This window comes from Sciurus vulgaris (assembly GCF_902686455.1).
Source record: "Sciurus vulgaris genome assembly, chromosome: 6".
NCBI lineage: Eukaryota > Metazoa > Chordata > Mammalia > Rodentia > Sciuridae > Sciurus > Sciurus vulgaris.
Window position 1 is genome coordinate 548,989 of NC_136466.1, and position 69,859 is coordinate 618,847.

General features: G+C 56.6%; 1 protein-coding gene across 1 annotated transcript; it reads right to left on the reverse strand.

The window, feature by feature from the left end:
- Positions 1–1,401: 1,401 nt before the first annotated feature.
- On the reverse strand, positions 1,402–43,391 carry WNT3A (Wnt family member 3A). Its single transcript, XM_079145781.1, has 5 exons — positions 43,247–43,391; positions 43,129–43,200; positions 27,411–27,652; positions 7,275–7,540; positions 1,402–3,279 (listed from the first exon to the last, which is right to left on the reverse strand). Exons 2-5 carry the CDS (start codon positions 43,197–43,199, stop codon positions 2,800–2,802), a joined length of 1,059 nt encoding a protein of 352 aa, XP_079001907.1. The 5' UTR covers position 43,200; positions 43,247–43,391; the 3' UTR covers positions 1,402–2,799.
- Between the last annotated feature and the right edge of the window lie 26,468 nt (positions 43,392–69,859).

Sequence of the window (69,859 nt, forward strand, 5' to 3'; positions counted from 1 at the left end):
GCAGCCCCTCCTCCCAGCGTTGGCCTGGGTCCCTCCTCTGCACCCAGTGTGCTGTGCCGCGTTCTCTGGGCTGCCCGACCCTCCTCCCTCCTTACGCACACACAGCTGCATTCTCCTTTGGGTTTCCCAGTTCCAGGGCTCATGGGTGAATGACAGCAAGTGGACATCAGGCCGAGAAGACTGCCAAGGCCTTCTCTAGACCACTGGCCTGTCTTACCACCAGCCTGTAGGAATAGCTGTGTCAGACATGAGCTTTTGAGAGCATGGGGCCTGGCCTGCTGCCTTCAGCTGCCTCCACCTCTTCAGCTTCCCCTGGAAGACATCAGCGGGTCATCAGGGCAGGACCAAGGTGGGGATAGTATGGGGGACAGGCATGAAAGGGCAGAGAGGAGAGCAGAGACCTGGGCAGGGCTTGGACAGGCAGAAGTGTGGTCTTGAGAGAGGCCTCCAGCTCATTTCTCAGAGGCACCCCACCCTGAGAGAGGTGGGTGCCAGCCAGCTCTGCAACCAACGAGAGGCACTGCCTGTCCTGGGACCCTCCGGGCTTTGCCTGGGAGAGGCCCTGGGCTGCCTGGCAGGCAGGTGGGGCAGAGGTTCTGACAGCAGCACCATTCTGGACCTTGGATCCCCAAGGGGTCTGAGACATTCCTGGTAGCCAGTCCCATTCCGGGATCCTGTGCATCCTGCAGGATCCAACTGACTCTACTCAGAAGCCACCACTAGACAGGCCACCGCCCCCCAGCCTAGAAGACTTGACACATATAGGATGGTGCTGGGATGCTGGAGGCCTGAACCCGGTCCGTGTCCCCTCCGCACACTGAGGTGCATGAGGTTTTGGCCGGGTGCCTTCTCAGTGTCTTCTCACCAGGTCCCGCTGTACAATGGCTGCCTGGCACCCTGCTCCCACACACAGCCCCTACCATCACCCCTCTTCACCCGGCTACCCAGGGCCTCTAGTTGCCCTGATCCAACTTTGGCACAATTGCTCGGTCCTCCTCTGCTTGGCTTAACTGTCTCTGTTTCTTCTTCCTGGAATGCCGGGCCTGAAGCCTGCAGAGAGGCGGGCTGACAGCCTCCTTGTCATTGACCATGAGTACCCTGTCCTGGGTCCCCCTCCTGAGCAGCATCTTCACTTTTCCAGCATGGGGCCATCCCACCACCAAACGACAGGGACAGGAGATCTGCAGGGGTCAAAATAGCACACTGAGGACTGGGAAGATAGCTCAGTTGCTGGAGTGCTTGCCTTGCAAGCACAAGGCCCTCGGTCCAATCCCCAGCACCGCAAAAAAAAAAAAAAAAAAAAAAAAAAAAAAATCACACTGAATCTTGTATATGTACAATTAGTAGATACTAATAAAAAATAAAACAAAATTAAGGGAAAAACCCAGAACAAGCCACAAAAAAGCCTTATTTATTTTATTTTCCCCATTATTTGAAACTTACACACTATCACTAAAATAATTTCTTTCATAGAAAGAAAAGAAAAAAAAAAGGTAACATCTGTTTGTCGAACTCCAGTGATAGCAGCATCAGAAATGAAATCAAGACCCAGAATGCACAATTCCAGGCAGAGGACGGTCCTGGCAGGTGCCCTCTTCTGGCCTTCAACACCCCTCCCTGGCTGTGTCCCTCTCCTGCCTGGAGGGTGGGAACGATTCACAGTGGACAGTCCTGGGCATCAGCTGGATGGGCCCAGTGTCCTCTCACTCCCAGCCCAAGCAGAGACTTCAAAAGCTCTTGGATGTTGGCTGATGGCAGGCAGGTTTGGTCACCTTGGCCTCAGCAGCGGGCCTGGGGATCAGTGCTGGCCATGTGGGGCTGGGAGGGAGACACCTGCCTAGGCATGGTGGAGCACGGATGCACAGAACTCATCTCTGAGCAGCCTTGGGGGCTGCACAGCCTCAGACCAGAACTGGGACTCCAGGGGCCTGGAACAGTGGCACATTCCCTGGAAGAGGTGTTGGAGACAGAGGCAGGCCTCAGTGGGAAGCAGTCCCGGGATTCAGAGCCCTCCCCAGCCACCCTCCACCAAGTCAGTTCTCCAGGTCTGAGCGAGTTTTCAGGATCGGAGGGCTGGGGGCCGCTGCAGACTTTCCTCAGGAGGGGTCCAAGTGGGGAGAGTGGGAGTTCCTAGGTGGAGAGAGGGGTGCATGGGCCTCGGGGAAAGGCTCCCAGACCCCAGAAGCATGGAAGCAGGGATCCTACACTGCCCGTGGGGTCTCTGCAGCTTGCTTTGTCAGGAGATGCTGCTTTGCTCAGGGGGCAGAAGAGGAGGGGGTAGTGGGCTGAATGCCTGGCTGAGGAACCAGTGTTCGCTTAGAAGTCTGACCCTCAGAGAGGAGCCGCGCCCCATGCAAAGTCCCACCCGCGGGAGTCCCGTTCCGTCAGGAGCTCCACCCACCCAGCGGGAAGCCCCTTCTCCACCCGCCCAGTTCAAGAAGGTCCCTCCCTTCAAGACGCGGCTCCACAGTAGCTCCACCCCCAGGGAGGAGCCCGCCCCGAAGTCCCGCCCCATCCAGAGCCTGGCCTACTGGAAGGGGCCCACCCAGTCAAGCAAGCTCCCCTCATTCACGAGCCCGCCTTGTCCAGGGCGAAGCCCCACCTGCCCATGTCCAAGTCCTGCCCTGTCAGAGAGGAGCCCCAGCCCCAGGTGGGAGCCCACCACCAGGTCGGAACCCGGCCCAGTCCAGGCAGGAGCCCGGCCCCATCCTAGGAGCCCTCCCCGTCGAGGGAGGAGCCCGCCCCCGTAGGCGTCCGGCCCAGGTGCGAGCCCTGCCCCACCGCCCTGGCGACAGCCGCCTATTTGCAGGTGTGCACGTCGTAGACGCGCGCGCACTCCTGGCAGCTGACGTAACAGCACCAGTGGAACACGCAGTGGCACTTCTCCCTGCGCCTCTCGGTGCGCGCGTTGTGGCCCCGGCCGCAGCACAGCAGGTCGCAGCCGTCGATGCCGTGCGAGCTCACGTTGCAGGTGCGGTCGCGCGTGCCGAAGGAGCCGGTCTCCGGGTTGGGCTCACAGAAATTGGGTGAGGCTTCGTAGTAGACCAGGTCGCGCTCCGTGGGCACCTTGAAGTAGGTGTAGCGCGGCCGTAGGGTCTCCACCCAGCCGCGCGACTCGCGGTGCTTCTCTACCACCATCTCGGAGGCGCTGTCGTACTTGTCCTTGAGGAAGTCGCCAATGGTGCGGAAGTCGGGCTGCGACCACCAGCAGGTCTTCACCTCACAGCTGCCCGACAAACCGTGACACTTGCACTTGAGGTGCATATGACTGGCGATGGCCTGCGGAAGGGCGCCTGTGAGCCAGGGTCTGCTCATCCCCTGCTGCATCCCGCCCTGCTCTTCGCCTGCAGCCCACCTGCTCTATTAAGCCCCTGGGCTCTTGGTGCAACCCCAGCACCACCACTATAGCAACAGCGCTCCAGCCATTGGTCTGTCCTGCCGGATCCAAGGCATGCACGTCGGAGGGCCTGGGAGATCCCTCCGTGTATGTCCCTGGCCTGGGAGGGTCTACAGTGACGTGGTGGAAGGGAAGGAGAGCCCTGTGAGTGAGGAGGTACTCTAAAGGCATGTGCTGTGGTCTGTGGATGCCGGAGAGAAGACCTTCACGGACAACTGGAGGGCTGCCCAGAGTAGGTGCTTAAGGGCTGGGTGGCAAGTCTGGGAGTTCTGAGCAGGAGCACTTGGAGTGATCCCTTTGTGGACTCTGGGAGGCTGTGGGGGCCTGAGGAGTATGGGTAGGGCCTGGATGAAGGGTGTGTTCTCCAGATTGGCAATGGGCAGTGCTTCCCTTCTCTGGCGGAAGGTGTACGGGTGGGATTTCAGGAGGACAGTGGGAACCCATCCTCCCCTTCCTTCTTTGGGGAAAGGGGCACAGGTGGAGGCAAAGGGGCATCTGACATTCAGAACTGCCTATGGTGGCACTGTTCATCGTGGTAGGCCCTGGTCACTCATATCCCTCAAGATATGGCTGGTCCTAATGGAGAAGTGCTGCATGTGCAAACCAAATGCAGGATTCCCAAGACTTAGTACAAGAAAAGGGCGTAGAGTATCACTTTCATAATTTTAATACTGAATGCATTCCTCAATTAACATGTTGGCTACATGGTACTGCTATGGTTTGGATGTGGTATGTCCCCCAAGGTTCATGTACTGGAAGCTTGGTCTCCAGTGTGGTGATGTGAAGAGGCAGTGAGGCCTTTAAGGGGTGAGGTCTAAGTTGGATGAGAGAAGTAACTTCTAATGTGATACAGTAAAGTGGGGTAACTGTGGTCAACAACGAAATGGCTAGTGGGTGGGCTGGGGTGCTGGCTCAGTGGTAGAGCACTCGCCTAGCACACATGAGGCCCTGGGTTTGATCCTCAGCACCACATAAAAATAAAATAAAGGTATTGTGTCCACCTACAATAATGGCCAGTGGAGAGGCTTTTGAATGTTCCCAGGACAAAGGAATGGTCAATGCGTCAGCGATGGAAATGCCAATGACCTGGATCTGATTTACATGCTGTATTGAAATGTCACATTGAACCCCAAAATATGTGTGATCATGATGTGTAAATCAAACATGAACATATGTTTAAAAAGAAGAGGTGAGAAGTCACTAGCTTATTGGGGACAGAGCCCCTGTCGTGTCTCTGCTGAGGAGCCTACTCTTTCCCTGCAGCTCACCTACAGAATCCCAGGCAGAACAGGGGCCCTCTCCACGTGCTTCAGAACCACCACCTTCCCATGGAAGGACGGTACTCTGCCAGACTCAAGGCCCCCAGGCACGGCGCCTGTGATGTCTATCCTTATGGATCTCCTCGCCGATTCTACGTCTACATTGTCTGTGATGGAGGGAAAGACTGAGAAAGTCCTGTGGGACCCTGGTGAGTTCTTGTCAGAGGGTTTATGGAAGAGCAAGGCTGGCCCTCCCTGCTCCCTGTCTCTCTAGGAGATCTCTCCCTCTCACCGTGCTCTCACCATGTTGCCACCCACCATAAGAAACCCAGCCAAGGGGGCTTCTCACCATGAGACAGAAATATGGTTCTCTGTCTTATCACACAACTACACTTCTCAACTGTCACCCTTCCCACCCTAATAACCATAGCACAATTCCAGTAAAATCAACATCACTGCTGATGGTGTTGACCCCATGTTAAATGTCATACTCTACAGAGCCATGTGATGTGTTATGATGACTTTTTTCCTGCATGACTTTTTGTCATTGTTGTTGTTAATGTGTCTGTCACTGATTCAGCCTCCAATTCTCCCTTAATTGTCTAAACGCCCTCTTTAGGATGCTCAAGCACCTATCAATTCTTTAAGTTTCATCTTCTTGGAGACCTCCTTTTGCCAGGAGAGGTCTTCTGGTAAATTTTGTGAAATGTGTAGGTCTGAAAACAAATGTTTCCTACTGCCGTAGGCTGTTTAATGGATAGTTTAGCTGGGTATGAAACTCTCGGTTTAAACCATTTTGTCCCTCAGAATTCTAAAGGAATTACCCTATTTTCTGCTGATCTTCACTGTTGTTCTGAGAAGTCTGATCCAATTTTGATTCCTGATCTTTTTCATAAAACCCAAACATTCTCCCTTAGAGTTAGAGGGCTTCAATATGTTGGAGGCTCTGAATTCCACAACAATTAATGTGCCTGATGGGTCTTTCCTGTTTGCTATTCAGTCACTGACTGGTCTAAAATATTAGTTCCAGGGAAACTTCCTGATTTTGTGTGTGTTTATTTATTTAATTTGCCAAATTGCTCCTCCTTATATTCATCATTGTCTCTGTTGGACAGACCCTCCATATTTTCTGTTCTTGCTTATTTTTCATCTCTTTGGCTTTTTCTCTGTCTTATGGGAAAGTGTTAGTGTCAACAATCTTCCAAACTTTCTGCAGAGATTATTTTGAATTTTTTAAATTCATATTTTATATTTCTAATTGCTCTTTTTTTCTTTGACTTTTGTTAAATTAACATCCTTTTCCAATGTCATGGATATGGTGTTTCATTTCTCTGGGGATACTGACAGTTCCTTGAAGTTCTCTTTTCTCCTTACAATACTCTTTTCCTTAAGTTCTGTTCTTGTTTGTGTATTTTACTCTTTACTGTTGTGGTAGCAGAGGATTTCTTCAGGTGTCTGGTGATCCCTGGCTGTCTGTACACACTGAAAGGGGTACACTGAGCAGCTTGCTGGAGATCCCATGTGTGAGGGCATGCATCAACTTCAGTGCTCACTGAGGTATGATCTGCCTGCCTTATTTTGTTAGGGACTTCTCCCATCAGTATCTTAAGCCTTTTCTTCTGGGTGGGTTGGATTCCCCAGAGAGACTCCGCCATCCTCCTGCCTGGAGGCTAGTGAGGTTCTCTGCCACTGGAACTGGGGTTCAGGAGAGAGCTGAAGATCTGAACTTCACACACGGACACTATTTCCATGCTGGCAGCTCTCAGTTGTGCTTGGTGTCCCTCCGGCTAGAAACTGCTGCTCATCCTTTTTGAAAAACACCCCACACTTCTGCCACATAACGAGGTTGCTCCTGGCTACAGGAAGCTAGACAGAGGAGCCAATGGGCATCCAATGCTTTAAAAATAGACTTTCAACCTGTCTTCCTGTATCCAGTCCCTTCAAGATACCTGGCACTAGAAATGCCAGACGGCACCTTAGATGTCTCCCACCACCTGAAGGAGACCCAGACTCAGTTCTTGGGTCTGTTAGACATGGAGTGTTCCATTTGGAGGTTTATTCTCCGAAGAGAGTGAGCAGGGAAAATAGCCCGCTGCACATGGAAGTTCGGGTCTCTGTCTCTCTCTCTGAAATTCTCATACAAACGGCAGAACCTTATTGCCTCCAGGCAGAAGTCTTGTTCCCCTCCTTTCCTCTTTTGTTTTCCACATTCCCACGAATATCTGCTCACCCTTCCAGCCAGCCAGCCGGCCACCACCTCTCCTCCCTCCTGTCTGTCTCCCTGCTCTGGCGTCTGGTGGCCTCCCTCCCACGTCCTGCTGCAGAACTCCCTGGCCTGGCTCTCTTTCTCCCTGGATGGTACAGGGAATCAGTAGGCGGGCCTCCAGTCCTCCCTCCTTCCCGGTGACCCCACGCACTGGTGGGCTTCTCGTCTGCAGGCATGCGCGGGATGCTAGGAGTCAGGTGGCCAGTGCTGTCCTTCGGCATGCTGGGCAGGTGACAGACCTCCAGGCTGGCCACCACGGGCAGCCCTCCCCTCGCCCGCCGTGCTACCCGCCAGACGCTGGTCCTGCTGAGGAAGCCCCCACGGCCCCAGGACCCTCGTCCGGTGGACATACCTGGCGACCCGCCTCATTGTTGTGGCGGTTCATGGCGGAGCGGGCATCCGGCCGGTTCTCCCGGGCATCCGCGAACTCCCGCGACACCATCCCGCCAAACTCGATGTCCTCGCTGCAGCCGCCCCACTTCCAGCCCTCGCCGGGCGCGCCCTGGTGGCGGCTGCTGCAGCCGCAGATGGCGGCCGCGCCCTCGGCGCACGAGCGCGTCACGGCGAAGGCCACGCCGGCCGAGGCGATCGCGTGGACGAAGGCCGACTCCCGGGTGGCTGCGGAGAGAGGAGGCCTGGTCGGCGGGGCTGCGGGAGGCTGGCGGGCAGGCGCGCCGCCACCGGCCAGGAGAGCCGGAGGGAGCGCGGTTCCGCTGCGCGGGCGTCCCGCCCAGGCCAGTCCCGCAGGCGGTCCCCTGCTCCTCAGGGGCTTGACGCTGGCCTCTTTGACCTGGTTTCGCTCCTCTGCGGGTGATCTCTGGTCCCCCAGCACCGTCTGCGAACGACGGCCCTTTCCCCAGTGTGCGTTCTCGGCGCCCGGTTGAGAATCGCTGGCTGCGATGCGGAGGTTTGCTGCTGGGACCTGGCTCCGCGGCATTCCTTGTGTTAGTTCTCAGGCCGATACCATGCTGTTTGGCCATGCTCTGTAGCACGCACAGTGAAAGACTTCAGTCCTTCAGGAGTGGCACCCTATCGCTGGCCACATGGATGGAACTGGAGATCATCATGCTAAGTGAAATAAGCCAGGCACAGAAAGACAGGTAACACATGTTGTCATTCACATATGGAAGCTGAAACAGCTGGTCTCATAGAAGTGGACAGTAGCACAGTGGCCACCAGAGGCTGGGAGGCGAGGGAGAAAGGCATTAGGGAGAGGCTGGTCAGTGGGCACAAAACTGAGTGACTCTGGGGTTCTTCTGCACAAGAGGGTGAATGCAGTGAGTGATAATTGACTGAATACTTAGAAACAGCTAAGAGAGGGGCTGGGGATGTGGCTCAGCAGTAGAGCATTTGTCTGATATGCACAAGGACGTGGGTGTCCATTTGAGGGGCAGGGCAGCTAAGAGAGGATTTTTAAAATGTTTTTAGTACAAAAAATAATGGATGTTCAAGGTGATGGATATGCCAAGAACCCTGATTTGATCATTATACAATGTACTTATGTATCGAAATATCACAGTACCTCACAAATATGTGCAGTCATTTTATGTCAATAAAAGTAAATAAAATTAGGAAAAAATCTTTAAATTGCACAAGGGTCTACAAGCACATGCTCAACTCCCTCAGCAAGGAGCCATGTAAACCAGAACCAACAGAGGCTTGACTTACACCCACAGGGACAGCTGGGGTCGCACAGTCAGAACAGCAGGGAGGAGGAGGTGACCGCACGCTGGCAGCAACTCCAGAAGCTGAGCACATCCCCCGAGTCATGGGTTCCTCCCCTGGAGAAGCCCACGACTACCGTAAGACAAGGCAAAGGCCATGGCAGTGCTCTGTGACAGCTCAAAAGGGAGGCACCCAAGTGTCCATCAACAGGTGGGAGATGAAAAGCCACAGCATGTCCCTCCCACAGAGTGCAATCAGCAATGCAGTGGCCCTCACCAGAGGTTTCAGTTACCCACTGAAACCACACTCCGAAAATATTAAGTGGGAATTTTCAGAAATAAACAAGTCATAGCTTGGCAAGCTTGGCATGGAGTCTCTGTAATCCCAGAGACTCAGGAAGCTGAGGCAGGAGGATTGCAAGTTCAAGGTCAGTGTGGGCAACTCAGCAAGATGCTGACTCAAATTGAAGGGGGCTGGGGTTTCAGCTCAGTGGTAGTGTGCTTGCCTAGCACACGTAAGGCACTGGGTTTCATCCTAAGCACCACATAAAATTAAATGTATACAATGAAGGCATTGTGTCCATCTACAACTAAAATTTTTTTTAAAGAAATATTTTTAAAAAGGGCTGGGGATATAGCTTAGCAGGAGAGCACCCCTAGGATCAATCCCTAGTAACACACACACACACATGAAGAAGAAGAAGAAGAGGAGGAGGAGGAGGAGGAGGAGGAGGAGGGACAAAAAGAAAAGAAGAAAGGAAGAACTCACAAGTTTAAACCGCACAGTGGTCTGAGTAGTGTGGAGAGATCTCATTGGAGATCTGCCAGATTTCCCTCCATCCCCAGGTACACATCACCCATCTATTAATTACTCAGCAGTCACCTCAGTTATCGGATTGGCAGTTGCACTATCACAATGCTGTGTCAAGTCACCCTGGTTTACCTACTAATGACCCCAATAAGGATATGCCAAAGAGGAGACATTTACCATTGCCCAACCTGAATGAGAGGAAAGAAGGAGCATGCCCAGGTTGCTCAGGTCAGTGAGAACAGACCTGCTCATGAAATTATGAAGGAGGAAAAAAATTCATACTAACTTTCCTGTCATACCTCAGACTGCAAAAGAGTAGGGACTCCACAGCTCATAAAGGAAAACTTACCAATATAAGGAGAGAGGCCCCACTGGTGCCGCTTCTGCATCGTGCATCGTTACGACTGCTTTACTTCAGCATTAGTCGTTGATAATATCTCACTGTACCTTACTGAAACGTGAAACTTCATCACAGGTTTATATGTTTATATAGAAAAGGCAACAAAGTCCCAGAGGGCCTGGCCTGGTACCACCCATGCTGTCCCTCTCCACTGGGTGTCTTGCAGTGTGTCCCTGTGAATAAGTAGTGGCTAATGCAACAGGACCTCAAAACATGCTGACTGCAAGAAGGCAGCAGAACAAATATTGAACAGACAGACAGACCAAAGAGAATCAGCTGGTCCTGGGCCTGTGGCAGACCAAAGAGCATCACCTGCCCCGAAAGCAACACTCACTCTGCCTGCAGCAACCTGCTCTCCCGTCCCCTCCTCCACCCTTCACTCCAGAAACCTGCAAGGCCAGGTGTAGGGCTGCCTTTTCTGGAATTTTCTCAAGGCCAGTGGCCCACAGTGCACACCCTGCCTGTGCCAGTTCCATGTGCCCCCAGCATGGGCCCATGGCTGCTGAGGGCTAGGGAGGATGGATGCCAGCTGCCACCAACCCAAAGGTGGTGTTGGAGCTGCCTGCTGTTCCATGATTCTTCCTCCAAACAGGGAAGCTGAGGCGGAGGTGGGAATTGACGGTATTTTTGCAGAAGGGCAGTTGGGGAGGGCTGGAGTTTGTGAGAAGCTTGTAGGGATGGGGGGCTGGGATCCAAGGAAGGCAGAGGGCCTTCAGGGCACCCTGGGCTTTGCAGATGCAGGTGGCCCAGCTGGGCTTCTGCAGACAGAATGATGAGTGGGAGTGAGGCGTCCAGTTGCTCCCTGCTCTGGGTGGGCCCTGTTGTCCCTAGGAGTCACCCTCTTCTCCACCTACCATCCGACATAGATGTGCTAAGCACCTGCTCTATGTTAAGCATTGCATTCTGAGCTGGGGAAAGTGCGGGGGGCAACATCAATGAGAATCCGACCTGCTGATTAGCAGGGATTTCACAAACCTAGCTAAAAAATGCTCTGGGCTTCCAGTTCCACAGGCCTGTCTCTGGGGGCTCGCACACCCTGCCACAGGTTCTTCAATGTCCCTGCTGTGGTCCTGGGGGGCCTTGAGCCCCATCTTTCCTTGTCTCTCTCTCTCCTTGATGCCCTGGGCTGTCAGGAGGAAGAAGAGAGCAGGAGGTGTCCTCTGGCATGGGAAAGGGGTGTGGATGGTCTCTTGGGCCAGGCCTCTTGTTCAGGAGAATGTCAGGGAGCTGCTCCTGGGCAGAGGTTCCCAGAGGCCCCTTGGGATTGGAAGGCTGTGACCTCCTTAATCCTACATGGACATCCAGGGACTTTGTCCCAGGGGCAGGCAGGCAGCTCAGTCCTGGGAGGTCAGCCTTGGGGCTCCATGTACCCCAAGGCCCAGGCAGGCAGGGGCAGGGGCACAGCAAGCAGGCACCCACACTCTGTAAGGCTCAGCATGAATCCACACAGCCATCACCCGCAACACGTTTCCTCCTAATTTGAGGACTCACAGAGCAGAATTGTTTGGGGTGGTGGCTTCACGCCACATTTCCCCTGGCTGACTAGTCACAGCTTTCCTGGGTCCCTCTGGGTGACTCTGGTAACCCTTTCCATGGATTTGCCCACCCTGCCTGGATGACCCTTTGCAGGCCCCAGCTGCTCTGTCCCCTCCCCAGGGCTCTACCCCTGCATTCAGCCAGGAGCCCAACAAGGAACTCGCCACTCTCCCAAGTGGGCCCTGGGACCTCCCAGCCCATTCTGCCCTTGCAGGCCCTTCCTTCTCTGTGAGTCTGTCTCTTACCTCGAGCCCAAAGAGTTTCCTAATTAGACTTGGAACGCCCAGCTCCACCTAACTCCTCTGACCCCTTGGCCCTCACACACACACACACACCAAGCTCTTCGTCTGAGGCCGATCTGACCATGTGGTACTTCCCACATGCAAGGCTGTCCCCTGCCTGACCCTGCTTTCCATCAGTTGCTGCTCCTGTCCTTCCCTGGGCACAGGCTGTGCCTGCCACAGTCCTACCTATTCTGGGGTAGCAGCCAGGGTCCTGGGTGCTGTCTGTAGCTGGTATGGCCCCTGACAGCCTCCAGATCTCCCCGCTGGCGAGGTCCCTCCTACACCAGCCTCCGTTCCTCCTCAACTGGACCTGCACTGCTCCTGTGATGTGTCCCCAGCCTGGACACTTTCTGGGGGCAGGGACTGTGTCTTGCTCACCTTTCATTTACAGTTTGGAGAACAAGGCTACTCCTTAAAGTTTCTGGGGTCAGAGGAAAGGGTAGGAGCCCTGGGGTGGGCAGTGAGCCTATCCTCGGCAGGCCAGCCCCTGCCCCTCTGAGGAACCAGGCTCATGGTAGTGGGTGAGCTGTGTCCTCTAGTGAACCCAGGACAGTCCCCCTGCCAGGTGGCCACTTCCTCACACCTTCCAAAGATGCCCGATAGGGCCCCTTGCCCCTCTCCTTTCCTTGTGCGAATGCTCTGCTCAAAAACAGGCCTGGAGTGGCCTTTTCCAGGGCCCGACACCCCGAGTAAGCAAATGCCATTGTGTCCCAGACACAAATCACTTCTCTCCTGCCCTCCATCCAACAGAGCCCCATCCTCATCCTACATCTATTTGTTTTTAAAAGTTTTATCTTATTTATTTACTTACTTATTTGCAGTACAGGGGGTTACTCTACTACTAAGCTACACCCCCAGCCCTTTTTATGTTTTGAGACAGCCTTGCTCAGTTGCCCAGGTGGCCTTGAACTTGTGATCCTCCTTTCTTGGCCTCCAGTCTCTGGGATTGCTGGCCTGGCCACCACACCTGGCCTTATCCTATCTTTCAAGGACCCAAAATGCTTCCTCCCTGCTCCTCTGGGGTAGGGGCTGGCATTCTTTTCTCCTAACTCTGGGGCCGACCTACCCTCCCCTGCTGTCCCTAAGCCTGGGTTAGGGACCCTGAGCAGGTGGCCTGTGGGCTTCTGGGACTTAGCTCTCCTGGGAGGGGCAGCATCTAACTGGCCTCCTGGACACACAGCACATTCTACCTCTCCACCTACCCTCTCGCGCTCCCAGTTTGGGGAACCTTCTCAAGACTGACACCCTAATCCCTGAATGCCCTGCCCCAGCCAAGCAAACTCACCTCTTTTGCAGAGGCTGGTTTCCTGCTAGCCCCTGCCCCCTGCCCTTCTGTCTTCTGGACTGACCCTAAGAGATAAGGGAACCAGGGACCAGAGCTCTCTGGGCCTTGCCCCTGCCCTGCCCAGGGCAAGGGCTTGGAGATCCCTGCTTATCAGAACTTAGGCAAATAGTGCAGGGCCAGCAGACATACTTGAGGGCAAGGGTGTGCAGGGGAGGGAAGGAGGGGCTCAGGACTTAAGACCCAGGGAAGGGACCTCATTCTTGCTTGGCTCTGTCACCAGGGAGCTGAGCAGTTCTCCCTGCTGTGCCTCAGTTTTCTCTGATGTCAGATGAGGAGGTGAGGCTCCTTCCAGACAGTCAGGGCTGGCTAAGCTGAGGAAGCACTGAAACCAGCCTTCAACTGGTTCAGGAACAAATGAGATGCCACATCTCTGCAAGCAGGTTCGGACCACTAGGACAGGAATCCCCCTCTACGAGGCCACCACAGAAGCTGCAGGCATCCCCCAAGCAGTTCCCCAAGGCATCGATGGATCACAAAGAGACCTGCAGCCATGTGCAGGAGACCAGCAGACACCAGCCTAAGCAAGGGATGGCATCGGCATTCCCAGCCATGGACAGGTACACGTGACTCCACGGCATCTGTCAGTCATGGCGTCACCTTCAAGGTATTCTCACCCAAGTGCACAGCCTGCATCTAACCATCAGAAGACCTCCCTTGAACCCAAATCCAGGGTCTTCCTACAAAATACCTGGCCATGTCCTCAGTGGTTCCAGGGGCAAGGCGGAGGAGGGAAGGGCAGAGGACCCTGAGCAATGTGGAGAAAAAACCAGCAAAGGACCCGAGATGGGATTTCCAGACAGAAAAGGGAGGTTGGTAGAAAAGCAGTGGCATCTGAGTCAAGCCAGGTTTTCTTCATAGATAAGACTCATCACTCCCAAGGATGTAGCATGGTTAGTGTGTCAGCACTGGGAATCCAGGATGGGGGCACAGGGACTTCCGGGGTGCCTTCTGCACAGCTTCTGCGAGTCTAGGACTACTTCAGAGGCTGCCCAGAAGAATGGCCCCAGGTGACATCCCACAGCACAGGGCCTGGGCTGACTCCACCCAGGAGTCTAGGGCCAGGCAGGCCTCAAGGGGCTGTCGGTCCTCTGAGGTCGTAGTGGAATCCATGGTGACTCTGGGAGGAGTGTGTGCTCCTGGGAAGAGCGTCCATCGCTATTGTCAGACTTCCTCTGGGGGTCCCAATAAGCAGGAAGTCAGCGAGCCAGTCCAGAGTGATCTCCTTCCGGAGCTGCTGGAGACAAGGCTCCCTGAGGTCCCTGAGGAGGGAAGGCAGCTGCCTTCATCACAGCCAGGTTCTTTGCCACAGATAACACCTTTGTTAGAGATCTCTGCGTCCGTCCACACAGCAGAGGCCCTGTGGATGGCTGTGTGTGGTGGGGGTGAGACCATCTAGCCATCACTCCAGAGAGCAGGGGATCCTTTTCAGTCTGCAGTAAAATGTCTTATTTCAAGTGGCCAAAGCGGGAGGGGAGGAGGCTGTGGGCTGTGGGACCAGGGCATGCAGACCAATGCTGACCATTTGGCTCTGCCCCGGGTGAACTTTTCAGGCTATGGAAAGCTTGTTCTATTCAGGCCCTAGACCCTTCCAACACTGTGGTCAGGTGTTGGGAAAGGAAGAAGTAAGGAACATATGTGGTGAAATTGTTCCCTAAGAGAATGAATGCCACCCGGGAAACCATCTTCCCCAGCACTTGCTGAAGCTTCATTTAGCAGTTATCAAGTCCAAGCAAAGTATCCATTACATATCCTTCCTTCCTTCTTTCCATTCTTCTATCCATACACCCATCCATCCATCCATTATCCATCGTCCACCGTCCGTCTACGTCCATCTATCATTCACTCTCCATTTGCTCACCATCCATGGATCTATCCATTCATTCACTCATCCATCATCCACCTACCATCCATCCAACTATCCATCTATCCATTCTTCATCAATTACCATCCTCTCCTCCAGCTTCCATTCACCCAACCATCCTCCCTCCAGCTGCCCGCCACCCACCATCCATCCACCACCTATTCTATACACTGTCTTCCAGATTCCATTCATCCAACCATCATCCACCCATCTACCTACCATCCATTCATCCATTCATTGATGTAGGATCGCAGAGTCCATTATGAGCAAGGTGCAGGGAAGCTCCAAATCCAGCCACAGCCTGGGCAGAGTCCTCTCTGAGTCCTCCCCTGCCTCAGAATGCTTGGAGCACAGGTCATATTGCGGAAACTCTGGATAACAGGGATGGGCCTTGGGGAGGTTCGCCGATGGTCCTAGAGAACACAGCAACCTGCACTTCACAACACCCCATCTCCCACCTGGCACACACAAAGGTTAGGGTGGGCAGCAGTGGCCCCGCATGTGCCCAGCCTCTTCCTCCAGCCGTCCCTCCCCATCCCCACCAGGCTACTCTGAACTCAGCATTTGGAGTCCACCCTTGGGCCATATTAACACTTAGATTGGTGGGGGCCTCCTGGCCACCTGGGCATGGTCCTGGCTGCTCCAACCTTAGGTCCCTTGGAAGAAAACCTCCCCCAAACAGATCAAACCATCCTTCCCACTTCGGTGCCAAGGGCTCTGCAGGTTTCCAGAAGTCCCAGCGGTGGGTACCCCTCCTGAACTAGTACTGCAGCGAGCCGGGCTGGGGGAGGACGAGGAGCCCGGAGCCAGAGCAGCCGGTGTGCCCCAGCGGGTGCGCGCTGGCGGCCGACGCCCCGGCGCCTCTCCTCCACGCTGCCCACCTTCCCTCCTTCCCGCGGCCCCTCTCCAGGCCGCGGAGGAGCCTGGCGGCCCGGAGGGGGTGTCGCGGTGGCATTTGGTAATCACACGGCGGCACAAAAGGCCCCGGAGCCACCTGAGAGCGGAATGCGCCCGCGCCCCAGCGTGGCCGCGGCCCCTGACACCGCCCGGCGGCCCGCGCGGCCGGGCGCCTTGCTGACCCGCTGGGGCTGATGAATCCGGCTTTGTGCCGCACTGTCACGCCGCGTTAGGCCCACAATGGCCGGCGATATTTTATATGAATTTCCCCCTGGCCGGTGATTAGGCGATCCCCGGCCAGTCATAGCAACCTGGAAGTATGCGCTGCCCGCCGGGCCGTCGGGCGCGAGGGGAAATCCCTATTCAGACGCTTTAATTCAACACCCCGAAGGGCGTGTGAATCGCCAACAGCATTTTCACTTTTCCCTTGTGCTTAATCTTGTCGTCGTCGCGGGGACATTGTGCTCAGAGCCGGGCGCGGCGGGGTGTCGGCCGGGGTCCCCCTCCCACTGCGGAGAGTTAATGATATACCGGAGAGGCCCCTGGAGCCAGGGAAGCCCCCACCCCCAATGCGCCGCGAATGGCAACACTTTCGGATGGGAGGGGTCAGGGGTCGCAACCTGGATTTGGGGATGCCGGTTCCCTGAAGAGCTGCCCTTTGGTCCCCGCCTGCGCACTCAGGCCCGGGATGTTCGGGCCGACGGCCCCGCCCCTTGCTGGCCCTCTGGGTAGGCCGTGGACACACAGGGCGGTGCAGGGACCACCCCCTGAGGGGCTCCAGATGTTGGAGGCAATCATCAGGAAGGGCTCTGCCCTGGAGGGAGGGCCGCTGGGCTGCCCCTCTGTGCTCAACCCAAGGGAGAACAGGGTGTAGGTTTGGGAGACGTGGGAGTGTGTCTCTGGGCAGACCAAGGGCACATACTGGTAACCTGACACCCACACTCCCCACCCCTGCGTCCCCAGGCTTGAGGAACCCACCAGGCATCTGACCCTCATGTACTTCTTTTTTTTTAGATGTTAATAGACCTTTATTTTATTCATGTATTTATAGGCGGTGCTGAGAATCGAACCTAGTGCCTAGGCAAGTTCTCTACCACTGAGCCACAACCCAGCCTCTCGGCATGTACTTTGAGTGGGGGCCCTGGGTAGTCTGGAGGTCACTGGAGAGGGGCAGAGCTACCACTCAACAGGAGGCAGAATGTGTGGGCTGGAGATGCTGTCCAAGCGGGTGAGGTTCCAGGGGGGACGCCACAGTGAGTAAGGGCTGCCTCTGCAGCAGGGAGCCCCCAGGGGCTGCTGGGGACCAGTGGAGGAGAAATGCCCCCAGAGCAAGTGTGGGGAAGCAAGCCTTGCCAGGCCCCTCCTGCAAGAGGGAGCTGCTCTGTCCAGGAACCAGGGCTTAGGAGAACTCCTGGGAGCAACTCATACCAGGGTGGGTGCAGGCTGAGGCCCCAGCATCCAGGGGTCCAGGGGCATCAGACGTCATCCCCTTCATAGTCCCTGAAATTCTTCTCTGAGGTGCAAATGCCCCACCCGACCAAAACAAAGTCTGGCTCCCCACAAAGCCACCTGCCACCCAGACCCTGTTTGCTGGACCCTGGGCTGCCTTGTCCACTGTACTTCCCACTGGTCTTCTCCCAGGCACGTCTGCTGCTCTCCTGATGGCCATCCTGTGGGTCCCAGGCCCTGGGGCTGACCAGCTTCCTTGGACAGGCCTGCCAGCCTCTATGCTTACAGCCTCCCCACTGGCTTCACCTGGCCAGAGGTCAAGAGAGGGTGTCAGCGGGCTCAGGCCCTCCAGGTGTCCAGGGCCTCCCTTAAGGGGGAGATAAGCTGCACCAGTCTCCATGCACTCAAAATTCTTCAAATGCTTTTCTGCCCAGAGGTAGGTTGGAGAGTCCCACTGCCTTTGGACTGAAGAGGAGAGAACTTCAGAGCCCACCCGGCTCAGCGTCTGTGGCTGAACCCCATGTCCCAGGCACTGGTGCTTCCCCAGGCTATCTGGTGGACCTGGCCCTAAGATGGGACTAGAAGCAGAAAGTGTGCATGGCCCTTCCTTCCTGTCCTCACAAACTACTGCAGTGCAAACACGGTTGTGAATGTGTGCATGTGCACAGTGGCACCCCCATAACACACACTTTCACACACGTGCATGTGCCACACCCACAAGCTCAACATAGCACATCCATACACGCCCATCACACAGACACACCCCACACATATGTGTGTACACACACGCACACACTCACACTCACACATGCACACACCTGCACACAGGACATGCTCAGGTGCACTGACACATGCACACTTGCACGAGCTGGCCACTCTCACTGGTTGGTCAAGTCAAACTCTGCTCAACAAGGCCGCCTCAGCAGGGTGGCCGGGCGTCCCCCTGGTCTCTGCCACAAAGCCGGGCGTGACCTTTGACATGATTAGGGTCACCCTGACCCTAATCCAATCAGATTGATTACTGTGAGCCAAGTTGAGCAGAGACTGGGGGAGGTGGGCGGGACCTCCACAATGGCTTCCCTAGCTGGCCTCCCTCCGGGCACCTGGAGGGGCCCTCTAGGAATCCTGCCCTCTAATCTCAGGCTCCTCTTTCCTATTTAAACCAAGCAGTCAGGGCTCCCTGTTCATCCAGTGGGAAAGGGAGGAGGGTGAGACAGTCAGAGAACAAGGACAGAGGAGGGAGCCTGAGAGAGAGGGGGCGAGGGGGTGGGAGGGCTCCGGGAGAGAAGAGGCTACAAACTGGTGGAGCTCAGACGTGTCTGCAGAGGGGACAGTGCAGCCTGTGCCCACCCAGAGGCAAGAAAGTATCCGCATTGGTGGGGAAGGGTGGTGGGATGCTGAAGCTAGACAGCCGGGTTCCAGCTCAAGGCAACTGTTAGTAAGCAAAGGAAGGGACACAAGGGTCACAAGGGACACAAGGGTTGCCCCAGCCCTCCAGCCAGCAGCCAGCACACCTGTCTGCTACCTAGGGCAGGACCAGGCATCAGCAGCGGTTTCTTGGCCCTGAGGAGCCTGCTGTGTTTATTCAGGTCCTTTGAGAAATCTTTAGTGGCCGCAGACCCTTCACTCTCTCCCCAGGCAACTCGGAGGTGAGGTGGCAGCCTGGAGTCCTAACCCCTCGGCCTCCACAGCACCTGCACTGCCTTGCAGGAAGAAGTACGGCCAACATAAATGGCAAGATTCTGTGTTTGTGGATCGGAAGACTTCACATTGTTGATATGGCAATGCTCCCCAGCTGACCTGCAGATCCCACATGAGACCTAAAAATCCAATCTTTTTTGCTAAAACTGGTAAGTTAATTCTAACATTCACGCAGAACTGCCAGAGACCTCGAATAACCAAAACAATCTTGAAAAAAAGATAGAAGTTGAAGACCTCACACTTTCTGCCTTCAAAACATGCTACAGAGCTAGATACCAAACCAGTACAGCACCAGTGTAGAGTCAGGCAGAAAGACCAGTGGAACAGAAGAGGCAACCATAAATCAAGCCAGTTCAGCTTTGAAAAGGGTGCTGAGACCACCCAGTGGGGGGAAGAGTAGTCCCTGCAGAAAATGGGGCAGAACCACTGGATTCTCACATGGAAAGAAAAATCCATGCCTCACCATACACATGAAATCAAATAACAGAGCAGAGACTCAAATGCAGGAGTTAAAGCTATAAGACTCTCACAAGAAAACTTAAGGAGAATAAATCTTTGTGATCTTGGATTAGGCAATGATGCCCAAAACCAAGCAAGGAAAGAAAAAAAAGATGAATTGGACTTCATCAAAGTCAAAAATTTCTGTGCTTCAAAGAAAACCCTTGAGAGACTGAAAAGAGAATCCACAGAATGAGAGAATATATGTACAGAGCATGCATTAGATGATGGATTTGTATGCAGATTATACAAAGGACTCTCGGAACTCAAGAGCAAAAGAGAATGCTATCAAAACGTGGGTAGACGGGGCTGGGGTTATGGCTCAGTGGTGGAGCGCTTGCCTCGCACGTGTGGGGCGCTGGGTTCGACCCGCAGCACCACATAAGAAATAAATAAATAAATAAAAAGGTACTGTGTCTTAAAAAAAAAAATTGTGGGTAAAAGAACTGAGCAGACATTTCTTCAAAGAGGACACACGGATGGCTAACGAACACAAGAGAACACACTCAGCATCCTTGGGCCTCTGGAAAAATCCAAAGGAAAAGCCCAGCAAGACACCTCTTCTCACCTAACAGGATGCTCAGAGCAGAGCAAAAGTCAGAAACAGCAGGTGCTGGTGAGAGATTGCGGCTGTCGGAGCCCTTGAGCCTGGCCAGCAGAACACAGAGCGGCACACACGCTCTGCAGACCTTTAGCTGTTCCTCAAAGGCCAGCAGTCCCCAGGGGCCAGCAATGCTGCCCTGGCTGTATACTCCAGGATACACCCATGCGAAAGGTGGCATTGTTTACAGTAGGCAAGAAGAGAGAACAACCCAAGTGTCCACCACCAGCTGAGGGGATAAGCAAAGCGTGGTCTATCACAGGTCTAACCCAGCCCTGAAGATCTGTTCCAGGGCATGCCAGGGGCTCCAGAGAGGGGCAGTTCGCAGGCTCCATCAGCTGACCGAGATGAGGCCAGTTCAGGACCTGGTGCTACATGCTGACTGTGGGGTTGGCATTCACCCAGCTGGTCCCAAAGTCCATCTGCAGTCCAGGACCCCAGTGTGCAAACCTGTGCCTTTCCAAGGCTGTGTCCAATCTGGACCTGAGTGGCAGCCCTGCAGCAGCTGGTCCATCTGCTCCCTGCAGCCTCCTCACTGTAATGGGCTCACAGGGCCATCCTCATTCCTGGCCCAGGGGCAGGAACAGGTAGGTGTCCTCCCTGCTCCCGAGATACCCTGACTGGGGTGGTGTACCCCCAGATGGCAGCAGGGCCTCTGTGGAAGGACGGCATCCCTTCCTGACCCCACTCAACACAGCTTCCTCCACTACCTGGGGTGGTGCCCAGTGAGACAGGCTTCCTGCCTTCTTTCCAAATACCCACTGCTTCCTCCTTTCCTGGGGACACGGGGGCCCGGGAACGCTGCCTGTCTCTGGAGTCTCACACCCTCCTGACACCAGCGCCCTGTCTGGGGCTGCTCGGCAGCAGCACATGCTGCACTCATGTCCCTGCCCAGGCCACTGCACCGCACAGTGCACATACATGTGTATAGGCACGCACTGAGCCACACATCAGTTTGCATGCACATGTAAGTACAGCACACACCATAGCAGGTGTGCATACCACATGCACGCACATACTATACCCACATGCATCAAACCGCATGCACGTGTGATAATTGTATGTACCCAATATACACACATGTGCACATACTATCACGTTTGCACACACACATGAACTACATGTGCACATATCACACTCAATTGCACACGCACATGCTTACACAAACATGCACCCCCACATGCACCTGGTGAGCCACATGGCCCTGGGGACCTAAATCCTCCATTTCCAGAGTGGCTGTACCCTTGCGACAACTATGTAATTAGCTGACCAGCAGCTCTCTGAAGGCAAGCTGCATTCACAGACAAGGATGCTGACACCCCAGGAAGTGCCTGACCTTCCAGGGCACAGGGAGGGCACCCCAGGAAGTGCCTGACCTTCCAGGGCACAGGGAGGGCACCCCAGGAAGTGCCTGACCTTCCAGGGCACAGGGAGGGCACCCCAGGCACCTAGCTCAAGTCTCTTTCTCTGCTTCCAGCCAGACTGCCATCCTGAATTGCTGCCCCACCTGGGGAGTGGGGCATGGCCACAGCCTGGGTGTCAGGCTCTGGGGGTTCAGCCCTGGACACATGCCAGCCAGGCTGCTCCAGCTGCACACTCAGGCCTCCCCAGCTGGCCTCCACCGATGCCAGGGCCCTTAGGGCTGGCTCCTCCCCCCAGACACCTCATCCTCTGTCCTCTGCATCCCAGCTGCTGGGCCACAGCACAGCCCTTCTGTGGGTCATCAGACAAGTGTGTGCGAGGTGGACCTCCTGTGCCTTTGGGCAGGGTGGGTCCGGTATCCTGACCATGTATACATGGAGAAGAAAATCGCCATCAGGGCAGTGGTGGGTGGGCTGCGAAGCTGGGCGAGGGGCACAGAACCCACTGGGAGGGGCGGGGCACATGTGGGACAGCTGTCAGCAGGAGAGCAGAGGCTGTGGGAAGCGGGTAGCCTGCCAGGCAGAGGGAGGAGTGCTCCTGGCCTCTGCCCTGCGGTGTGGAGGCAGGAGTGAGCAGCAGCCGAGGCCGATACCCGGGCCCTGGCGGTATCCAGCACAGATGTCCTGCTCCAGTCCCGGAGGCCGAAGCCCACGGTGACAGCGAGGCAGACCTGGCAAGGCTGTGCTGGCTTGTGGCCGCCTGGCTCGCTGCGCCCTTGCATGGGGAGGACGGGGCCTCCCTGGGCTCCCCCTGTAAGGACATGCTCCCCTCAGGAGGCTCCCATCTGGTGCCCTCATCGCCCCCCAAGGCTTTACCCACTGACACCGTGGCCTGGAATGAGGGGACCTAGGAATGGGGGCACATACATTCTGTCCATTGCAGGAAGCGGGCAAGGAGGCGGCCAGGGCAGAGGACTGGAGAGAGCAGGCAGTGGGCCGGCTGTCCAGGGAGGGACACCAGCTGTCTTGGTAAGTGGGGTGTGACCGAGGAGTGTCATGGGAGCCCCTGCAGTGACATGGGGCCTGGGTGGTGGGAAGCAACAGGCTCTGGATCGAGGCTGAAGGTGTTGCCAAAAGCATCTGAGCCTTCGAGGCTCATCGGAAGCCCCGGGGTTTTGGCCTGAGCAACAGAAGCCGGGCCTGTGGGTGCCAGCCCAGGAAGCCGGAGGAGGGAGGTCACGGAGGTGTGAGGTGAGCCCAGCCTTGGCCGTGCTCTGAAGGAAGGCCACCAGGGCCGGCAGGGCTCCTGGCGGGCCTGTCTCTGCCCAGGGGCTCCTGCTTCAGCTCCCCCTCCTCCAGGTGGCCAGGTGTCTCCAGGGACACTGTGCCCCAGGGGCGGTGTCCCCTTCAGGAGCTGGCTGCACTGCAAACTTCATGCTGCTCTCCCACGGTGACTATATGCCATCGAGAGGTGGGGTCTGTGTCGCCCCTGGGACCCAGAAGGAAGCTCCAAGAGCCATGGAAGAGGAAGAGCAAGCAAAACCGTCAGAACCCACAGTCAGATCTCTGGAAATAGCCAAAGGAGTGGAGCCCCGCAAAGGGCGTGGGCCTGGTGGGAGGGCCTGGCGGGAGGGAGGGCCTGGTGGGAGGGCCTGGCGGGAGGGAGGGCCTGGTGGGAGGGCCCGGCGGGAGGGAGGGCCTGGTGGAGGGCCTGGTGGGAGGCCTGGCGGGAGGGCCTGGTGGAGGGCCTGGTGGGAGGGCCTGGCGGGTTGGAGGGCCTGGTGGGAGGGCCTGGTGGGAGGGCCTGGCGGGAGGGAGGGCCTGGTGGGAGGGCCCGGCGGGAGGGAGGGCCTGGAGGGAGGGCCTGGAGGGAGGGCCTGGTGGGAGGGCCTGGTGGGAGGGCCTGGAGGGAGGGCCCGGCGGGTGGGAGGGCCTGGAGGGAGGGAGGGCCTGGAGGGAGGGCCCGGTGGGAGGGAGGGCCCGGTGGGAGGGCCGGGCGGGAGGGCCTGGCGGGTGGGAGGGCCTGGTGGGAGGGCCTGGTGGGAGGGCCTGGTGGGAGGGCCCGGCGGGAGGGAGGGCCTGGAGGGAGGGCCTGGAGGGAGGGCCTGGTGGGAGGGCCTGGTGGGAGGGCCTGGAGGGAGGGCCGGGCGGGAGGGCCTGGTGGAGGGCCTGGTGGGAGGGCCTGGCGGGTGGGAGGGCCTGGTGGGAGGGCCTGGCGGGAGGGAGGGCCTGGTGGGAGGGCCCGGCGGGAGGGAGGGCCCGGCGGGAGGGAGGGCCTGGAGGGAGGGCCTGGTGGGAGGGCCTGGAGGGAGGGCCTGGAGGGAGGGCCTGGAGGGAGGGCCCGGCGGGTGGGAGGGCCCGGCGGGAGGGAGGGCCCGGCGGGAGGGAGGGCCTGGAGGGAGGGCCTGGTGGGAGGGCCTGGAGGGAGGGCCTGGAGGGAGGGCCTGGTGGGAGGGCCTGGCGGGAGGGAGGGCCTGGTGGGAGGGCCCGGCGGGAGGGAGGGCCCGGCGGGAGGGAGGGCCTGGAGGGAGGGCCTGGAGGGAGGGCCTGGTGGGAGGGCCTGGTGGGAGGGCCTGGAGGGAGGGCCTGGAGGGAGGGCCCGGCGGGTGGGAGGGCCCGGTGGGAGGGAGGGCCCGGTGGGAGGGCCGGGCGGGAGCTAGGGCCTGGAGGGAGGGCCGGGCAGGCTGCCCTGCTACGACCCCCACTCTCTCTGGCACGGGGAGGTCTGGGGTGAGTGGCAGCCGGCACCCCAAAGCGGGATGGACAGTTCTTGTGGGGGCAGAGGAGGCCCTTCCCCCAAGGCGTCGCGGCTGTCTGCCTTCGTGTCTGAGTCAAGTCACTGCTTCGCTGGATTCTGAGCTGTCGGGAAGGGCAGTGGCCGCACCAGGGCTTCCTCAAACACTCGGGGAGTGAGGCGTAGGACCTCTGCCACCCAGCAATGTGCCAAGGGCGTGCGGGGAACCGCAGCCACGTCCCGGACAGCAGTGCAGGGCAAAAGTCTCCAGCCGCGGACCAGGAGGGGCCCACTCTGGCCGTCTACTCAGCGGGGCCCTGGATCCCGAGTCAGAGGAGTTAGGTCAGAAAAGGAGGTCAGGGGAGAGGGACCCTGTCGCTCTTCATGGCTGGTATCAACCTGCCCCCAGAAGATTCCAAGGGGTGAACAGGGTGCACACACACACACACACCCATGCACACACACACAACCATGAACACACACACACATACCATGCACACCTATGCACACACACCCACACATCCACACACACACCTATGCACACCCCCCCACCCCCCCACACCTACACACACATCTACCCACATACACACCCACCCACCTACACCCCCCACACTCACACCCCCACACACACCCACACACACCTGCACACCACACACACACACCCATGCACACACACACCACACACACGCACATCCTTCACAATGCCAATAAGCAAAATTGCAGGATACAGGATCAAAACACAAAGACTATCTTTCTATCATTTTTGTGGGGCTACTGGGATTGAACCCAGGGACACTCTACCACTGAACTACATCCCTAGCCCTTTCTACTCTTCATTTTGAGGCGGAGTCTTGCTAAGATTGGCCTTGAACTTTGATCTTCCTGCCTCAGCCTCCCAAGTTGCTAAGATTACAGTGTGCACCATGGCACCTGACAAAATGTGTCTTTAAAGATTAGTGATGAACAACCTGAGAAGGAAATCAAGGAAGCACCTCCGTTTACGATAGCATCAGAAGGACGAGCCCTTGGGAGTATATCAGCCACAGAGTGCAAGCCCACGTCCCGAAACCACAGCAACCGCAGCACGCCACTAGGCACAGAGAGCGAGCTCCATCCGGCCCTCGCGGGGAGGCGCCGCGGCTGGCAGGGCAAGGCCTTCCCAAAGAAGCCGCAGCTGCGCTGCGACCCCATCGGAAGCTCGACTGGCTTTCTGCAGCAATAGAAAAGGGACCTGAAATTTGCATAGAATTGCGAGGGAGGGTGGCGTTGGCCACATTCCACTGTCGTGTTGTGTGCGTGTATGACTGTGTAACAACGGATCCCATCAGCATGTGCTAACATGATGCACCAACGGGGCAAAAGTGGAATTGCCAGGGACCCCAAATAGCCAAAACGACCCTGGGAGAGAAATCCAAAGGAGGAACACACACTGCCCAAAACATCCTCCAAAGCCCCAACAATCAAAATAGTGCGGTATTCACAAAAATATAGACACACAGGCCAATGGAATGGAATTGGCCCACTGATTCTTGACCAGGATGCCAAGATCATTCAAGAAGGAGAGGACAACATTTTCAACAAAAGGTACGTGAATGATAAGATTCCACATGCGAGGAGTGTGCCTGGATCCCCACTTCACAGCAAATACACAAAGAAGCTCCAAATGGCTCTCTCACATTGCCTGAAGGTAAGAGAGAAGGCATAGCCGTACGTCTGTCTCTGCGAGTCAGGGTTAGGAAATGCTTACTTTGATAGGACATCTGAATTAATTGGACTTCACCAAAGATAAGCTCTTTTGTGCATCAAAGGCCACTGTCACAAAAATGATACACAATGGGAGGGAATATTTGCAAATCATATATCTGATAAGTGTCTAGTATTCAGAATATATGAGAAACACATATAACTCAATGATAAGAAGACAAATGATTCAATTAAAAAATGGGCCAAGGACTTGAAGAGATGTTTCTTCATAGATGATATACAGAAGACCATGAGCACAGGGAACATGCTCCACACCACCGCCATTAGCCATGCACAAATAAGACACAGCAGATGCCTCTTCATGTACACCAGGTGGCTAACAAGTAAAAACGAGTGTTGCCAAGGATGTAGGAAGTCGGCATTCTCCTGCACCGCTGGTGGGAATGCAAAGTGGTTCAGGCACTGTGGAAAACATTTGGCGGCTCCTCGAAAAGCTAAGTACAGAGTGAGCAGATGACCCAGCGATTCCACTCCTGATTTTATTCCCCAGAGATTCAAAAACAGGTATTCAAAGAAATGCTTGCTGAAGAGTATTCTTGGCAGTACTATTCACAAGAGTCAAAAGGTGGAGACGACCCTGATGTCCACCAACTGGGAGCAATGTAGTCCATCCTTACAGGGAGAACGACTGTCCACTAAAAGCAAGGAAGTGCTGACATGCCACTACAGGCATTCCTTGAAACCACGTCGGGAAGAAGCCCAGCCACAAAAGCCACACAGTGAATAATTAGTCTGTAGGAAACGTCCACAACAGGAAACTCCAGAGGCACAGGCAGCAGGCCAGTGGCCACTGGCTGGAGGGAGAGGAGGACCTGGAGGGACCACTCGTGGGGTTTCCTTTAGGGTGACGAAGACTTTCTGGAACTAGAGGTGGTGGTCGTACGATTCTATGCATGCGCTAAGTGCACCAGAATCACATGCTTAAAAGTGATTTTGATTATATGGTTTTCCTCAGTTTTTTTAAAAGCCATAGAACCTTCCATTTTGTATGTGTCCTCTCTCCCACAATCCCCCCTCCATCTCTCTCCCATCTTTGTCTCCCTATCTGTTTCCCTGTCTCTCTGCCAGTGTCTGTCTCTGTCTCTGTGTCCATGTCTCTCTTTGTCTCCCTACCTGTCTCTCCCTGTCTGTCTCCTTGTCTCTCTGTCTCAGTCTCTCTTTGTCTCTCTGCCTCTGTCTATCTGTCTCTTCCTGTGTCTCTCCGCCTGTCTCTGAGATCCAGACTCCAGGCTGTCAAGAAGTCTCCTGTGGAGTAAGCCCTCCATGGTGTCCAGCTGGGCTGGCCTCATGTGGACACAGGCAGCTGCAGCCCTGCCCAGCAGGCTGGGCGGCACACGGTGGTTGCTCTAGCCACTACATTGCAGGTTCATTGCTCTCTGGCAGCAGCTAACCCACGCCCAGCCCTCCCACCATCCTGTCCTTCCAGACTGACCGCAGCCCAGCTCCTCGCCTGGCTCCAGGACCGCTCACCGTCCCTGGGGAGGCGGTGGCGCCCCAGGGAAACTTCCTCTGCATCCCGGCCAGCCCGCCCTCCCCACAGGCTCCCCGGGCCCCGAGGGGACGGCATGGCGGCGGGCGGTACCTTTGTCCAGCACGGGCCCGAAGATGGCCAGGCTGCCACCCACGGTGGTGCAGTTCCAGCGGCGGCCGCGGAACTGGTGCTGGCACTCCTGGACGCCCAGCCTGACGCCCTCGGCCACGCTGGGCATGGTCTCCACGTGGTTTCTGCAGAAGCGCAGCTGCTTGGGCACCAGGCCTGGGATGCTGGCACAGAGGACGGGGTGCGTGCTCAGAGAGGAGTGCTGGGGCCCGATGGCCAGCGACCTAGCGAGGAGGACAGGCGGTTAGGGCCAGCCAGAGTCAGCGGGGAGGCTGCCCTGCCCCAGGGCTCAGATGGACCTTGGTTTTGGGCCACTCAGGTGCCGAGGAGCAGGACACTTCTGCTGGGAAGGAGACCCGGTATCAAGGAGAAGCCAGGGTCCTGCCCACCAGTACCCAGGACAGCCCAGACAAACCGGTCAGACGGGGGGTCAAGAGGGCCTGCGCTCCCACCCTTTGGAATGCAGGGATCCCCGTCACATCGGGACCCAGGCAGGGGCCCCCAAAACCTTTGGAGGATGCAGACTAGAATCACTGGCCACTAAGGCGCCTTGGGGTGGACCGCAGAGCAGGTGGCCCAGGTCTGCACAGGGTTCGGAGGAGGGGCACCTTAGGGTCCAGGAGGAGAAAGACCCGCTTCTGGAGTAAGGATGTGATCCAGGGCAAGAATCACACGAAACCCGTTCCTGCCCATGTGTGGCTTTTACCCCAAAGATACGAGACCCGTGCCTTCCATAGGTATGTTCAAGAGCACCGCGCCCATTGGTATCCACGGGGCGGGGACTGGTTCCTGCATCTCCCAAGATGCCAGGATCTGCAGATGCTCAAGTCCCTTGCACAAAATGGCACATCGTGTCCCCAAACTAGACCATCTCTAGATTCCCGACACACGACTCGACACATGCAGCACTGTGCGCCTAGCTGCTCCGCTGTTCGGTTCCGCGGGCAGGACAGGGGAAGGTCTGCACACGTTCAAGGCAGATGCAATTTTCTCCCAAATATTTCAGTCCTCAGTTAACTCTGCAGATGCAGAGGCCCCGGATGCTGGACCGACCCTACAAAATTGCACCTGGATTTAAAAGAAAGATTTGCCAAGACCTTTTGGAGAAGGGTGGGGATGGGAGGAACAGAAAGAGGTTCCAGTGAGTCCACCCGCCCGTCGACGCGGCCACCCTGTCGGTTGCCTCAGACTCCACTCGTGGTGTCAGGGTCCCCTTGTGCAGGACACTGCAGGCCAACTGCTCTTCACTCCCCTACTGTGGGTTCTGCCACGCTTCCCACACGTCCCTCCCCGGTAGACACTGGAGCTCCTGGGAGGGCTGGCCCTGGCACACCGGGCGGCACCTCAGTCTCAGTCGCTAGCTTTGACCTCCACTCTCTCTTAGGCTCAGCTCAGGGCCCACCTGCCCCCCCGGGGATGCGAATGGCTCACATTTTCCTCTCTGGGAACAGACCATGGAAGCCACCTAAGTGTCCATGCTAGTGCTGGACGAACACATGGGTGTTCTGGGTGTGACCTGAGAGGCAGGACAGAGGACGACTTTCCTCTTTCTTTCTCCTTGACACTAGGGCCTCCTGTATGCTAGGCAAGCTCTATCGCTGAGCTACCCCTGCACCACACCTTTTGAAAATTCTATTTTGAAATAGGGTCCTGCCACGTTGCCCAGGCTGACCTCTAACTTGTAATCCTCCTACCTCAGCCGGGTTATAGCTGGGGTCACAGGCACGGGCCACCCGCCCAGCGGAAGAAAAGCTTTCCACCTGGGGCCCTGGCTCAGGGGTTGAGACACAGTGAAGGCGGCCAGGATCAGTGGTCCCTGCCCTCAAGATGGGAAAGCAGAGGGGCAGGCCAGTGCCCCAGAGCACAGAGAGGGAGAGGCTGAGCCAGGGAGGCGTGTGTGGCTGCACCTCATGCTCCCCTGTACTCTTGGCTGACCACACTGAAAACCAGAGGCCAGAGACGTACCTACATCAGGCCCACTGCTGGGCGCTGCCGACCTCCTGCAGCAAGGAGTCATGAAAAGACCCGGCCACTCCCTCGCTGCCTCAGCCCTCCCTCCGGTCCAGCTGTCCACCAGGACTACCTTGTTCCAGGACACTCCCACCTGTGCAGACTAAGCAAAGACTCCCGTGGCCTCAGTAACGCTTCCCTTCAGGATCCACACCTCCATCACCTGCTGTGCCACTCTCTCCACCCCAGTTTCTATGTCCCCCACCCTGATGACCACTTAGGCTTCCTGCGGGCCTCCCTTCTGGCCTCCCTCCTGGGCCCCATCCTGGGCTCCCTCCTGGACGTGGTGATGTGGCTCTGAACTCAGGCTGTGCGTTTTCCCCCAGGGCTCTGGCTGCACAGGACACTCAGCGGTGAACAGAGGTCTCAAGGAGAGGGGGCCTGAGAACCCAGTAGCGGGGGTCTCCTGGGTGGCCAGCACACAGGGCAGGTACAGACTGGGGGAGATGCCTGGACAGCTTCAGGCTCCTCCTGTGTGTCTCCCTCTGGCTGGCCCTGCTCATGGTTTGCCAGGATGCCTGAACAGGCAGGGGGTGCACAGGGAGCTGTCCATGGGGCTGAGTACCACGGGAGCCAGGAGCCCAAGTGGGTGCGGTGAGGCTGGGGGCTTGACCCTCCAGGACTAGGGGCCTTCCGTCTGCTTGGGCACGAGCTGGTGTCCCACTGGACCTCCCCTCCACTCCATGGACCAGTGTGCTTCACCTCCACCCCGTCCATGCAGCCACCGCACACACGGGATGCTAGTCAGCAATGTGCACGTCCTTATGGCCGGGAGAGAGGGGGTTGGTGTGTACATAAAGCCACACGGAAGGGCGGATGCACCCAGGGAAGGCTGGGCGGGAGCTCCAGGCAGAGCGGAAGGTGGGGCGTGGACCTGTGGGTTCCTAGTTCAAGTCCTGCGTCTTTTCTGATGTGTGACAATCTTCCTGACTGAAAGTTCTTGGGAATACGTTTGTAGGCTGCGGCTCCAATCTGAGAGCTTTTCAGAAAAGGCCAGGTCTGGAGGCCCATGGAACCTGTTCACTTCTCTTTGGTTACCCACAGCCACCAGGGAAGGGGAGAACTGCATCTGCCTGTCCATCCGTCCATCCACGCAGGAAGGAAGCTGCTGCTGAGGGTTTTGTTGACTGGAGCTGTAGAACAAGCGGAGACAACAGCAGTCTGTTCAGACCGGAATGTGGACTCGCCTCTCCAGCTGGGCTCACTACGGGCACTGCTCCTGGGCCTGTGACCGTTCCTGCAGGACAGGTGGCTTCCGCTGCTGGATGCTGGAGGCCGCATCTCACTCTGGGGCTGCTGATGAGGGGCAGGGAGTGAGCTGATGGAGGCCACGACCCGGCAGCTTCCACAGACAGGACGGAGCCTGCAGTCCGAGCGCTTCCCCGCCTGATGGACAGGGCTGGGAGGGGCTCTGCGGGGGAGTCCGGGGGGCCCTTCTGGGTGCTGTGCTCCCCTTACCGCCTGGCAGGCTCACCACCTCCGCGCCACCGTGCCCGGGGCTGCAGCTGCTCTGGTCCCACCAAGGCTGACGTCTTGCGCTTGGGAGGCTTCTCTGGACCCCAGGGCCCTTTGAGTTAAGGCCCCCACACCATTCCTCCGTCCCAGGGAGCTGACACTGAGTCCCCAGAGAGCAGGGAGCTGGGAGGGGCTCCCACCAGACGAGGGAGAGGCAGGGAGGCCAAGGTGGCCCTTCAGCCTCCAGATTTCAACTGGCCTTGACAACAGCATACAAAACATCATTCAGAAGTAAACTGTGCACACACCATCCTTCCCTTCCCCAGAGTCCCCAGGATCCAAACTCCTAGTCCAGGGAGAACACGGTGTCCCTAATGGATCAATACCTGCAAAGTCACCATCTGCAGCACCCTCTGGGAGAACATGGGGGCTCTGGCTTGGCACTGGGGCCAGGAGGGGTGCCTGAAGGGGCCTCCTGCGGGAGCTATGGCCAGGACAGTGGTGCTGAGCGGCAGAGGGCTTCACAAGCTGAAAAGAGCCCTGCCCAGGACAGCACGGTGTAGGCTGCTCTCAGGACAGGTTCTCAGGACGCACAGAGCATGACGTCAGACACCACCTGGGCTCCAGGCCAGTCACACGAACGCAGAAAGTCTGCATTGGTGGATGAGGTGCCCAGTGCTAAGGAGGGAGCAGGTGGAGAGCAGTTACCAGGGACCAGGAGCGAGGCTTTGATGGCCGAGAGTGGTCAGGTTCGCACCCTGACCCAGTCACTCACCAGTCCTTGTTGAACGCCAACAAGAGCACCTGCTACTCATGCAGCCCCAGGACTGGGTGCTGGGTGCATCCTCCTCAAGAGCTGGCCCAGCACAGGAGGACCTCGACGTGCGGACAGCAGGTTCCCGGCCCCACCGGTGCCCCTCCGCTCCCCGACACTTGGCTGAGTTCCTGCACGATTTTACAGCAGCACGGGCAGTCGTGTGCCTGAGATGAGCCTGCCTGCTCCCTGCCGCAGTGTGGCTGCTGCCCCCTCCATCAGAGCGGAAGGCAAGGTCCTGTGCCCGCCAGTGGCAGGTAGAAACGAGACGTCATTCTCACGTTTGTCTGGGAGTGCTGGAGGGGTCCTCCTCCATGGCTGCCCTGAGCCTTAGCAGCGATGTAATGTGACCTGCCGCCCAGGGCTCTCCACCTCAGCTCTCCTGCTGCTCCTGGGCGGCTGGCTGCTCTGCACCCAGAGAATCTGGCCTGGAGAGTGGACAGCACCCTGCCTCACCCTCATCTCCAAACTCTGCAAGTCCACAATCTGACAGGACCCCAACCTCCCCATTGCGGGACCCAGAACTGTGCTTAGGATGCCCCAGCGAAATCCTGCTGATGGAAGCCAGTTTCGGACTATCGGGGTTCTTGTGGCCTTGCTGTACTCTCTGGGTCTTCTCCAAAGCCCAGGACTCACCTGGCACTTGCTGGCCCTGAGGAGGGTCCACACGCCAGGACCACAGAATGACCACTGGAGCTGAGAAGGGGCCTGGACCCTGGTCAGCCAGGACTCAGGGCGTGCAATGGCCAGCAACGGCCTTCAACCAGGCAGACGAGGGTGGAGACAGGCTCTTCCCAGCCCCACTGATAACTTGATTTTGGCCTCCTGAGATCTGAGCTTGGTTGTAGACAGGCCCGTGAGCCTCTGGCATCCCCTGAGCCTGGCCCCCGTCCCACAGCAGCAGGAGCCAAGGGTCTACCACCTCCCTTCTCCACACTCACACTGGACACCCCACCTCCCTGAGCCCAGCACCCTCTAAGCTTCTTGGGCCCAATGGGGAGAAGACACGTGTTGGGGCGGGACGCAGCTCCTCCAGCCCTCTGCGCAAGCTTCGGATGCAAGCTGCCCATGTGGTCCACGTGTGGACAGTCCTCCTGCCACGCCTGTGCCACAGTGTTCAGCTTCGCTGTGCTGCCTTGTTCCTCCAATTCCCACTGCTCCGGCCACTTGTGACTGTCTCCAGCTGCCCCCTCCTTCCCATTTCCCAGGTGACCACTGGGCGGAGCTCATGGACGATGCCCCCGCTCCCGTGGTGTGGCTCCCTCCAACACACAACGCAGGCAGGGACGTCTGGAGAGCCTCCTGGAGCCTGCGCCATGATGTTAGTGAGGACAGCAGAACTGGGCTTCCAGCACACTGGACCCGAGGTCCTCCCCTTCCAATAGCCTACAATGACCCCCAGAGGTGTCAAGCCCGGTCTGTACGTAACATTTATGCATGAGTCTGATATCAGTGACACGGCTCTGCAGCACCCACATACGGCCACCCCGGGCAGAGTGCCACCATGGCGGAGGACCAGACCGTCAAAGGAGGCCCATCCCCTGCACTGCACATTTGCATATTGGGCAGTCCTTGGGGGAGATAAGGATGGTGGCCCCAACTGTCAGGGCTCGCCCCCACCCAGGCCTGGTCTACTCTGGCCTGTCCTTTGAGACTCTTGGAGCCTCAGCTGAACTGGGTTAGAGTTGGTCCCTGGGTTAGAGCAGGTCCTCGCAGGGGTCCCAAGACAGCAGCACCTGCAAGTGTTTAAGACAAGCTGAATTCTGAGACTGATTCTGACTAGATGTTCCAAGATGCCAACGGCTGGTGGGCAGACTAGAAAGACGTGAGTCCAAATGCAAAATATGTCTGCCCTCCACAGACCTGAGTCAATTCCACCGGGGTCCCACGGCCCCTGCCATCTGTCCTCCTGCTCCCTCCAGCCCATCTCCACAGAGGCAGCCATGAGTGTCCAGATGTCCAGACCCCCAGCTTGCCCTCTGGAGGACATAAGGATGCCACAAAGAGCTAGATGCACCAGGCTGATGCACAGGCGGGGGGCACATCCGAGCAGCTGGCACAGGAAGCAAAGCTGCCAGGGGAGAGCATGGACCCTGAGTCTGGCAGTCGCCCCAAGAGACATCTACAGGCCCAGCAGCCAAGCTCGAGGTCTTCATCCTCTCCAGCACCAGCCCAGCCCGGTGGAGCCCCGGCGCCCCCCAACCCGCCCGGCTTCCGCGGGCTTCCAGTGAACGCTCCTGTCTCTCACCACCTCTCTCATACAGGTGCTTCAGAGGACGCAGACCAGTGTCCACACAGGGCTGAAGCCTCCATTCGAGGTCACTCCCTGAAGGACCACGCTGTCCGGGCTCAGTCACACACTCGGCTTGCCAGCTGAGCGCTGGGGTGGCTTCCTGGAGTCAGTCAGTCCCCACTCCCACCTGCGCCCTGCCTTCCCTGCGTCCAGGTCACAGAGAGGTCCATCCCTGCCTCAGGGACAGTGTGAACAGCAGGGACAGGAGGGCCCTGCCCAGCCCCCGGGGAGAGGCAGGAGACTGGCCCGCCCTCGCTGCACCCACTCTTGCACCTGGCCTGGTGATTCACCTGGTGAGGAATTCGCTCCAGCTCCCCTCTCACTGCCAGCCGTGCCTGGGAGGTGTGTACAGCCCCTGTGCCCAGCTGGCCCCAGCCGGGCTAGGCGCTACCGTCCCAGTGCCCTGTGCCCCAAGTCCCCAAACTCCGGTGTCCCACATGGAACACACCTCTGTGCCTTCATCTGGAATCGCAGCCTGGAGAGACCACCCCTGGCAGAAAGGGCCGATGCAAGGCTTAGGCAAGTGCGCCAGGCCCTGAGCATCATGGAGCGGAGCGAGCCCCACGGTCACCACCAAGAAGGTCCCAGCAACGCAGACGCTGTTTAGCAATGACAGGAACCTTGGAAAGCAGAATTCAGCCTCTTGCTCCTTATGAGAGACGTCTGAGAGAAACAGGAGCAACGTGAGGAGCCTATGCGAGGGAGCTGGGTCACAGAGACGTCCTCCTGTGTGAGGGAGCTGGGGTCACAGAGACGTCCTCCTGTGTGAGGGAGCTGGGGTCACAGAGGTCTGTCCTCCTCTGTGAGGGAGCTGGGGTCACAGAGACGTCCTCCTGTGTGAGGGAGCTGGGGTCACAGAGGCGTCCTCCTGTGTGAGGGAGCTGGGGTCACAGAGACATCCTCCTGTGTGAGGGTGCTGGGGTCACAGAGGCGTCCTCCTGTGCGAGGGTGCTGGGGTCACAGAGGTCTGTCCTCCTGCGCGAGGGAGCTGGGGTCACAGAGACGTCCTCCTGCGCGAGGGAGCTGGGGTCACAGAGGTCTGTCCTCCTGTGTGAAGGAGCTGGGGTCACAGAGACGTCCTCCTGTGTGAGGGAGCTGGGGTCACAGAGGTCTGTCCTCCTGCGCGAGGGAGCTGGGGTCACAGAGACGTCCTCCTGCGCGAGGGAGCTGGGGTCACAGAGACGTCCTCCTGCGCGAGGGAGCTGGGGTCACAGAGACGTCCTCCTGCGCGAGGGAGCTGGGGTCACAGAGACGTCCTCCTGCGCGAGGGAGCTGGGGTCACAGAGACGTCCTCCTGCGCGAGGGAGCTGGGGTCACAGAGACGTCCTCCTGTGTGAGGGAGCTGGGGTCACAGAGGCGTCCTCCTGTGTGAGGGAGCTGGGGTCACAGAGACGTCCTCCTGTGCAAGGGTGCTGGGGTCACAGAGGTCTGTCCTCCTGCGTGAGGGAGCTGGGGTCACAGAGGTCTGTCCTCCTGCGCGAGGGAGCTGGGGTCACAGAGACGTCCTCCTGTGTGAGGGAGCTGGGGTCACAGAGACGTCCTCCTGCGCGAGGGAGCTGGGGTCACAGAGACGTCCTCCTGCGCGAGGGAGCTGGGGTCACAGAGACGTCCTCCTGCGCGAGGGAGCTGGGGTCACAGAGACGTCCTCCTGCGCGAGGGAGCTGGGGTCACAGAGACGTCCTCCTGCGTGAGGGAGCTGGGGTCACAGAGACGTCCTCCTGCGTGAGGGAGCTGGGGTCACAGAGACGTCCTCCTGCGTGAGGGAGCTGGGGTCACAGAGACGTCCTCCTGCGTGAGGGAGCTGGGGTCACAGAGACGTCCTCCTGCGTGAGGGAGTGGGGTCACAGGTGTGCCTTGCCGTCTCTCGCTCACGCTGTAGTTTTCTGGTTTTCAGTTGCTCTGGCTTTGAAGGGGAGATCGCCGCCTTTGGCGCGTGCAGAATGCTTTCTGGAAAGCGACTCTTCTCCTCACTCACGCCTTCAGCCATGGCCGCAGCCACGTGAGCCACACCCGCAACCCGCAAGCACTAATGGTTTTCTCTCCTCCCCTCGCTCCTGTTGAAGTGCCGGGCACCTGGCCAGGGGTACAGCAGAGATGCTGGCTGTGACATGCTGGAGGAAGGAGGCCAGCCCAGGACTCCGAGGCGGGCAGCTGGCCAGCCCAGCCTGGGCCAGCGCTGGCCTCTCTGGGCCGAGGGCCCCCAGCTTCTGTTGGGTCTATGTGTTTCGTACTCTTCATGTGTCACGGCTCTGGTGGCATTTAGCTCAGGGCAGGCTCCGTGACACGGGACTTGCAGGCCCCCTTGTGCCTGTGGATGTGGGGGTGTGGGTAGCTTGGGGGTCCCGGCCTCGGGGAGGCTCTGCACCCTAGCAAGTCCTCTGGGGCTGGCAGGCTGCAAGGCCCTTTTTGCAGCACCGTTTGGCAAAGGCGGAGCACCTGTGCAGCAGGGGCACAGCTCTGTGCTGGCGTGCTGTGGGGGAGGGGACCCAGGTGCAAACAGGGGACCTACCCGCATTCGTCACACAGGCGGGGCAGGGAGAGGGGCTGGCAGAGGCGCTGAGGTCAGTGGTGCTGCTCTGTGACTCCAGCTCACCGGTCACTGTGACGGCCCGGCCCTGCCCGGCTCCTGTCAGCTCTCCTGTCTGTCCAACAAGGGGATCAGATCTTGATCTATCTTCAAGGCTCCAGGAGAGGGGGTGGGGAGTGGGCTGGACCTGGAGCACTCCCAGGTCTGCAGGCTCCTCTGACCTCATGGGGTCAGCCCCCGCCCACAGCAGCTCTTCGGGGGTCGCACCTAGCGGAGAGCTGTGTGCCCCGGCCCTGCTGGGGCCTCCCGGGCTCTGGCCCTCACCGACCTCCTCCCACATCTGCATCTGGGTAAGAGCGCCTCTCCTGTCCTACCCTTGGCTGGCACAGACCTGGACCTAGGTAGGCAGGACACGGCTGCTCTGCCAGCCCTGAGGGAGCCAGGAGGAGCGTGGGGGTCTCTGTGCCGAGGCCTGGCGGGCTGTCTTCTCACTGTGGTGCAGCCAGGCCTGCAGGGTGTCTGTCCCCTCCTGACGGGTCTCCTGGCTCAGGCCTTATCATGGGCAAGACGTGGCTCCATCCTCAGATCTGTGACCTCAAGTGTGGGCTGTCCACCGTCTCGGTGGATGGAAGACCAAGAAGCCTGTCCTCGCCAGCAGGGGCTGCCAGAGGCCTGCTGCTCCAAGACCCCCGGTTTTGGTTTCCCTTTTCATCCGTGGGCTGCACTTTGTGATGGCCAAAGCACCTTCTGAGCTGGGGGCTCCCGGTTCCCTGGGGTCGGGGTCACCGCCTCCCTCCCCAGGCTGCACAGCCCTGCCGGGCCCTCCCAGCCAGCGCCTCGTCCTGCGCACCGGGCCAGCGGATTACTGACACATACCTGGACGAGTCCCGGCAGGTGGGGAGGCTCCCGAGCCGGCGGCCATGCCTTTGCCAGCCTCCCTGGGCGGGAGCAGCACATTTTGCTGGGGAAGGAATGTGGAGGTAGCAATGTGTGAGACACCTCCAGGGTGTCACCGGGGAACCTAGAGGGAGACTGAGGCAGAGGAGAGGCCGGGCCCCGAGCCTCAGGGCTGGGACTTCAACAGCCAGTGGGATGGGCGGGTAGCCACAGCATCAAACTGGGTCCTCCATCCTCCCAAGCTCAGATGCAGTGTCCGTTTCCACAGGAAAGACACTTTGTCCACCCATCCTTCATCCTTCGTTCAACACGGCCTTCCTCGCGGCTGCAGAGGTGAAGGGCAGGAGCAGGAGAGGAGCACAGGGACTCCAGGTGACTGGGCAGCCCCTCATCCTGTCCCAGCCTCATGTACAGGTGACGACGGGCCATTCCCAAGGAGGGACACATCCTGTGTGAGCAGGTGTCAGGGCACGGGGCAAATTCACACCCCAGTCATGCCAGGCCTGGGGCTGCACCTTCAGCCCAGGGCCCTCGGCAGACGTGGTGCTCAGCCACCTGTCCTCCAACTGTGGATTCAGGGGGTCGGGTGTCCATCAGGAGGGCTGTGGGCACCAGTGGCGGTAGCCCATGGCTCTGCTCTGGCTGTGTCTGTGGCCAGCTCCGGCTCCCTGCTTCCCTTCCTCAGCTGCAGGTTCTGCAGCGCACGGTCTCCCAGGCACCATTGCTGGCATCTGCCTGTAGGAAGCCTTTCTCCACTCTGAGCCCAAGTCAAGCGCAGCCTTGGCCCCAGCTCCCTTCCCAGCCCCAGGGGCTTTCAGAGATGCCAAACGGGCTTCTCCTGAAACCTCTCACAACCTTCTCCTGTCCATCAACTTCTCTCAACAGGGGCAAACGTAAACCTCTGAGGACAGGGGTGTGTGGAAAGACCCCCCTTAGGGAGGTGGTCCAGGCAGGCTGCATCACGGAGGCGCTCTGCCAACACCAGTTGCTTCTGGCAAAGGGTGCGGGATGTGTGGCTCGGCTGCCACGGCACCAGGAACTCTTCTTCCAATTCCCGTTTGTCTCTTCCTGACAACTGACCAGCTGCTCACAGACAGGCTCTGGAGGGTGAACCAGGCATCGAGAAGTGCTGACCATGTTTCTGGATGCAGGTAACAACTCTGAGCCCTGCCTCTCCATCCTGAGTCACACCATGTGAAGGCGGTGCAGCTGCCCAGGCCGGAGGTCGGTACACTCTGGAAGAAGTGGCCACCGGCCATCGACGGTCCCCAGATGTTGTATCCGGTGTGACTGTACCACCCGTCCATCACCTCATCCATCGACTGATTACAAAGGGGCTAGAAGGCTTGTGCAAATATATATCGTTTGAACAGGGGAGAAGGCACGAGCCTAGAGAAATGGGGCAGCAGTCTGGGAGAAGCACCCCAGGCTCCCAGGCGCTGCCCAGGAGGGAGAGCTCGGTGAGCTGGGAGCTCTGTGCTCCGGAAGGACTCTCCATGGACCAGCGCGTGGAGTACGGTCCTGGTCCTTAGGCGCCACAGGTGACTCTGGCCACAGATACTCCTACTGCAGCCATTTCTGATTGTGCCCTTGTGAAAAGTTTGATGTTTGTCAGTTCCAGAAAGAAGTTCCAACCCAATGCCCTGAGATTCCTGGCACATGCCTGGGGTCAACTGGCATCTTGATTTCTCTTACTTTTTAAGTTTTAAATGCTAAGTACAGATCTTGCCAGCCTTGAGGTGCAGAAGAGACAAAAAGACAAGACAGACAGACAACCTGGGGGAGGGGGCTAGCCTTTTGGGCAGGCCAGCTCTGGGGGTGGGGGGTGTCCAGACACTTCTGCCTGCAAAGCCCAGACACCTTGCTCAGCCTTCCCTGGGTCTCTGTTGCCACCAGTACCTGCCCAGCAGCCTCTTGAGCTCCTCATCTGCTCTGTGCTGCTAGCCACGTGCCTGCTGATGACACGACCTCGTGAATCTCATCTGGAAGCATCCCTCCATCTCACGCCCCCCAGGGTCCCAACCACTCCCTGTACACTCTCCATCACCAGCCCTGAATCCACTTGCATGCTTGGTCCCCATAAGCTGTGGGGCCACTGACGACCATGCACCTCCAGGCAGAGCTGGGCTAATGCTCCACCCCAGGTTATCCGTGTTGGTGGGGCCAGCGTGTGGGAGCCAGGGGGCCAAAGAGGAGGCGAGAGGCTACAAAGGGCTGACAGGGAGCAGAGGGATTCAGGTATGGTCCTACACTCATGAAGTATTTCTGTCACTGTGATGCGGGCACCAGGCTAAGAGAGCACCAGGGAGTCCCTCAGTGGGGGACTTGTCTGAATCTGAGCCACCCAGGGGAAGGGAGAAGGCTGGAGACTGGCCACACACTGCTCTATAGCATGGCCTCTGTGCTCAGGCGCTCATGTCCAGCAGGGACCAGGAGGGGCCAGGCAGCAAGAGAGAGGCCCTGCTGGGAAAGAGTGGCTGGGGCGCAGGCTCCTCTGCTTTGCAGTGGACAGTGGTCAAGTCAGATGGGAATCCAAGCAGCAGTAAGGTGTAGGTGTAGGGAGGGCGGGTGAGAGGGTTAAGGGAGGTAGGAGGTGGCTGGAGGGGCTCGGTCTGGTGGGGGGAGAGAAACCCGAAAGATGAAGAGTCCCTAGCCTGCTAAGACTGGCTTGAACCCTGGGGGGCGGGAGGCAGACAGACCAGGCTGGCCTCCAGGGGACATGATAAGATGCGGTCAGTCCAAGCATGGGAACCTCTCGGATCCATCAGTGCCTGTGGATGTTGTTCTCCAATTCAGACCACGTCCTCTTAGCCCCCTCGCCTGTCGGTGGTTATGCAGGCTCTCCTGACGAAGTATAGCTCCATGAGAGGAGCCCTGGATAGGCGAGTGACGGGGACAGTGACATGCCTCTGTGCAGTGCGTGTTGCTGTAGGGCCACACCTTGGTCGGGTCCCCTCCTCTGGCTCCCCTCTGTCACTTGAAGCGCCTAGGGTGGACCTTCTTGGAGAGCCACCCAGCTCTGGATTGCTCTGGTCTTGCTGAGGATGGTGTTTCTCTGGGCTTGCTTCAACTTTGTCTTGGGACCTCGGAGCATCACATGGAGCGTTGAAGACAAAGCCCCCTGAGCAGGTCTGGAGGTGGGCAGTCTTTCACATTCCCACAGGGCTGCCTGCAGCAATGGCCACAGTGACACCTTCTCCCTGCCCCCGCAACACCAGCTTCAGAGCCTCATGGGTCCTGATGTGAGCGGTTTCCCTGCTGTGCTTCTCCAGGTGAGGAGGTCCCGTCATAGGCACTGCACGTGTGGTGCTGGGGAGGGGCAGGGAAGAAGCCGCTTTGTTTTAGGGAGGGAAGGTGAAACAAAACAGCCAACTGGGGAGGCTGAGGGTGAAGCTGAGAAGCTATAAAGAAAGCCCCCCGCACACCTCTGCGGCCCACCACAGCCCACCCAACAGCGGCCAAGACGGCCCTTCCTCCCCCTGGGAAATGATCCATCTGGCCCAGAGTGGGAAGCAGAAAGGACCAGGCACTGGAAGTTTGGCCAGGTAGAAGGTGCAGATGAAAGAGAGCCTTCCTGAGGCAGCTGGGCTGTGACACTGTGACACTGCTGGCCGTGGTCACCGAGACACTTCCTGTGGGAGCCCTCCTCTCTGTGTGCTCATGCCCAGCTGTGGGTTCCAGCCGGCCTGGGGCAGGGAGGGGATGGAAAAGGAGGAGGACTCTATCTTGTCGCCCTCCACAAGGGGGGCGGGGAACCTCCTCTCAGGAAGCAGAATCGCTAAGTGTGAGAATCCCACTGAGAACAAAGTGGGAGTGTGGCCGGTGGAGAGGTGGCCTCCCACCCACCCCTGTCATAGGGGGCGGGCTTCTATGCCACCCGCTGCCTCCCGGGGCAAAAGGGCTGCCCAAGACCCTTGAGTGAGGGGGGGTGCACCCCTCCAGGCTCACCTGGAAAATACCAGGTGAGCCTGAGGGTCTCTGAGGGTCCATCTGGGATGGAATCCATTCAGCTCAGGTGAGAAGGGTCATAAACCTTGTGTTGGGGTGGGTGGTCAAGGCGAGGGGCCCTCAGGACCGCCGAGGCAAGGATTCCAGGTCGCAGGGCAGCCTGGAGGCTGGCGACGACTCCCTTCTCCCTGGGAGGAGCGCGGGGGCGAAGCCTTTCCTCCTGCGCGCAGGAATGCGGCGGCGGCGGGTTCTAATTAGAAGCCTGGCGCAGGAGCGGGCAGCCCGCGGGGCTCTCCTGGACGCGCTGCCCCTGGCTCCCCGCGGCCGGCGGGACGCGCGTCAGTGTCCTCGCGCCTCAGGGCGCGCGCCGCGGCAGCCGGCGCCCGGGAGGCCACCCGGAGCCGCAGGTGCCACGCTGGGATGCGGGGCGAGCAGGGCTCTCAGAAGCGGATCTGGTTTCCGCTGCTAACCCTGCAGCCTCTCCAGGCCGCTTCGGAGACCCCAGCGGCCCAGCCTCCCTCCCCGCCCTGCTGCGCTGGCCCCGCGTCCCCACCTCAGGCTCCCCGGCTCCTCTCTTGAACCATCTCGAAGAGAAAAATTATTATCGGATTAGATGTACTCGGGCTCGCTCCGTCTCCCCGCTTCCCTTCGGCGTAATTATTATAATTCTAGGCAAGCCGTCGGAGGGTTGTTCCTGGGTTGGGGGGAGAGTGGGAATGTTTGTGGGGAGGCTTCCGTCCAACTGGGTCTCACCAGCGGCGCTTCCCAGACCCTTGGCGCATCCCTCCCACTCGTGTTCCTCGGTTCTGGGCATCTGAAAGCGTCCTGGCGTCCGAGCTGGGATGACCCTGGCAGATGGCGGGCGAGCCCTGGGGAATCGCCGTGGGGAAGGGTCGCCCTTACTCCCCTCCCTTTAGGATAGGTGCAGCAGAGACTGAAGACAGGAGGACGCAGACCTTGCTTTTGGCTTATCTGCACTCCCACCCCCAAGTCGAGCAGGGTCTCACAGCAGTGTGCCTTGTCTGGCATGGGTCAGACAGCATGCGTCCCTCTGATGGGAAGCCCCGAGCCTCTCGCGCTCTAAACCATGGCTCTATCCCAATCTCCAGCAGCCTCTATTGCTAGGCAGATGCAGGCAGCGGGCTCACAGAGTGTCCCTGGGGACCCCCACACCGACAGAGGCGGGTGGCGTGCGAGGCTCAGAGCTGGCTCCAGTGCCCGTTCCCCGCCACTCCCCGCCGGGTCCGGGCTGTCTTTACGTAACTGCACTGCTCCGAGCTGTTCAGTCTTGTCTCACTGACTTTGTTTTAAAGTGTGTGTGTGTGTGTGTGTGTGTGTGTGTGTGTGTGTGTGAGAGAGAGAGAGAGAGAGAGAGAGAGAGAGAGAGAGAGAGAGAGAGAGAGAGAGACCCTAAAGGAGTCTCTGGAGATTCTCCCTCTTCCCGGAGCTGCTTCCCGCTTGTCCTCTTCCCTCGCCCGTCGCCTGGGCGTTAGTGCCGTCTACACTGACCCTCTTTTCGCCTCTGTCCTATTCCCGACGCCCATGCCGGGACAGCTGGAACCTTCTCCGCTTCCTATACCCAGGGCGGGTCATTGACTCCAGAACTCCGATACGCACTGACCGAACAGGTCCCAGTGGAGACAAGGAAGAACCCGCCCGCTATCCTCGCGCGGACCGTCCGCAGGGGCCCTGTCCGAAGGGACGGCTGCTCTAGGGCAGCACCCGGGCCAGCGCGAACTCGAGGAGGCTCACTCACCACCAGATCGGGTAGCTGCCCAGCGCCTGCTTCAGGCTGCAAAGCACTAAGAAGTATCCGAGCGGAGCCATTGCCAAGCTGGGAACTCAGGGCCGGAGTCCGCCCCGAGAGCGAGGGCGCCGGGCGGGCCGGGCCCAGGGAGCTGCAGAAGAGGCGGCGGCACTGGGCCCTCCTGCGGCCGCGGGGTGCGCGGGGTGCACGGGTGTGCACGGGTGTGCACCGGTGCGCGGGCTCCGAGGGCGGCGCTGCGCCAGGTGGGCAGGCGGCCGGGCGGCGGGCCGAGGCCCGGGGCGGCGCGGGGCGGCGGGGGCGGGGCAGCGCCGCGGGGGGCGCCCGCCGGGACTGGGGCTGGGGCGGGGCGGGCAGGGGGCGGGCGCGGCCCTGGGCGTTGGAGCCTTGAGGCGCTGGCCCCTCCTGTGGCCGTAGGTGCGCGGGTGCCGGGGTGAGTGGGAGCGCGCGGGACGCAGGGGTGCTGAGGGTGTGTGCGGGGTGCAGGAGTGTCCGGATGTATAGGCGAGGGGCTGAGCTGTGCTCGGGTCACTGGGGTGCTACGGATGTGCGGATGCGGTCGGCGGTGCCCAGAGTGCTGGGGTGTCCAGGTGGGCGCGGGGTACTGGAGTGTGTGCGTAAGCCGGCTGGAACCTTCTCCGACCTCCGCGCCCGCCGGGATTCGGTGCTGTGTAGTCCCCAGGCGCCCCCTTGCAGCACCTGGACCGCGCCCCGCAGGATTCCTGGGCCGCTTCCTGGATTTCCCGCCCGGCGCGCCTTTCGCTCATGGTGGGACACATAGTCCCCCACTGGTTCCTGCTCAGCCGCACCCTCTCTCGCTTTCACAGTAGTGGGGCTGCTCCCTCATGCACCACCTTGTCCAGGGAAATGTTTGTCTGGGGCAGACCCCTTGGGTTGCTCCTTGCAACTCTGCCTGCAGCCTCATCCCATGAGCTGCATCCTCCGGGCTGGGAGCTGTGTGGGTGATCCAGGTGCAGCCCAGCCTCTGCAGGTCCCTTAGGAAATCGGGTTGTTTGGCCCAGAGAAGCCTCTGGGGTAGAGTCGGGTGAGGCGCAGCAGTTGGTCACTGGGACCGTCCTGCCTGCTTAGGGCCGTGACCTCTTCAGGAGAGACTTCCTGACAATTTAGGTAATTTTGCTGATGGACAGGGAGAGTGACTTGCCCAAGGTAACAGAGGACTGGACTGCTCCTCAGTGTCAAGTCCATCTGCAGGCTCAGAGTAGCCCAGAAAGACTGGGGAGTTTTGTGCTTTGGGAAGGGGAAACCCAAGCCTCCCAGGGGCAGCTGACAGCCTGACAGTTCAGGGGGCCTCCGCCCCAGCCCCGGCCCTCATCACAGCAGAGCTGCGACATAACATAATGCAGAATTCTTACCAGCATTTTGAACTGAGAGAGAAGGTCAAGGGTTTGCCATCAAGGGCAGCAATGCAGCCAGAGAGGACAATTTGGGCTCCCTAATGCTGTGGATGCTCCCCAGAGCCCTGGGCCTGAGGCTTACCTCCCTGTGTGGCTTGCAGAGTGTCATGTGGGGGTCCTCGGAGGTCGTGGGCACAGGGCTGGCTCTCACAGGAGTTGGCTTAGTGGTCCCCCTAGGGTTAGCACGGCTTGGAGAACCAGAGGCAGTCCACACCCCACAGTGGCCGCTCCCTGCCCTTCTCCACCTTGGTTTCCTACCTGCATGGGAGCCAGTGGGGTTGGAAATGCCATGGTCCTCCAGATTCTGGCCCCAGGGGTGACTGTCAGGAGCCCCTTCCAGAATTCAAAGTGAGAGCTATCTCTTTTAACAAAAGTTCCTTTTCCTCCACACCACGTTGAGATCAGTTCAGTCTAAGCATGCCCGGCCCAGCCACCCCCCTCCTCTGAGTCACTGCATGCCCCCCACCCTCACAGGGAAGGATTCCAGACCGAGGCAGGGAGGGGAGCTGGCTCTCCGCACTCTGGACTTTCCCTCTCTTAACGAAAATCCCACCCAATTATCGCATTACTGGGGGAACCTGGCTGTGGGGCGTGGGGGGGCCTGAGCCCAGGCAGGCAGGTTCCCACTGCCTTTGCCTCCCCAGCGCTGGGGCCTGGGGATTAGAGCCCTGGTGGGGGACACCAGCTCTGTGGCTCTGCACACACAAAGGAGAGTGGCCAGGCCCATCAGCAGGACGCATGGCGGCGGTGACCCTGTGCAGGGCAGGTGGCACTGCCTCCGCAGGTCTCCCCTCCGGTCCCTGGGCTTCCGAAGCCAGTTGCAAATCTCTCTTCCACCTCCTCCCTCGGGGCCCAGCTCTGTGCGGCGGGTAGAGGCGCCAAGAGCTGGCAGGCGCCTCTGAGCACAGGCCCGTGAGAGCAGCGCTGAGAGCCAGGTGAGAGCGCACCCCGGCCTCCGCGCTTCTGAGCGCTCGCTGGCTGCACCTGGATCAGGAGTGCCTCCAGCACAGGGAGCAGGCGCGGCTGGGGCTCCCAGCAGGCTCCCCGCGGCGCTCCGTGCTGGGAGGGGCTCTTCCTTCGTTCCCCTCCTTGTTTATGAGCACTGGCCCCTGAGCAGCCTGGCTTTCGGCACCCTCCAGCCGGCACGGCCTCTGACCGGGCACTACTGTGCCTGGAGGTCCCTCTGCGTTGGTGCGGCTGCGGGGGCGGTGGGGGGTCCTCCCTGGAGCGCCCTCTGCTGTTCTTGCCCATCAGGCACAGCGTCCTCAGCGGGGCATACACTTGGGGACTGGATGGCGCACTGTTCCCTGGTCATGGGGCGGGGTGGGTGCTGGAAGACAAGCAAGACCTGTCCCTGTCCCCACGGACTTCTCTGTGAGCCACATGCAAATGTGGGGACCACTTCTGACCTGGCAGACAGGGAGGGGGTGAGACCCCTGAAACCAGCAGGGGAAAGGGCAGAGGTGACTGGAGAGAGGGCACTTGAGAAGCCCCCTTAAAAGGGGTGGCTTTGGAGCTGAACCTCGAGAGACCTACCAAGGGTCTGCTGAAACAGACGACCCCACCCTGGTTGCTGGATGCTGGGAGGCCTGGGGCAGGTTCCTTCGAGAACAGCCTCCCTGGGGAAAGAAGGCTCTGCCTCTCATTCCAGAGCTCTGGGGACTGGGCAGAGAGCACGAGCTGGTGGGCTGTTAGCTTAGTGGGGCAGTGCATTCCCTGTTTGCTGAGCTTGGAAGCCCCGTTCCTGGCGGGCAAGTTAGGGCTCCAGACACAGACGGTTCACCTTTCGCCTGGAGCCTGGCTGAGGGACCCCGGAGGGAGGGCAGCGAGCTGGTGCTGGTGGTGGTGCATCCAGGGTTCGAGAGACAGCAGCCGCCACCCGCCCCTGGCCTGCCAGGTGCTCAGACTTCCCAGCACTGCCCTGAACAGCCATGTAGGGTCCTTCTGCCATCCTGCTCCGTGGGGGTGCCCTCTGAGCTCAGGGTGGTGACGGCAGTTTCTGTGCTCAGACTACAAGGAGTACCTAGTGGTTGTGTGTGAACAACCTGGTAGTCCACTGTTTGGAAAAGAATCCACAGAAGATAAACAGAAACGCATACTGTTTTGTGTGTGTGGTGCCGAGTGGAACCCAAGGCCTCCTGTGGGCAGGTGCCCTGCATCGAGCCGCACCCTGGCCAGCGCATGCTACCTTAGCTTTATTCTCAAGCCACCGCAGTTACTACTACCCACCAGCAGCGAAAAGCAGCCCCCAGACCAGCTTCACACAGGATGTCTTTGAGAGGAACGTAGCCGGTGGAGCTGATTGGAGTTCGCAGGTGTCCAGCTTGCAGACAATTCTGCTGGACCTCCCTGGGCAACTGAAAATATTCCGCAGTACTGGGAATCTGCTGTGGCGCCAGGCTGCCTGGTGCACGCTTTGGCAATCACAGCTCTAGCGAGCAGCCTGGCTGACCCTGGGGAAAGGACCGTGTGTCTCCGGGAGCTGGCGTGGGGGCTGTCCCGCCACATGGGCCTCCACCCCTGCCGCACTCCTTCTTCTGTCTGTGATCTCCACGTGCCCTGCTGCCGTGGTCACGGGCTTCCCGGGCAGCCAGCTTTTTCTGTGTCCACCCTCTCTCCCTCCGCCCCTTCCCACTGGCTCGGGACCCCGCGTGATTGTCGTTTCCAGGCCAGCTCTGGCAATGGCGGACAGGGCACGTCCTGGAAGGCCTTTGCCAGCAAGGCTTCAAGCTCGGGATGGTCTGTTTGTCTTCAGAGGTCGCCAGCCCCTCAGTGCCAGCTGCCCGTGTGGTTTGTGCTCTGTGCTCTCAAGCCACACTGTGCTGCCTGCTCTGGGCTCCTAGAATCTCCGCTCAGCTGGGCTCCCACTTGCAGTCTGGCTGCCATCCAGACAGGCACAGCTGGCTGGTCACTCTGCATACCCTGTGGCACACCCCAGCCATCAGGACCCCTCTGCTCACAGCAGCACCTCACCCACCGATGTGGCCCTGTGTGTCTTCCCTTCTACCCCACGGGCTGTGCACCTGCTCCTTACCCTTCTCAGTCTGCAGTCACATTAAGTAGCCTCTCATTATCTGACGTTTCTCTTTTTGCAGTTTCAGTTACTCTCGATCAACCCCGGTTCAAAAATGTTAAATGGGAAAATCCCAGAAATAAACAATTTATGAATTTTAAATTGTGCCACTTTGTGTCTCCTGATGAAATCATTCACTGTCCCACTTTGTCCTGCCAGAGAGGTGAATTGCCTGTGTGTGATGTTTCCATGCTGAATACCTCACCTGCCGTCAGTCGTCTCCACTGTGACACTTACGGGCACAGTGTCAGCGAGGTGTTCAAGCCCAGTGACTTCGCTCTGTCATGGCCCCCAGTTGGGAAGCACGGTGCTGGTGATTTAGACAGGCTGAAGAGAAGTCAAAGTGCTTCTTTAATTGAAAAGATGAAAAATTCTTGACTTAATAAGGAAAGACAAAATCAGATGCTGGGGTTACTAAGATCTATATAACACAAAACCTCTGTTTAGCTGCAAAGAAGGAAAAAGTTCTTTTCATTATTCCTGTTCTTTATTGCAATTGCCTAGTTTATAAGCTGAGCTTCATCGCAGGTGTACGAAGGTGGGGGGGGTACTGTCCGTGGCCTCAGGAGCGGTGGGGTCCAGCTTTCCACCACCATGACATAGACCCGAGAAAGGCCACTTGAAGGAGGGGAAAGGGGAGGGAGAGAGAGGAGGGAAGGGAGGGACCAGTGCCCCGCTCCCTCCAGCCAGGCCCACCTCCCACGCCTCCCGCACCTCCCTGGAATCCCGTAGCTACAAACCCACCAACCCATCAACCCATGGTGCGGTCAGAGCCCTGATGACCCAGGCACTTCCCAGGAGCCCACCTCTGAACTGGCCGCACGGGCCCGGCCTTGGACAGTGTGCCCTGGGGACAGTCCAGGTGCAGCCCTGACGGGGTGCTGTGTCCTCCAGGTCTCTCCTCTCCAGTGCACAGCCCCTGTGGACCCCATGTCCTCTTCCTTGTCTGGAAGTTCGCACTGTAAGGCAGGTTGTCAAACGAGGAGGCTTCTCCAAGGCCTGGACAGCACCCTGAGGGCCTGCTGTCGCTCAGAGCTCTGCGCAGGCCTGTGTCCTGGGAAGTGGCCTCCCCAGGGCTGCAGAGGCAGTCTTCCTCGGTGGGCTGTTCCCCAGCAGCAAGCCCCTCCTGGGCCTGAATGCCCGCTGCAGGGTGCAGTGGCTCGAAGGCCAGCTCTCGGCCCTCGGGGAGGATGCAAGTGGTGTGCTGGGCCTGGGAGGCGTGTCACAGCAGGCCCACTGGCCCTCTGTGCGTGATGGCCTTTCTGTGCTGGCCCCCACGTGACCCTGCGGGTCCCTATGGATGGAGTCCCTGGAGAGCATCATAGGTGCCAGGCATCTTTGGAGAAGGAAATGCCACCGTGAGCTCGCGCCTCTGGTGGCCGCCTCTTCACACTGCCTCGTGGAAACCCCCTCGACCTTCTTTCAACTTAGACTCTGTCCAAGCCTGTTGCTCAGAACACACAACCACAGGCCGAGCAAGTTACAGGGGTCTGTTCAGCTTGTTAATTTGGGCTCACGTTCTGGAGGGCTGAGGTGGAGGGGCTGCCTCTGGTGGGTGCCATCTTGCTGGCAGAGATCCAAGGTGGTGTAGGAGGTCACACAACAAGATATGGGAGCGTGTGTGTGGCTCCGTTGTCCCCAGGGCCACTGGGGCTCCTCCTGGGGCACAGCCCCGATGACCTTATCTAGTCCTGTGGCCTCCCAGAGCCCCACCTCTGAACAACACTGCCCTCCAGTTTCCACGCTCTGGACACCTCCCGGCGGGATGGACCTTGGGGGACATGCAGATCATGTCCAAGTTGCAGCAGAGCCTGGGAAGCAACCAGGACCCTTGGGCAGCCCTCACCTGCTCAGGGTGGAATGGCACGGAATGCAGGGGAAGCACTGACCTTGGCCTCCCCCTGCTCCCAGGTCCTCTGCTGCCTCCACACGGGCTTCCTGTCTGTGGGCTCTGAGGCTCCTGTGTGCCTGGTCTTTGTCTCTGGATGGCTTCCAGGGTCTGCCAACAAAGGCCCTCCACAGGGACGCCCCTTCCTACCGGGCGGCTTTGTGTCTTGGGTGGGCAGCCCTCGGTCCCAGCGGAGGCCACTCCTTCTCCTCAGGCAGGTCTTCCTTGCTCACCCACAGCTTCCCAGGCCCTGGCTCCAGCTCCTGGGGCTCAGCACTTCCTTCAGGCCTCATCCTGCAGGAGTAAGCCTGCTCTCGTTCTGATTGCTGTGTCCTTAGCTCAACCTGTTCTTCCTGGAGAAAGGGGAATGGTGGATCCATGTAGAAAAGGAAAAATGGATAGGGAAGATTTGGTGAGAAGCCACGGGCTGCGAGGTCCTCGTGGGTGCACAACACCGCGAGGAACCACCCCTGCATCCACCGCCACTGTGAGTGCGAGCCCTGGGCTCTTGGGATCCTCTACTTATCCAAGCCTCAGACGGAGAGTATCAGGACCCCAAGAAATGGAGTCAGAGGTGAAGTGCACACGCAGCAGCATGGAGTTCTGGGGCGCTAGCCGAGGCTGCACCCCGAGAGCCCTGGCTCCGTGTGTGGCATTCTGGTTCCCTGGTTAGTGTAAATGGGGTCCTTTGCTAGCCGCCTAGCAGAAGGGCCAAGTGCTGCTGTGACCATGGCTGGCTGGGGTCATGGGTCTTGAGTGGCTGCCCGCTACTGGGCCAACACTGCCACCCTGTGGACATGCTGGGAGTGAAGTGCCTTGGAAGGATCTCCGTGTCCCTGCAGTTGGAGGCAGTGTCCCTTTTGGGTACGACTGAGGACGGATTTGTGTCATCTCCGCCCTGGCCTCAGCTCTGCTGTGGCCTGAGTGGGGACAACCCGTCTCATGACGACGGTGGTGAGCCCGACAACTGCTTGCTGCATACTGGGTTCTGCATGACCCAGTGTCGGTCCCACCTGGGTGCCACCCTGGAAGCATAGGCCAGAGCTGGGCCTGCTGCTGGCACCTGGGCACAGAGGCAGGATCAGCACGCCTCAGACAGCTGTCCTCCGTGCTCCTAGACACGGAAGCACTGGGCGACCCTCCAAGGATGAGCGCAGAGGAAACGGCACACGTGGTTCAGCAGAATGTCACACAGCCCTGAAAAGGATGTCATTCACGACAGTCAGAGGGACAGGGAGGACCTGTGCCTTGTCGACTTCCATCACTGGGCAAAGCACCTGAGGCAAGTCGACATCCAGGCAGAAAGACACACGGGCTCCCGGGTTCCGAGGTTTCCGTCCGTGCTCGGCAAGTCACTCTGGGCCCGAGGTGAGGCGGGAGGTAGTGGTGGGAGGAGGATGCTCACCTGGGCTACCGGGAAGCAGAACAAGAGCTCGTTTTCTTCACGCACTCCCGCCCCCGACTCGCCAAGCTCTGACCCGCGCACGGCAGACCCACGGGGCAGAGCCCTCCTGGTACGCTCCTTCCCGAGGGCCCTGCTGGGACCAGGCCTCAGCGCGTGGGGCCGCGGGGCCTCCAGATGCAGACCCGGAAGGCAAATGCGAAGCGCTCTTTCCTGCGTGGACGCCGGAGGTCTGATCCCAGAGTAGAAGGGAACAGACTCACCACCAGTGGTGGGCAGGGCAGGGCACCAGGCTCTGGAGGCGTGACCAGGCCTGGAGGCCTGGAGTCCCCGGCGCGGCTCACAGCAACTGCTGTGCTTCTCCCAGAACTGGAGAAGGGAGCCAGGGCTCCAGGAAGCACACGGACAGGGAAACGCTGCCCATGCTGGCTGGGTCCTCGCGCTCCGTGGGCCTGTGTTGAGACCGCACCGCTGCCCAGGAGTCTGCACAGCCACGACGCGCGAACTCAAAGGAAACAAGACGGCACAGCCAGGGTGGCTGGGAGCAAGGCGAGGTGGCTGGGAGGCCCGCGTCCGGCAGGGCCTCCAAGGCAACCCCTGTGCAGGGGCTTTCAGCTCTGGACACGCTCCCCTGCAGCCTGACCCCGGCCTCACTCCTTCACCTCCCCTTGGCCTGAACTGCCCCATCTAGCACAGGCTCCACTCTAGAACACGGGGGCCCTGGGCAACGGCTCTCGTGCCGGTGGATTTCATGGGAATGCGGCCCTAGGGACGAGCAGGCGGGGAGGGCTGGCGAGGGGAAGGGAAGCCCGGTGGCTCTCCTCTGCCGCCAACTTCCCTGGTCAAGGGGGGCTGGACTATCACTACCTCAGGACTGTCTTTGCACAGACACTGTGTAGTGTCTGTGGGGGCTGCACATTGGGCTGGTACAGTGCTCGCCCAGCATTCTTGGAGTCCTGGGTTCCATCCCCAGAGAGAGAGAGAGAGAGAGAGAGAGACTGAACAAAAAAGAAGGCCATCTTTGCTTTGTCGATATCCGCGCCAAGCAAGCAGTGGTTCATTAGACACCAGCTGCAGCTCTTCACAGATGCCCTCTAGCAGGCTTAGGAAGTTCCCTGCTCTTCATAGTTTGCTGAGGGTTTGTTACCAAATGTCAGAAAGTGTCAAATGATTTTCCTGCTTCCATTGATACAACTCCGTGGCTTTTATTTTTATTTATTTACTGTGTGTCTCTGTAGTCTCTCCATCATCTACCCATGCGTCCATCCGTCCATCTGTCCCTTCCACGCTCAACACATACCACCTGACTCTGTCACTATTTAATCTGTCACCTGTTTCAACCGTCTGCTTATCGCCTAGCACAGATCTGCTCCGTCACCTGTCTCGACCGTCTGCTTATACCTAGCACAGATGTGCTCCGTCACCTGTCTCGACCGTCTGCTTATCGCCTAGCACAGATGTGCTCCGTCACCTGTCTCGACCGTCTGCTTATCGCCTAGCACAGATGTGCTCCGTCACCTGTCTCGGCCATCTGCTTATCACCTAGCACAGATGTGCTCCATCACCTGTCTCGACCGTCTGCTTATCACCTCGCACAGATCTGCTCCGTCACCTGTCTCGACCGTCTGCTTATCGCCTAGCACAGATGTGCTCCGTCACCTGTCTCGACCGTCTGCTTATCGCCTAGCACAGATGTGCTCTGTCACCTGTCTCGGCCATCTGCTTATCACCTAGCACAGATGTGCTCCATCACCTGTCTCGACCATCAGCTTATCACCTAGCACAGATGTGCTTCGTCACCTGTCTCAGCCATCTGCTTATCACCTCGCACAGATCTGCTCCGTCACCTGTCTCGGCCATCTGCTTATCACCTAGCACAGATGTGCTCCGTCACCTGTCTCGACTGTCAGCTTATCACCTAGCACAGATCTATTCTGTCTACTCTCATATGTCCGCTCATCATCTCTTCGATGTCTCTCTGATCTGCACCTGTCATTCATCTGCTCTTGAGTGTGTCCATCTGACGTGCTCTCGCCCTTAGCAGTCGATGGGGGCACGCCTCTTGCCTAGCTTCCTGTATGCCCAGTACCTAGAGCAGGTTGCAGCCCTGAGCCTTCAAGAAGTATCTGTCACTCAAATGTGTAAGTCCATCTACGTCAGCACAGGCTTCTGTAGAGGTGGAAGTGTGGAAGCACTGCCCATGGCCACGGGTGGCTCAGTGACGGACCTGGGTGCTGGGTTCTAGTTTGGCTTGGTGAATTTCAGCTTCTGTAGCCAGTGTGGGCAAAGACCTCTGCCATGGATGGCCTGGCCTCTAGCAGTCAGTGGGGCCTGGCCTCTAGCAGTCAGTGGGGGCTGGACTCTAGCAGTCAGTGGGGGCTGGCCTCTAGCAGTCAGTGGGGCCTGGCCTCTAGTAGTCAGTGGGGGCTGGACTCTAGCAGTCAGTGGGGGCTGGCCTCTAGCAGTCAGTGGGGACTGGCCTCTAGCAGTCAGTGGGGGCTGACCTCTAGGAGTCAGTGGGCCTGGCCTCTAGCAGTCAGTGGGGGCTGGCCTCTAACAGTCAGTGGGGCCTGGCCTCTAGCAGTCAGTGGGGGCTGGACTCTTGCAGTCAGTGGGGCCTGGCCTCTAGCAGTCAGTGGGGCCTGGCCTCTAGCAGTCAGTGGGGGCTGGCCTCTAACAGTCAGTGGGGCCTGGCCTCTAGTAGTCAGTGGGGGCTGGACTCTAGCAGTCAGTGGGGGCTGGCCTCTAGCAGTCAGTGGGGGCTGGCCTCTAGCAGTCAGTGGGGGCTGGCCTCTAACAGTCAGTGGGGCCTGGCCTCTAGCAGTCAGTGGGGGCTGGACTCTTGCAGTCAGTGGGGCCTGGCCTCTAGCAGTCAGTGGGGCCTGGCCTCTAGCAGTCAGTGGGGGCTGGACTCTTGCAGTCAGTGGGGGCTGGCCTCTAACAGTCAGTGGGGCCTGGCCTCTAGCAGTCAGTGGGGGCTGGACTCTTGCAGTCAGTGGGGCCTGGCCTCTAGCAGTCAGTGGGGCCTGGCCTCTAGCAGTCAGTGGGGGCTGGCCTCTAACAGTCAGTGGGGCCTGGCCTCTAGTAGTCAGTGGGGGCTGGACTCTAGCAGTCAGTGGGGGCTGGCCTCTAGCAGTCAGTGGGGGCTGGCCTCTAGCAGTCAGTGGGGGCTGGCCTCTAACAGTCAGTGGGGCCTGGCCTCTAGCAGTCAGTGGGGCTGGACTCTTGCAGTCAGTGGGGCCTGGCCTCTAGCAGTCAGTGGGGCCTGGCCTCTAGCAGTCAGTGGGGGCTGGCCTCTAACAGTCAGTGGGGCCTGGCCTCTAGCAGTCAGTGGGGGCTGGACTCTTGCAGTCAGTGGGGCCTGGCCTCTAGCAGTCAGTGGGGCCTGGCCTCTAGCAGTCAGTGGGGGCTGGCCTCTAACAGTCAGTGGGGCCTGGCCTCTAGCAGTCAGTGGGGGCTGGCCTCTAACAGTCACTGGTTTTGTTCCGTCCTGGCTGGACGTAGTCTCTGCGCGCAGACTCAGTTTGTCCCTGATTTCTGCCCTGCCTTGCTCCACCCTGGCCACCCCGGCACTTGCCCAGTGCGGCCCAGAGACCCTGCTGTTCCCAGGTTGTGGCTGACCCTGTGTCGGCTGCCTCTCCCCCTGCTTTGTCTCTTTCAAAGGCGTGTGGTCTGTGCGGCGGGCGACTCCCCTCTCCGGTCCGGGCATCCTAGTGGGACTTCTTTCTTTCTTTGAATCCATCTCGAGGAGCTCTTGGGAGGAAGAGGAGGCTCTGGGTGGGTCCCCACCGCCTTCCCGCAGTGTCCTCAGGCCTGGCAGCAGCTAGCTTTTCCCGGAAACACGGTTGGAGGGCCGGTGTCCCCACGACGCTCTGGGGTGGCCTTGCCCAGGGCACCTTCCAGGTCTAAAATCCTGATTCAAGAAACTAGAAAAATAGGAACAATGTAAGACCAGAGCAAGGAGAAGGAAGGAAATAAGAAGGGCAGAAATGGATGAACCGAAGATAGGAGAGCAGCGGCAGGACGAAGCGGGGTGCTCCAGAACCAGAGTATGCAGACCTCTAGCAAGGCCAGAGAGGGCGGGAGGGCGGAGACGAGATCCCAAGGTCAGAGTGGACCGGCATCTCACTAGATTCCCCGCGGCCTTGGAAAGGTGACAAGACAGCACTACAACCCCTCACACTTGCAGATTCGGGGACTTAGAAGTGAGCCAGTCCCTCACCAGCCACAGACCACCAGAACTCAGCAGGACGAGAGACTGCGCGTGGTGCTACCTGTGTTTTAAAACTGACGTAAGTGAAAAGCTCTCAAGAAAGGAGTGTCCGTTCCCAAACGGTTTCACTGGGGACTCCTAGCAACCATTTAAAGAAGAAATAACACCAATTTAATACAATTTTTCCTAGAAAATAGAAGAGATAAGAATATATCTCAACTCATTTCATCAAACTGGCAGTACCCAGACACCCAAAACAAGCCAACACAAATACAATGCAAACACAAAGGCAACGCAAATACAATGCAAACACAAAAGCAACACAAATACAATGCAAACACAAAGGCAACACAAATACAATGCAAACACAAAGGCAACACAAATACAATGCAAACACAAAGGCAACACAAATACGAAGTGACAAAGCCATAGACTAATATCCCACAAGAACTCAGAAGCAAAAAATACTCAACAAAATATTAGCAAATTGAATCTAACAATAGATAAAAAGAATATAGGCCCTGACTGAGTGAGATTCACTTTGGATATGCAAGGATGGGCCAACATTTGAAAATCAATCATTGTAATCTATCATAGCAACAGGCTAAGCACAAAGACGCTTATGGTAATATCAGTTGGTGCACAAATAGCACTTGGGTAAACCCATGCATGACAAAAATGCTCAGCAGATATCAGAAGAAGAGAGTTTGCTCTAATGATGAGGCCCATCTATGACTCCAACCTCACACATATGGCAAAAGCAGGGCACTTTCCCCAGAAGGACTGAAAGAAGGCGAGGACACCAGCTTTTACCCACTCTGGAACCTCAGTGTAGCACTGGGAATTTAGTCAGTTCATAAGGCAGGAAAAGGGAATGGAATGCACACAGGGAGGAAGAAATAAAACTGGTCCTACTGGCAGATGACTTGATTAAATGTGTGGGAAAATCCCAATGGATCTTCAAAAGAAACTACAACAGGTAAGTGAGTTCCACAGGACTGCAGGGTAAAAGGTCAGCACACAGTGCACCTGCAAGGCCCAGCTATTGGAGGCAGAGGGGGGAGGACCACTTGAGACCAGGCATTTGAGACCAGCTTGGCCAACACAGCAACAGCCCATCTCAAAAAATATGATAAACAGAAAATTCAATAACATTTCTATATACTTGCAAGAAATGTGGAAATTGAAATAAATATAAAACAACACCATTTGCAATAACATCAACGACAATGAAATATTTAGCTATAAACAATATCAAACATGTACAGAATCTGTATGTTGGAATTACAAAATGATGATGAAATAAGTCAAAGAAACCCCAAACTGATAGATACACCATGTTCATGGATGCAAGTAGCAAAGAGGCCAGTTCTCCCCAACTGATCTATAGGTTTAATAAAATGCCTATCAAAATCTCAGCAAGTTGTTTTTGTATAGGTACAAACTTATTCTAAAAGGTATATGGGGTAATCCAAGATGGCGGACTAGAGGGAGCTGCATTCCTTGTCATTCCATAACTTGGGTTTCAAGCACAGGATATCTGTTTCTTGGTTGCTCACTGTCTGGTGCCTACCATCCGCCATTTGCCTGCTGCTTGCCTGCCCATCGCCTGACTTTCACCTACCCATCACTCACTGCCCGAGGTTCACCTCCTGATTGTCCAACAGCAGTCAGCAGACTGACCACAGACTGCCAGCAGAGCACCAGCTGCCTGCTGTTGGCTGGAAGTCCACTGTCACAGTACCTGCAGGTTTGGTTACACGTGGCTGCCGCCATTTTGAGACAACAGCCAGGACTTGTAGGGCCCCCGGCTGGACTGACTGAGCCCCATCTCCAGTATCCCCCAGCCTGACCAATCACTTCCTGCCTCTGGGGCCCTCACATTGACTGCTCCCCCCCACCAGGACCACCAGACTGACTGACTGTGCCCTATCACCAGGACCCCAGACCAACTGTTTGCACCCCACCTCCAGGATCCTGCAACCACACCAAACACACCCAACCTCCAGGAACCCTGCCTGACCAACCGCACCCCAACTCCAGGACCTCCAGCTGACCACGCCCACACCTCGAGCTGCAGCTCCCCATTTGCCAACACATTTGGAATCCAGAGCGGCCATCTTGGGTAATCCTGGAAGCCATATCTCCCATCTTTAGGTGGGGCAGATCCCATCCTGAGACACCTGCTGCAGACAGGAAGCTCATTGTCAGGTGCCTCTCATGCATCAGGCTACTAAAGACTGGGAGGTTTGAATACTATATGGCTGTTATAGTGTAGACTTTTTTTTCTCCTTATTGAACAATTTTAAGTTTTTATTTCTTTACTTTTCTTGCTCTCTTTTCCTTTTGTTTACCTGTTCCCTCAGAGCCTTTTTCTCCCTTTTCCCATGCTAACAACCAACTTCTTTTGATTACACACTCATTCTGTGATCTAGAACTTCTATATATTCTTTTCTTATCCCATTAACAGCTACATCTTACACCCCTCCCCATCCTCTTTGTCCTCCATTAGAAACTGTAGACCTTGTTGCAAATCTATTTATTACACTGAAGATAATAACTGAACTCATTCTGTTTATTATGACAATTTTGTTATTGATCTCATAGGGGCTATTTGGTCTAGGATTGCATAGTGTCTGATTTGGGCACTGCTAATATTGATCTCCCCCTTAAAGAAAAGGTCTTGGAAACCTGTAGAGCCACTACAAGCCTATGGGGGAGAAACTGCAATACCCAGATCTGCACTGCTAGAGGGGAAGATACATGAACAACACGAAAAAACAAGGGAAGAAAATGGTCCAAACAAACCTAGATTCTATATTAATAGAATCCAGTGACAGTATGTTAGAAGAAATGTCAGAAAAGGACTTCAGATTATACATGATTAAGATGATTCGTGAAGCAAAGGATGAGACAAGAGAGCAAATGCAGGAATGAATGATAATACCAATAAGCTGAAAGAGCACCTGCAGGAAGCAAAAGATCATTTCAACAAAGAGATAGAGATTCTCAAAAAAAACCAAATGGAAATCCTTGAAATGAAGGAGACAATAAACCAAATAAAAAACTCAATGGAAAGCATCACCAACAGACTAGACCACTTGGAAGACAGAACCTCAGACAATGAAGACAAAATACTTAATCTTGAAAATTCTCGCCCAAACAGAGAAGATGGTAAGAAATCCTGAATAGAATCTCCAAGAACTATGGGACATCATGAAAAGACCAACTTTAAGAATTATTGGGATTGAGGAAGGCACAGAGATACAAACCAAAGGAATGAACAACCTATTCAATGAAATAATAGCAGGAAATTTCACAAACCTGAAGAATGAAATGGAAAATCAAATGCAAGAGGCTTACAGAACACCAAATGCACAGAATCACAACAGATCCACACCAAGGCACATTATAATGAAAATGCCTAACATTCAAAATAAAGATAGGATTTTGAAGGCCGTGAGAGAGAAGCATCAGATTACATATAGGGGGAGACCAATACGGATAGCAGCCAACTTCTCAACCCAGACTCTAAAAGCTAGAAGGGCCTGGAACAACATATTTCAAGCTCTGAGAGAACATGGTTGCCAACCAAGAATCCTATACCCAGCAAAACTAACCTTCAGATTTGAAGATGAAATAAAATCCTTCCATGATAAACAAAAGTTAAAAGAACTTACAAATAGAAACCCTGTGCTACAGAATGTTCTCAACAAAATATTCCATGAGGAGGAAATGAAAAACAACAATGGAGGTCAGCAAAGGGAGGAACTACCTTAGAGAAAAACCACTCAAAGGAGAAACCAAGCCAACTTAAAACCAAAAATAAGCCAAATGACTGGGAATACAAGTCATTTCTCAATAATAACCCTGAACGTTTAATGGCCTAAACTCATCAATCAAAAGACATAGACTGGCAGAATGGATTAAAAAGAAAGACCCAACAATATGCTGCCTGCAAGGGACTCATCTCATAGAAAACGACATCCACAGACTAAAGGTGAAAGGATGGGAAAAAAACCTACCACGCACATGGACCCAGTAAAAAAGCGGGGGTTTCCATCCTTATATCAGATAAAGTGGACTTCAAGCCAAAGTTAGTCAGAAGGGATAAAGAAGGACATTTCATATTGCTTAAGGGAACCATAAATCAGGAAGACATAACGATAGTAAATATTTATGCCCCAAACAATGGTGCATCCCTGTACATCAAACAATCCTTCTCAATTTCAAGAATCACATAGACCACAACACAATAATTCTGGGTGACTTTAATGCACCACTGTCACCACTAGATAGATCTTCCAAACAAAATCCAACCAAAGAAACCATGGAACTCAATAACACAATCAATAACCTAGACTTAATAGACATATATAGAATATTCCATCCATCAACAAGTGGATACACTTTCTTCTCAGCAGCACCTGGAACCTTCTCGAAAATAGACCATATGTTATGCCACAAAGCAGCCCTTAGGAAATACAAAAAAATAGAGATACTGCCTTGTGTTCTATCAGATCATAATGGACTGAGAGTAGAAATCAATGACAAAATAAAAAACAGAAATTACTCCAACACCTGGAGACTAAATAATATGCTATTGAATGAAACGTGGATAACAAAAAACATCAGGGAGGAGATAAAAAAAAATTCTTAGAGGTCAATGAGAACAATGATACAACATATCAAAATCTCTGGGACACTATGAAAGCGGTACTAAGAGGAAAATTCATTGCGTGGAGCAATTCCAGAAAAGAATGAAAAATCAGCAATTAAATGACCTAACATTACAGCTCAAAGCTCTAGAAAAAGAACAGAATAACAGCAAAAGTAGTACAAGACGGGAAATAATTAAAATCAGAGCTGAAATCAATGAAACTGAAACAAAAGAAACAATTCAAAAAATTGACAAAACAAAAAGTTGGTTCTTTGAGAAAGTAAACAAAATAGATAAACCCTTAGCCACACTAACAAAGAGAAGGAGAGAGAAGACTCAAATTACTAAAATACATGATGCAAAAGGAAATATCACAACAGACACCACTGAGATACAGAACATAATGAGAAGCTACTTTGAAAATCTGTATTCCAACAAAATAGAAAGTACCGAAGACATTGACAAATTTCTAGAGACATATGCTCCTCCCAAACTGAACCAAGAGGACATACACGATTTAAACAGATCAATATCAAGCAATGAAATACAAGAAGACATTAAAAATCTACCATCCAAGAAAAGCCCAGGACCAGACGGATTCTCAGCCGAGTTCTACAAGACCTTCAAAGAAGAACTCATTCCAATACTTCTCAAAGTATTCCAGGAAATAGAAAAGGAGGGAACCCTACCAAACTCATTCTATGAAGTTAATATCACCCTCATACCCAAACCAGGAAAAGACACATCAAGGAAAGAAAATTTTAGACCAATATCCTTGATGAATATAGATGCAAAGATCCTTAACAAATATTGGCAAACCGTATCCAAAAACATTAAGAAGATAGTGCACCATGATCAAGTGGGGTTAATCCCTGGAATGCAAGGATGGTTTAACATCCGTAAATCAATAAACGTAATCCATCATGTCAATAGACTTAAGGTTAAGAATAATATGGTTATTTCAATTAATGCAGAAAAAGCGTTCTACAAAATACAACACCCCTTCATGCTCAAAACACTAGAAAAAATAGGGATAGTAGGAACATACCTGAATATTGTAAAGGCTATTTATGCTAAGCCCATGGCCAACATCATTCTTAATGGAGGAAAACTGAAACCATTCCCTTTAAAAACGGGAAGAAGACAGGGATGTCCTCTTTCACCACTTCTATTCAACATTGTCCTCGAAACTCTAGCCAGAGCAATTAGGACAGACCAAAGAAATTAAAGGGATACGAATAGGAAAAGAGGAACTTAAGCTGTCACTATTTGCAGATGACATGATTCTCTATTTAGAGGATCCAAAAACCTCCTCCAGAAAACTTCTAGAACTCATCAATGAATTCAGCAAAATAGCAGGCTATAAAATCAACAGGCATAAATCTACAGCATTTTTATACGCAAGTGACAAAATAGCTGAAAGGGAAATGAGGAAAACAACTCCATTTGCAATAGCCTCAAAAAATAAAATAAAATACTTGGGAATCAATCTAACCAAAGAGGTGAAAGATCTCTACAATGAAAACTACGAACACTGAAGAAAGAAATTAAGGAAGACCTTAGAAGATGGAAAGATCTCCCAAGTTCTGGATAGGCAGAATTAATATTATCAAAATGGTTCATACTTCCAAAGGCACTATACAGACTTAACGCAATTCCAATTAAAATCCCTGTGACATTTCTCATAGAAACAGAAAAAGCAATCATGAAATTCATCTGGAAGAACAAAAGACCCAGAATAGCCAAAGCCAATCCTGGGCAGGATGAGTGATGCAGGAGGTATCACAATACCAGTCCTCAAACTCTACTGTAGAGCAATAGTAAGAAAAACAGCATGGTATTGGCACCAAAATAGACAGGTAGACCAATGGTACAAGATAGAAGAGATGGACACATACCCACATAAGTACAGTAACCTCATACTAGACCAAGGTGCCAAAAACTTACAATGGAGAAAAGAGAGCCTCTTCAACAAATGGTGCTGGGAAAACTGGAAATCCATATGCAGTAAAGTGAAACTAACCCCTATCTCTCACCCTGTACAAAACTCGACTCAAAATGGATCAAGGATCTAGGAATTAGACCGGAGACCCTTCACCAAATAGAAGAAAAAGTAGGCCTGAATCTCCATCATGTTGGCTTAGCACCAGACTTCCTTAACAAGACCCCCAGAGCACAAGAAATAAAAGCAAGAATCAATAAATGGAATAGATTCAAACTAAAAAGTTTTTTCTCAGCACAGGAAACAATCAACAATGTGAAGAGAGATCCTACAGAGTGGGAGAAAATCTTTTCCACACACACTTCAGACAGAGCACTCATCTCCAAAGTTTATAAAGATCTTAAAAATACTTTACACCCCTGGGGATATAGCTCAGTTGGTAGAGTGCTTGCCTTGTAAACACAAAGCCCTGGGTTCAAATCCCCAGCACTGCAAAAAAAGAAAAAAAAAAAAACAAAAAACTTTACAACCAAAATACAAAGAACCCAATCAATAAATGGGCACACACTTCACAGAAGAAGAAACACAGGTGATCAACGAATATATGAAAAAGTGCTCATCATCCCTAGTAATTAGAGAAATGCAAATTTAAACCACCCTAAGGTTTCATCTCACCCCAATTAGAATGGCTATTATCAAGAACACAAGCAATAATAAGTGTTGGTGTGGACGTGGGGAAAAAGGCACACTCATACATTGCTAGTGGAGTTGCAAATTGGTGCAGGCACTCTGGAAAGCAGTATGGAGATTCCTCAGAAAGCTTGGAATGGACCCATCATTTGACCCAGCTATCTCACTCCTCAGTTTATACCCAAAGGACTTAAAATCAGCACACTACAGTGATGCAGCCACATCAATGTTCATAGCAGCTCAATTCACAATAGCTAGATTGTGGAACCAACCTAGATGCCCTTCAATTGACATTAAGGAAACTGTGGTATATATACACAATGGAATATTACTCAGCCATAAAGAAGAATAAAATTATGGCATTTGCTGATAAATGGATGAAGTTGGAAAACATCATGCTAAGCGAAATAGGCTAAGCCCAAAAAACCAAAGGCCAAACGTTTTCTTGGATAAGTGGATGATGATATATAACGAGTGGGGGTGATGGGGGGGGGAGAGAAGAATGAAGGAACTTTGGATGGTGTAGAGGAAAAAGGGGTGGGAGGGGGAGGGGATGGAAAAGCAGTAGAATGAAGCAGACAGTTTACCCTATGCATATGTATGATTACATGAATGGTGTGAGTCTACATCGTGCACAACCATAGAAGTGAACAGGTGTACCCCATTTGCGTACAATGAATCAAAATGTGTCTGTAAAATTAAAGAATATTTTAATATAAAAAAGCTTTGGGTCTAATAGGCAGGAATACCGATCTTCTAGGACCCTCTTTTTTTTAATAAAAAAAGAAACAAATAAATATAATGTACATGGAAGGGATTGGTCCTAGACTACTCAGAACAATCTGGAACAAAGCATAAGGAAGTGGGAGCACTCACGCCACCTGAGGTGAAGGCTTCCTAGGTGGCCACAGAAGAGAAAACAGTGTGCTCTCGGCTCAGGGTAGACAAACCTATAAATGGACATGATACAGACCCCAGAAACAGCCCCACTCAGGTATGTACAGCTGGTGTCTAAAAACAAAGACACAAAAGCAATTAGATGGACAAAAGACAACCCTTTAGACAAAGGGCTCAGGGACAACTTGACCTCCACAAGCAAAAAAGTGAATCTCAACGTACACCCCACGTACATCTCAGGCCTTCTACAACGGCACCTCTAGACTGCCAAAGACCTAAATGTAGACTGAAACTTTTATATAAAAAGTAGGGGTGATCTTCAGAATTCATGGCTAGATCAAGAGTTGTCTTGATGCCAAAAAAGGAAATACTGGTCAACTGGAATCAATCAGGAAGCTCTGCTCTACAGAAGTCCAGGCAAAGAGAAGGACATGTGAAGATGTGTTATATGCTGAGAGAACATTTTGCAAACTGTGTTTGTAAGGGAACTATAACTCCAATATATAAAGAAACTTCCAAAACTCAATCTTGCAAAAATCCAATTACCAGTAAAGAGGAGATACAGATTGCAAGTAAACACCTATGGTCAATGCCACGCAGCTGTTAAGGAAATACAAATTGAAGACCAATGCACCTGCAGAAAGGCCAAAGCAAAGGGCAGTGACCACCCCAACTGTGGCAAGAATGCAGGGAGGAAACAGGACGGCTCACTCCTCGCTCCAGGGAGGTGGTAACGGGCCAGGGGCCCAACCAGTCTGCAAGGTGAATCGCAGTTCCTCTCAGAACCAGAGTTGTCGGTGCTGTGATTCAGCCATTGCTTTCCTGGGGGCATTTATCCCAGAGGAAGGAAACGAGGTTCACGTAAAACCTGCACATGGATGTTTACAGCCATTTTACGTACAGCCGCTGGAAACTGGAAACGGCCTCACAGGTAGGCACAGGTAAGCAGGCGGTGTGATCCAGAGTGGGTGCTCAGTTCACTCATTCAGTGAGTGTCCCGAGTGTCAGGTGTGGACCCCGGATCCCCAGGCACAGGTAGTCGGGGGTGGGACCTTCGGGCGGTGACTGGCTCTTCAGGGCGTGTGCTGATGAACACAGGAGCTCACGCATGGGCGAAAGGATGGGCGAAGCCCGGTGGGACGGTAGCTGTGTGACACAGTCGAGCTGTCTTCAGCTCGCTTGCTTGGTCTTGCCCTGTGCTACCTCTGGACTCTGCAGAGTCCCCACCAGCAAAAAGGCCCTCATCAGAGCAACCACCAACCTTGGACCTCCCAGCCTCCAGAACTATGGGAAGTGACGTCTTTTTATCACGAATCGCCTCGTGTTGGGTTCTCAGCTATGGTGACACAGAGCGACTGAGGCAGTGGAAGATAGTCGTCTCCTTATCTGGGATTCTATATCCTCAGACTCAACCAGCCGAGGATCAAAAACAGTAGAAAATGGCATCCATGCGGCACACGTGCAGGCCTGCCTGGTGGTCGCTCTCTAAGCAATATGCCGCAGTGACCATTCACATCGCGCTGGTACCGAGTCATCTGGAGACCGCAGGGACGACACTGAGGACGGCTCCTGATCCTTGGCACTGCGCCCTCGCACCTAGACCCCCCGAGAGGCTGTGTGGGCTGTGCGCAGACGCTATTCCCCTTAGCATGAAGGCCTTGGGCAGCTGAGGACCTGGGTGCCGTGGGGCCCCGGGGCCGATCTTCATAGCTACCGAGGGGGGCCTGCACCAGGAAGTAGTGGAAAGCAACAGACCATCGGGGTGTGTGACCCCTGGGCAGATCTCAGGCCACCACTCAAAGCCACACACCACGTGATTCCATTTATATGGTGCTCCCGAAATGATAGGTGGTGGGTGGAAGCCGCTCGGTGGTGCCCATTTCTGCAGTGATGGGGACGTTGGCCACGCGTGCTGTGGGGGTGGACCTGTGAGGAGCAGGGTGCGAGGTCTCGCTGTGTTCTATTCAGATCGCTGGCATGCCTCCCACAGAGGACGGCAGTGAAGACTGAGCAGTCTGTCAGGCATCTGTCCCAGGCGAGGTCCTGAGCTAGGTGCTGCTCAAGGATGTGTGCATGCTGGACAAGACGCCAGCTGGGCGAGTGGTCAGCATGGGGGCTGGGATGGTGGTCGGGATGCTGGCCCTTCTCTCGCTGACCTGCAGGGGGCCGCCTGGCCGTCAGGGACTGGCTTGGCTGAGTGGGTCTGGCTGGGCTCAGCTTCCCAGGCTTGGTCGGGTGGGCCCGGGGTTCTTTCCCCACACTCCTCTCTCCGTCCCCCTCTCCTCTCCTGCCCTCCTTCTTGTCTCTCTCCTTTTCTCTCTCGTCTGTCTTCTTTCCTCCTCTTCCCCATTGCCTGTCTCCGGTTGCCCCTGCTCCCCCTTCCCTCTCTCTCTCACACACACACACACACGTGCATGCACACGCACGCACACGCACGCACACACGCCCTGTCACAGCCCATGAGCTCATTCTGCCCATGCCACATTCTGGGTGGGATCCTGTCTCCTTCGGCTCTTTGTCCGGCTCCATTTCAAATGACTCATGCATGGTTTCTGCTGCTCCCCCAGGGAGACCCCCCGCCTGGCCTCGTAAACCTTCCCGATTAGGCAGTGTTTCCTGATAAGTGGCCCCTGGCCCCGGCTCCCAGACCACCAGAGTCTGCTTCCCTCCCAGGCAGCAGCCTGCCCTGCCTGCCTCGGAGCGGAGCCCCAGCCCCGGCCTCCTGCGTCCAGGCCTTGGGGCGGAGCTGGCCAGCTGTGCTGCTTGCTGCTGCAAGGCCCCTTCCTCCTCCTCCTTGGTCACTCCTCGCCGCTGGCCTCACCTTCTCCTTCTCTCCCCTCCTCCCTGTCATTCACGGGGCCCCCCTCACCCTCCTCCCACACTGGGCCCCCTGTTTATGTCTCTCTGATGGCTCTTTCATTCTCTTTCCTCCTTGGCTCTCCGAGCCTTTCATTTGCTTGTCCCTCTTGGTCTCTCATTCGTTGTCTTTCATGCTTTTGCCTCTTCCTGTCTGTCTCTCATCCCCGCCCCCTGCCCCCTGCCTTGCAGGGTTGGAAAGAAGACAGGAGAGGCCAGGGAAGGAGTTTCCAGGGATCCTCCTGCCAGCCTGGCCCTGTCCGGCACTGGACAGCAGGCATGCCCTGGGAGGGGGCGTGGCCCACATCCCTGGGGGTCCTGCCTCCGGAGCTTTCCACTCTCCCTCTGGGGTCTGGAGCACGTGTCCTTGTCTGCTTGTGCTGCAGAGGAGTGGATCCCATCCCCGTGTTCCTTCTGCCCGACAGGGAAGCCTGGCTCCTGAGAGGGACCGCTGCTGGGGCCACAGGAGCCTCATGTTCAGAGGCTGGGACACGCCTGGCGTCCACACGGGTCCTGGTGGGCCCACACGCCACAGGGCTCGCCCCAAGTGTGAACTGCCTGCTGCCCTCCTCAAACACAGAGAGCAGCCCCTCAGGGGCAGGGGTCTCCAGAGGCTGTGGTATGGAGGGGACTCAGGTGGGGCACCCACCGCCACCTGCCTGTCTTCCTCCGCGGAGTGGGGTCTGATGAGGGGCTGTGTCCATCGGGGTCCCTGCTTCCCTGCCCCCAATGCTGGGCAGGGACACTCCCAGCCTGGCTTGGCCCATGTTCCGCTCTCCCCTCACCCCGGGGAGTCTGCAGCTGTGGAGTGTCTGTTCCCGTCTGGAACTGGGGCAATGATCACAGGATGGACTTGGGGACCCACTGTGAGGCAGGCCCGAGCCCCGACTGCAGATCACCCGCCCTACAAGCTGCATCCTCCCTGGGCCAGTGATGTCATGGGTCCCTGGGAATCGATGTCAGTTCCCAGCCAGCGTCCCGTGGTCCCCGAAGGTCTGATGGCTTCCTTTCCTGGAAGTTGCCCTGGTACGAGCCTGGGCAGCTGGAAGAATGACTGACAGTGAATTTGGACAGTGCACCAGGGTCTTCCCTTTCCTCAGGGGCTCTGGCCTGCACGCTGGTCGGGTCAGGATCCGAGCAGCTGTGGCCCCATTTCTAGGATTAGAATTGGACTTTGCTCTCCTGACTGTGGACACAGTGGGTCTTGTCCAGCCTCCTGCCCCTTCTTTGGATGACTTCACAGGCCTGGGTGATTGCCTTCCAGCCAGGGACCCCAGAGCCCCAACACAAGTAAGGGGGACACTCGGCCATCAGCCAGAGCGCAGGATACTCGATGAGAAAAAAGTCTTTCTGCCTGGAAAATGGTCCCTGCGCACACTGCCCAGAGCCAGGGTGACCATCTCCCGAGGCTGAGGATGCTGCTTTCCCGCCTGGCTTTCCACAGGCCTTTGGTGGACTCTGCCAAACCCTCTGAGCTCAGTTTGGTCCCCAGGGAGGCAGCCTGGCAGGTGCCTGTCAACACCTCTCCCGAGAATCCACTTCCTGCCTCCTCAGTGGCCCCTGTGGGTCCTGCCTTCTGTCCAGCATCAGAAAAACCTAAGGGTGTGGCAGCCGTTTATCCCAGTGCCTCCTCCAGGGCCCCTGCCTCAGCTCTATGCCCTCTGCACCTACCTTCAGCAGACTGGCACTGGCCGTGCAGGTGTGGGCACACCTGCACCGGCATGGGCCGATGGTGACCGCTGGGCAGGTGCAGAGGGGCCTGCAGGCCACGGTGTTCCCCAGTGGACGAGGGTGTGCAGGCAGGCTGAGCGTACTGGTGAGGAGCCGGACGCACAGCACCCTGGGCCATCTGAAGCCCGGGTTCCACAGGTACCCTAAGGGCAGGGAAGGGCAGGAATGGCTTCAAGCTTCCCTGCTCTGCGGAAGGCCACCTCTGCCATGGGCGGGCGGAGCACAGGTAATGGCAGGGCGAGGGTGGCCAGGTGAGGTGTGAGGCCCTGGAGGTTCACGGGGCAAGGAGGGTCTCCTGGGGCCCACTTAGGGTGAGGGCAGGGTGGCACCTCCCCAGGGATGGGCAGGTGAGAGCTGGGGTGGTCTCCCAGGCCCTCAGGTAGCTCTGGCATGACCCTACGCTGGGCACAGGCCATGCCACCCGCATGTGCTGAGTGCCCAGGGTTTCTACCGTGTTCCTACTTGAGCTGGGCCAGACCTTCAAGTGGGGTGTGGTTAGGTTCAGGGCTGCTGCTCCCACACCCGCTGCTCAACCTGATGCCCAGCACCACCAAAGAAAGGAGACCTTCCCTAGTCCACGAGTGCTTGCCAGAACCCTCACACCAAATGTGGCCCGGGAATCCGGGGAGCAGAGAGCTGGCCAGCAGCTGCCTCCCCCTGCAAGGACTCGCTGGGTGGCCAATGTGACAGAGCTCCACTCTGGCTGGAAGGGAGCTGTGTAACACCCGCAGCGCCCTGTGACACACTTATAATCTCACACATCATTTTTCTTGGAAGCAGTCTCGTGCCTTTAAACATGTCATCGCTCTCGGCCTCCGTCTCCGGCCTCCTGTGGCCGCCCTCCACTGCCTCTCTTCCCCATGAGCCAGGCCTGCAGGTGGAAGGAAGTCCTGGGAGCCACACTGGGGTGCCCACGCCAGCGGGGCCAGGGCTGCTTTCTATACTTCTTTGCTGCAAGAGCCTCTTGGGGGGCCTGGCAAAGTGCGAGCAGGACAGGGGAGGGGTCCTAGGAATGGGAACGATGTGAAGCTGGTCATAGCCAGCCGAAGGCAGACCCTGGCTACACGGTGACATCACGACTTGGAAAGAGCCACCGCTCACTGGAGTTAGAGAGACTCAGATGGCAGCGGGGCTCGGAGAGAAAGTGATCTGCCCCAGCGACTGCTCTCTGCCGCCCTTCACCCAGCCACACAGCCACCGCCCGCGCCAGCGACCCTGGCAGGATGCAGCATGCCGAGTGGCCCACCTGTCGCAGAAGGATGTTGGGATGGGTGCAGTTTCTGTTCCTGTTTCCTCCTTTGCTTTTGCCTCTGTCTTGCCACAGGCAGCGAGTGGTGGGTTTTCACAGCTCGAGAGCCCAGCCTTCCAGAGGTGCTCCTACTCAGACTGGGAGGTCACTGTGCCAGAATCAGCTCCTCCAACCTCAAAGGGTGCTGGCCCATGCTAGGGCCTTCCTTCCAAGCAGCAGAGCGCCCCCTTGTGGCCAGAGGACCCTGAAACCCAGGATCTGGGTCCCCAGCTCTGACAATGGCTTCAGGCACTGAAGATGCCCAGGTGTGGAAGCTGGCACTTCCTGGGCACCTACATTTCTGGACCAGGCAGCTCTGATCTCCAGTTCCTTGCCGTGCCTCCCCCCTGACCACACACACACAATGCCTCCTGTCCAGGGGACTTTTGAGCCTTCTCAATGCCAAGGTCAGTCCAGTGGTCAATTCTGTAACTGTTTATCTGTTTTAATTTAGGCTTTGAAGTCTCTCACATCATCTTGCTCTCGCTCCAGAACCGGACCTGAGACGAGGCACTGGCAGTCCATGCTTCCACGACCCAGCACCTTGGTCCCCAAGAGTAACCCTTCATTTACTGTCCTCATGGATGGTGAGGTCATGGGCTCCGAGAACCGCTGCTTGATGGTCAGTGCTGGCGGTGACTTCGGTTGCTGGCTCTCCTTGCTCGAC

Excerpts from the sequence above, each read along its gene's own strand:
- WNT3A (XM_079145781.1), bottom strand. The coding sequence starts at position 43,199 with ATGGCTCCGCTCGGATACTTCTTAGTGCTTTGCAGCCTGAAGCAGGCG. Across the intron at positions 27,653-43,128 it reads GGCAGCTACCCGATCTGGTG|GTCGCTGGCCATCGGGCCCC; the intron begins GTGAGTGAGCCT and ends CCTCCTCGCTAG. Across the intron at positions 3,280-7,274 it reads ACAATGAGGCGGGTCGCCAG|GCCATCGCCAGTCATATGCA; the intron begins GTATGTCCACCG and ends GCCCTTCCGCAG.